The 72,089-nt window shown below is 35.1% G+C and overlaps 1 protein-coding gene and 2 long non-coding RNA genes across 3 annotated transcripts; all 3 read left to right on the top strand.

Moving 5' to 3' along the window:
• The first annotated feature begins 5,799 nt into the window (after positions 1-5,799).
• On the top strand, positions 5,800-31,490 carry LOC106052384 (uncharacterized). The gene is made up of 4 exons (XM_056036415.1): positions 5,800-6,007; positions 17,618-17,729; positions 19,228-19,388; positions 31,266-31,490. The coding sequence occupies exons 1-4, from the start codon at positions 5,959-5,961 to the stop codon at positions 31,283-31,285; spliced, it is 342 nt and encodes a 113-aa protein (XP_055892390.1). The 5' UTR covers positions 5,800-5,958; the 3' UTR covers positions 31,286-31,490.
• A 2,793-nt stretch (positions 31,491-34,283) lies between these two features.
• LOC129927415 (uncharacterized) lies at positions 34,284-34,840 on the top strand. Its single transcript, XR_008779025.1, has 3 exons — positions 34,284-34,306; positions 34,360-34,551; positions 34,603-34,840. It is a non-coding gene; the product is annotated as an uncharacterized LOC129927415 (long non-coding RNA).
• Positions 34,841-38,031: 3,191 nt separating this feature from the next.
• LOC106072717 (uncharacterized) lies at positions 38,032-55,819 on the top strand. The gene is made up of 4 exons (XR_008779038.1): positions 38,032-38,341; positions 48,000-48,115; positions 49,874-50,025; positions 55,181-55,819. It is a non-coding gene; the product is annotated as an uncharacterized LOC106072717 (long non-coding RNA).
• The last annotated feature ends 16,270 nt before the right edge of the window (positions 55,820-72,089 follow it).

Below are 72,089 nucleotides of genomic sequence, written 5' to 3' on the forward strand. Positions count from 1 at the left end.
CTTCTGTAACAAGATCAAGTTAAAACTTCTGTAACTAGATCAAGTCAAAACTTCTGTAACAAGATCAAGTCAAAACTTTTGTATTAAGATCAAGTCAAAACTCCTGTAACAAAGTCAAGTCAAAACTTTTTTAACAAGATCAAGTCAAAACTTCTGTAACAAGATCAAGTCAAAACTTTTGTAACAAGATCAAGTCAAAACTTCTGTATCAAGATCAAAACGTTGTTTTTAAAAAAAAATCGAATCGAAACTAAAACACAAATGATACGTTTGTAAAAGGCTTGCAAATGAGTGACGGCCTTACTGAAAACTGCAAACTTCTAATCAGTTTAGCTCGCTTGGAGAAAGAGAGGGAAAGAGAGAGCGGGAAATTATAACATTTTTTTAACGTTTGCTGAGCGACTAAGTCTTACGTCCCTTTAATTCAAGTCCAAATGTCACACATTGAGAAGGAATATGTTTGAGCCGGGCACTGTTAGTATTAAACTACGGAATACATTGGAAGCAAAACTCGGATTGACAACAAACGAACGTGTTCTTTTAAAATTAGAAATAATCTCCCTTTAAAAGTGAAAAGTATTCTAGGGCTGCATCCTAAGTACGCCATACTTTCACCTAATGTTTAGGTCAGTGTGTTCCAATAGAGCTGGCAATTCTTTCATCCCTCTTCTTTCTCTCTCTTTTCTTCATTGCCTCTTTCAACATTCTCTCTCACTCTCTATCTCTTTTTCTCTGTATCTTTGTCTTTCTCCCCAATGTCGAATGACCTTTTATTGAGTTCACGGCTACACCGGAAGCTACCCTTCCCGCCGCAGTCAATTGCAAATGTGACTTTTCCTACTCCAAAATATCTCCATTGGCACCAGGCATACCGGAAATACTGACAAATACAACCAATGACACAATGTGTCATCACTAAAAAAAAATCTTGTCCGAGGTAAAATATTTTTAGAAGGTTCCGTAAAGAAAAAAAAATTAAAATGTCTGCTGCTTAAAACTCCCAACTCCCCATTGAACTCCTCTCTGTGATCTCTTTGTTGTATTGCTTCAGCGTGAACATTCTTGCGTAACACTTAAAACTCTGTTGGCCGTCACAAGAGCCGTTCACTGCATGACCAGGGGTCACCACGGAGAGGTCGAGATGAGCAGAGATCCCAGCGCCTCGAGATTGGATGGTAACTGGGACGATCCCCATGTACACATTTATATGTCTATTCAATTTTCGGACGTTTCTTTAGAAACGAGGATTATCTCCCCAAACATCGTACAGGACGGCAGGGAATAAAGGTGAGCAGGGACCCACTTGACCACAGTCCGAAGTGCATATCACATGGCCAGGCAATCATGTTATAATAAGATACAAAACATCTTAGTGCAATCGTACCTCAACAGGACGAAATCAATGTGGTCTTAATAACAGAATAGGATAATTAAACTAGCAAGGCATAGCTTGCGTTAAGAGACTGTTTCGATACTTAAGGATTCTGTCTCAATGATCGGCTCGTAAAAATAAATGCTAGTCTCAGTAACATGAATTTCATTGTGTGATTATTTTCAGATGCTTTTGTTACAGTTTAACTTAGTGTGATTTTTAAGGGGCTATAAATGAGAAGTTCTATCCTCCAGAAACGACTCGGTCATCAAGGGAGTTAACTTTGATTTAACAGAACATCACGATAAAACATTTGTTCCACGGAGCACAGACTCTATCAATTAGTCTTATAGTAGCTCTTGTTCACATTATATACAGTTATCTCACTGGACCAATGCGTGTTGTGATTTGCCAACTGAATGTTTCTGTTGTGATATGTCAACTGAATGTTTCTGTTGTGATATGTCAACTGAATGTTTCTGTTGTGATTTGCCAACTGAATGTTTCTGTTGTGATATGTCAACTGAATGTTTCTGTTGTGATATGTCAACTGAATGTTTCTGTTGTGATATGTCAACTGAATGTTTCTGTTGTATTGGTGTTTCAAGTTTCAATGTTTCATTTCCTTGAGCTGACCAAATGTTTTTATGTTATCAAAGTGTGGAGTCTCTCCTCGATTATTTATTTAAGTATTTTGATGATAATGAATGAAATAATAATATTCTAATAATTGTGCAGCTAGTTTAAAACTAAATTTTTAAAAACTTAGTTAAAAGATTACATTTTTTACTAAATGCAAATAACACCATAGTACTTTTATCCTAATTACTTAATTTGTATTTCGCCCTCTCAATTCTCTGTCCCTATCGGTCCTTTTCTCTTCCTTTCACTTTGTTTTTTTTTTTTTCATTACAATATTTGTACAATATCTATATTTTCATGGAATATTGAACCTTCAGGAACAATATCTTTATTTTCATGGAATATTGAACCTTCAGGAATATGCATGGAACCTAGAAATTAAACCGTTGATGTATATTCCTAATCAAAGAATTACTAGCTCTAGTTTGACTGGTATAATTTTTCAAAGTAAAAAAAATTAAAAGTGAATTTGGCGTGAGTTCTAGACTGTGAACTAGAGACTACATCGTTTTGGAGATGATGATCGCATTCGGAAATTTCCGAATGTAAGACAGTATGGATTCAAGAGCTGAATAAGTTAATAAGTTCAGGAAAATTTGGCGCATCGTTTTCCAAGTCTAGATTTAAACGTAGATTTGGCGTAGTTAGCCTTAGTGTACTGAATAGTACTGATAGTAGGCGATAAATGAGTAAATTTAATATTGCGTCAAGTTTATTGAAAGATTGTCAAATCTTTACTTTATTATCTCATTTTTAGAAGTAGATCTAGATCTAAACTTAATCTAAAGAGTTGTAGATCAGGAGTCTAGGTCTAGTGTTAGATCTTGATGTCCATATAATGAACATACCACTAAATAATCACACAAGTCCTCATAGCCCGATAACCGGATAACAAACATGGCACGTTCGAGCGGCTAACGGTGTCACGGGCTCGATACCCGGTTTGAATAGAATATTAAATTATTATTTTTTATTTATTTCATTATATTTTTAGTTTAATAATGTCATTTTCACAAATGTATTCTTTAAAATGTTCTTCTTGTACATTCTCTCTCTCTCTCTCTCTCTCTCTCTCTCTCATTTTGTTTCCACTGTCACTCTGCCTCAGTTATATGAACTATTACAACAACAAAAGTCTTTGTTATTTGTTATTTACAATAATACGTCATTTTACAAGACAGAATAGATTGTCTTTTTTTGTGTAAGTAATTAGCAGTAATTGAAAGTTGATTGTTGACAATCTCGTTTTGATTTGTACATGTTAACGGCGCATTCAATGTTTACTATGATATTAGAACTATGTCTTGATAGAAATGTATTCATGTCATTATGTATCTAACCACATTTTGTAGATCCCTAATTTGTATTACACAGATGAATGTGTTTTCAGAATGGATTTTATGTCTGAAATGTGCATCAATAAACATTGTTCAAAATGAGGTTGTTGTTTTGTTGTTGTTGTTTAGTGTTCTTTTCTTTTCTTAAATAATAATAGAGTGAGTAAAAAAAATATTGATGAAAGGGGCATAAATGAATTTATACTATATAACAGTTGAGCGCTTATCTCCCTTATTTAACCATTTAATTTTCAATATAAGGTATGCAAGAAAAATGTAGAAAAAATATTCTAAATGAGGAAGTGATTATTTATAAATTTCGGATTGTGAGCATGATTAAGGGAGCAACCTTATGGCATTTTTTTTAAAGTAGCGAAAGATGATAATTCCCAACAGGGAGCTCAGTATTCAAGTTTGTATTCTGTCACATGATTCACTGTCATTTCTTTTTGTGACCAAACAAGTCATATACATTCTTTCAAAAATCTATTCCTACTTTCTGTTCGATTAGTATACTAAACATTTTATTTCTTTGTCATTGGAGAGAAAAAAAAAAAGCCAGTATGGGGATCGGATGCACGACACGCGTGTTATTAGCGCACCGCTCTATCCACTTCGCTGTTTAGCTATGCGCGAAATTTCAACATGAAATAAACGACTCAATTTATTGCCAACTTTGAGCTTCCACCTTTAAGAATTGACAAAAAAAAAAATGTTTCATAAAAATTATCCCATTAATAATCTATAATCAGAATCACGTGATTTGTTCTTTATATTATTTTATTACAAAGCTTATATAAACTCACTTTGTGTGTCTGTTTGTTTGTCAGGGAAACAGTTTCTACAAAGTGTTTTGTCCACATCCAATCTCGAATCCAATGGAAATTTAGCAAAATTATTTCTTGTACATGACAAAGCAAGAATAAATTAAATAAACTTAACCAATTCATTGATTAACTATAAGTAAATAATAATTTGTTTGGTATCTCGAACAATGAATAGCTATTGAATTAGACTGATGTGGTGATATGTTTAATTAGTCACCTTTATACTTTGTATAAAATAAGGTCATCCCTTTAAATTTTGAAACAATAGATAATTATAATCTTCTTTTTTTTTTATCATAAGCGCTTAGCTAGCACAATGGCTAGTGTGTTTTCTTGATTGAGCCTCGAGTTCGAATTGAAGTCGTACATTTTTTGTTATTCTTTTAAAAAGCATTTCAAAAGCTAAAATCTAATGGCATGAAATTGCCCTAAACAAAAACGATTGGTAAAAAAATATTTCCAATCGCACAAATGTATTGTTGTTATCTAGATCTATTACACATTTAATTACATGACTGATCGAGTTAAAGGGTACAATTACACTTAATATGAACTTTTTTTTAAAAAAAAGAATTCTAATATTTTGCTTGATTTAGTTAGTTTCGTCATATCGGTTTTGATTTGTCTAAAAAGTGTCATTCGTAGGTGGAAAATCTGACAGTAGGTGTGACGCAATAGAACATGGCACATAGTGTTACGCAGCATTATCAGATAACTACACTTATCAACAAACCTACACACATACTAAAAATACATTGATGCACGACTACTTTGTTGGTAATAGTGTTCATCTTGGCCTATATATCGGACACACAATGGTATCACAGGGTATCGCTAGTCCACCGGGTCACTTGTTGAATAGCGCTGAGATAATAAATACTTTCAGAGATAATTCAAAGAGAAATTAATTTTACAAGTGACAGAATGGAGACAGTAGTCCAGGAAGACTTCTTTTGACAAGCGTTTACACTCCATATTGAGATCCAGGAAGACTTCTTTTGACAAGCGTTTACACTCCATATTGAGGTCCAGGAAGACTTCTTTTGACAAGTGTTTACACTCCATATTGAGATCCAGGAAGACTTCTTTTGACAAGCGTTTACACTCCATATTGAGATCCAGGAAGACTTCTTTTGACAAGCGTTTACACTCCATATTGAGGTCCAGGAAGACTTATTTTGACAAGCGTTTACACTCCATATTGAGATCCAGGAAGACTTATTTTGACAAGCGTTTACACTCCATATTGAGGTCCAGGAAGACTTCTTTTGACAAGCGTTTACACTCCATATTGAGGTCCAGGAAGACTTCTTTTGACAAGCGTTTACACTCCATATTGAGGTCCAGGAAGACTTCTTTTGACAAGTGTTTACACTCCATATTGAGGTCCAGGAAGACTTCTTTTGACAAGTGTTTACACTCCATATTGAGGTCCAGGAAGACTTCTTTTGACAAGCGTTTACACTCCATATTGAGGTCCAGGAAGACTTCTTTTGACAAGCGTTTACACTCCATATTGAGGTCCAGGAAGACTTCTTTTGACAAGCGTTTACACTCCATATTGAGATCCAGGAAGACTTATTTTGACAAGCGTTTACACTCCATATTGAGGTCCAGGAAGACTTATTTTGACAAGCGTTTACACTCCATATTGAGGTCCAGGAAGACTTCTTTTGACAAGCGTTTACACTCCATATTGAGGTCCAGGAAGATCTCTCTATATATATGTATATACACGTGTTTTAACTCCATATAGAGATCAATAAGAAGATCAGAAGCTATGATGACCTTATCTGCAGTTGTTTTGTTTCTAGTGTTCAATGCTGTTGGTAAGTGTATAGTGTTCATGAACTTCCATATTATCATGCGAGGTACTTAAATGTCAATAACAACAATGCAGTGGTGGGCAACCTTTTTCTATCGAGTCTATTGATTTCATTATTTTATAAAATTAACCTTCAAATTTGTGTTTCAAAAGCATTTTTACATAGATTCGTTCCATATATCTACGAATTTAGAATTCTTGACGTACATTCTTTCATTAGACAAGACTGAAATATTACACATCTCCCTATTCCTAGGTCTAAAACTCTAATTCAACTCTAAGAGGATATAACCTCTCTTCGCAAAGATAGTTTTACACTTTAACACATAAACATACTAATTATAGTCGATTCATTTCATATTTTGATCAAATTAACATTCAAATTTGTTTTTCTAAAGCATTTTTCATACATTCGTTCGGTATAGCTGCGAAGCCGTGTAGACATACATTTTAATAGTTCCATTCATGAGTCCGTACATCTAACAAAAAAGGTCACGCATGCGCAGAGCGAATCCTCAACGCACTCGCAGAAAGAGCTCTATCCAAGCCAATATTTAACTCTAGATTAGTTTAGATCTAGGCTATCTCTAACTCAAGATCTAATTCAAAGATGATAGATCTACTTTATATTTTAACACATGAACATACAAGATAAAATCTATTCATTTCATATTTCAATTTATCATGGGCACCCGCAGGATTTTTTGCAGGGGGCAGCAAGTAGCAATCTATGGCTCAAAGTTGTAGCTTCAACTTTATTGTTACGAGAATATTATAGGAAAAAAACAACTCCCCCCCCCCCTCCATCCCATATTAAGTACACTGTAAATATTTGTTTCAAATTAACTAAAACTAGTCGACCGGCGGAGTAGCATACGCCGTTAAATTGCAGGGCCGGCCATAAGCCACTGCAACCTATGCGATCGCAGTGGGCCCCGCACTTCCATAGGACCCGTTCTAATTCTAGGTGTATAAATTATTAAATTAAACATTTTTATAACTTATAACAGATTTCCCGCGGCCTCATGTCGATTTACCAGGAACTCCTGGAAATCTCCTGAAATTGTAAAATATACTAAAAATCTCCGGAAATTATTGAAATCTTTAGAAAACTCATACAAATCTCCTGAAATATATAGACAAAAATTGTCATTTTGGTGTGTCATTCAATATGGAAAACGACAATCCTACGCGCGATGAAAAAAAAAGGCATTATTCCGTAATTTTGGCTCGTAAAGTAATTCTGTAAGTATTAAAGAATGAATAAAATGCAAAGACGAATGTATTTTCCAATATAAACTCTTAATTTTCACTTATAATCCGTAACCCTACCCAAACTGGACCCCGCGAATTCCGTTTCGCATAGGGCCCCACAATGGTTAAGTCCGGCCCTGCTATTTAGTGACGGGTGAATACAGAGTAGATTACTTGTTCTCCCCCCCCCCCTCCTCTTTTTTCGCCGCTAAATTCACGTGAGGTAAAAATTAAAAAAAAGAGTGATCTTTCTTGGTCACAACGGTTTGGCCCTGCTATTTTGTGACAGGTGAATACTATTTGTTCTTCCCACCCCCTCTTTTTTTTTGTAGGGTAACTCTAGTTGCAGAAATAAAAGAGCGATCTTTCCTTTACTTCTTCTTGCGTGTCCAAACTCTTGAGCCATGACGAGAATTATATAGAGAGATATTAGCAATAACTTTACTAATGCTTCTCGTTGTAACTTTGAAGCTGGCTATGAACGCTTAGCGTGCAGAGTGCTGATATTCTTCTTGAAGTTCCAGATCTTGCATCGTTTTAGGATGCAGACAATACGTTGAACTGAGCATTATTAAAGATCGGAAACCGAGATGTTAATGAAGAAACTAACCAATCAAGATACGGAATGTAAATCCGTGTTCTGTAATAACTCTCAAAATCCATACATATGATTTGTGCTCGGTGTGTCTGTCGACTGCTATTTCTCAGCAGCACCAACTCAGTATAAAGTTTGTCTGCCAGCTGTCTCACCTTTCGCAGGATGCCATTCCTAAAGTGTTCCTCAACATAGTCTTTTTGACTTAGTCAATGAGACTGCCGATGTGTTGTTGAGCTGCCGATAGGTGAAGTTGGACAAATTGCAACATCATGGACACTGGTTGAAGAACTGTATGATTAATTATTAACTACAATGAAAAGACAAAGAAACACACGAGAAGCAGGCACTAATTTACATATGTGCAGTTTGTCTGGTTTCACTTGCAGTCTTTATTTTAACATCCGCCAAACAAACATCTTCTCAAACTTGTGACTGAAAGCGGGAATGGGCTCGTATTTCTTAGTCCTTAGATTTGGCTACTCAGAATTCACCACCTTGCAACCCCCTGCGGGTGCCCATGAGATTGACCTAGAGAAACGCGTAGGACGTAATCATCTTCTTTTTTTTAAAGTAGCGTCTGTATTTGATAATATAAGATAACACGAGGAAGGAAATTGGGGAAAGGAAGAAATGCCAGAAAGAATTCGCTGGTAGCGTCATGGCGGATGCCATGATGCAGAATATTTTTATGTTTAGGTCTTAAGTTAAATAGTCTAATTTTATAAATGATCTGGTTAACACATTTTTTAAAATAACTACAATTTTTTTTCAACAATTATTTTTGTGTGTGAAATTGTGTATCGGGAAATGCCGGGTACTTGAAATAAGGTAGTCCTAAAAAAAACCCACAGATCTTGGGTAAAAGACTCGTCATATAATGTACTGTAAATTTGTAGTTTCAAAAGCTTGTTTCAGGTTTTTTCTTTCTATAGCCTCCATCGGGTTCGATTCCAAATCTCTGTAATTTTGTACAAAAATTTGTTCTCCATCAGGAACACTTACATTCACAGCCTAATAATGTCACTTGAATTTAAAAAGAGAACTGAAAAATGCAGAAGATATATAAAATAAAGTAGTGCCGACCCACCCAGTCTAGTTTTGATCCAAGAAACGAAACGCGTCCGCTAAATATGGACCATTGTAAAAGCTGCAATGCTCATCATTACACCTTCAAAAGTACAGCGAAAACCTTGTAATGTTCAATCGGTCTTATCCTTCAAATCAATTTTTGTTATCAGTAAATGATTTCATTGAATTACAAAGTTCAAAAGAGTTTTAGTGATAGCAGCCTGTAATAAAGACTGTTAGAAAAAAAAAAGGACATTAAATGTCCTTTAGGTTTTTAAGCATAATGTCCTACAGACGTGGCAGAGGGCTGGTGTTTGTTTCAGAATGGAAACTGTTAGTGAAGGGGACTGAACTAGTTTGTTTTTTGTTAAAGTACACCCAAGCTTAAACTTGAACAAAAGATTACAAAATACATAATAGTTACACTGAACTAAAATATTTTATTAAATTTTAATAACATTCTGAATTTTACTATTTAAACATTAGCAAACTAATTAATTTTCAAAGCGATCTGTAAGTCTATTTTTTTATAAACATTTGACTTAGAAAGACGTTATAACGTTAAATATCTATATTATAAAGTAGAATGTGTGGTGTATGTATGTATGTATGTTACTTATAGACATCAAAACCGCTTGACCAATCTTGATAAAACTAGGCAGGAATGTTCCTTGGGTACCAACTTAGACCGTAGTGTATGTATTGTAGCCCTAAAACAAACTTAAGACCCTAAAAAAAAATATAGTTGTCCGACTCTATTACAGCTATAGTATTTTATGGATCTAGGCCATGTCTACAATGTTGACATGAGAAAAGATAGAAAGGATTTAGACCTAGATCTAATTTTAAGAAATACACTTTGCGCAGATAGTTTTTTACTTTGACACATGCAAATACAAAAGAAGATCCATTGATTTCATTATATAATAAAAGTAACCTTCAATTTTGTGTTTCAAAAGCATTTTTTACATAAATTAGTTCCTTATATCTGTGACTACAGATTTCCTGACGAACATTCTTTCATTAGACAATACCGTAATGAATCGCGTACTAAAAATTAATTCGTTTAATTGTTTACTTTATAATCCCATCCCTAGATCTAAAACTCTAATTCAACTCTAAGATGATAAAACTTCTCTTCGCACTGATAGTTTTATACTTTAACACATGAACATACTAATTATAGTCCATTCATTTCATATTTTGATCAAATAAACATTCAAATTTGGTTTTCTAAAGCTACATTCATTTACGAAAGCTGCGAAGCCGAGTTGAGATAGGCCTAGATCTATATTCATTCATGAATCGCGTACTAAATATAATTTCGTTTAATTGTTCACTTTATAATCCCATTCATTTAACAAAGCTATCGCTCTTTTCGTTTTTAATAGATAAGAATGTATCGACTTCGGGTAAACCCATTTTCGCAAACCTAATTTTATTTTCGTAGCGAAAGAGAAATAACGTGAAAGGATCATTAGCTACGTTTAACATACATCTAAATCCAATCCACTAGATTATTTAAAAGCATTTTTTACATAAATTAGTTCCGAATATCTGTGACTACAGATTTCCTGGCGAACATTCTTTCATTAGACATTACCAAATGGTTACACATTAACACATCTCTCTACTGAGTCTATTCCTAGGCCTAGGTCTAATAAAACTCTTATTGAATTCTAAGATGATAAAACTTCTTTTCGCAAATATAGTTTTATGCTTTAACACATAAACATACTAATTATTGTCCATTCATTTCATATTTTAATCAAATTAACATTCAAATTTGTTTTTCTAAAGCATTTTTAATACATTCGTTCGCTGTTCGCTAAAGCTGCGTAGCCGTGTTGAGATAGGCCTATATAAATTCATTCATGAAAAAAGGTCACGCATGCGCAGCACAGAACTCTAGATTAGTGTAGATTTAGATCTACGTCTACCTCAAGATCTACTTTATACTTTATACACATGAACATACAAAATTTAGTCTATTCATCTCAAATTTTAATCAAATATATGTAGGCCTACATGCAAATGTTTTAATTTGAAAAAAATGGATTTAAGCCTATTAGCTATTCTGATTTGATCGCTTCATTCACACTATTTTTACATTGACACATTTGCTTTACTTATTACATTATTATTTCGTTTAATTGTTTACAAAACACTCTCAGTGACTATATCGACAGTAATGCGCAAATAAAGATCCGCGGGTCGCGGGTAACATATGTCTAGTATATATATATATAAACTAAAGTTTCCCTTTCCGACTTATCAATCTATTAGGCAGATGATGTTAAGGTTATCTGTTTATTTTGCCAACGGTTAACCAACAGGTTGTCATTTGGCCAGCACACTGGCGGGACAGGGGTAGGGGGCGGGTAGGGTTGATCTACCTGGGGAGCGGGCGAATTTAGTAGAAAAATCACACAATTTTTATACGAATTCTTTACTTACGTCAATAATATATACTAATTAGTTATATGTTTACCTATTATTAAATTATGTCGCCCTCTCCTCTAGTACGTTGGACGATTTGCTGGGGTGGGTGTCGAGTGCATCAATCCCGACCTCCCAAACCTAAGCCCTCGAGTGGGGGGGGGGGGGGCGGTCCAATTTTTTGGTAAAAATAAAAGTTTGTTCACAGAGTTAGTTACAAATCTATATGATAAAAGCTCCTTATCGATATTAACTAATCACTATATTATGTCGTTCACCTTGTGTTATGCTGGCCGATTCGGTGGGCTGGGTGGAGGCGATCACATCTTCTGGGGGTGTGAGTGGGGTGGCGTTCCAATTTTTATGTATAAATCATAGTTTGTAAACAACATTAGTTGAATATCAATATAATATAATTTTTATATTATGACGCTCCCATCTGGTATTCTAACCGATTCGGTTGGGAAAAGGGGGGGGGGGGTTCGATTGCATCTATTGCCCTCCCCACTCTAACCTTTTTAAGCAGAAATCATAGAGTGTGAACAAAATTAGTTAAATATCTATATAATAGAAGCTTCTTATTGATATTTGAATCCTTTTGTATATTATATGGCAGCACTCTTTTGTTCTAAAACTAAATTATTAGTATATTTGAAAGAGGGTGGTACAGCCACCACGCGCACTCGTCCAAATAGAATTAGTCTCCCCCCAGTCCTGGCTCACTTGGCTAACCGACATGCGTAGCTCCTACTCAGTAAATCACATAGACACACACTTTATGACACCCTCCCAACTAGAACAAAAGGACTAACAAACTGGTAACTCGATTCGTGAACATTTTACCGGTTTCAATTATTTCATACGCCGTTATTTTGAAGGGCCGGCCATAGGCCACTGCAACCTATGCGACCGCAGTGGGCCCCGCAATTTCATAGGATCCGCGCTAATTCTAGGTGTAAATTATTAAATTAAACCATTTTACAACTTATAACAGAATTCCCGCAGCCTCCTGATTGACCAGGAGCTCCTGGAAATCTCAAATTGCAAAATATACGAAAAAGTCATGGAAATCTCCGGAAATTATTAAATCTTTAGAAATCTCAAAAAAAAAAAAATTCCTGAAATATATAGACAAAAAAAAATGTCATTTTGGGTTTTCATTCAATATAGAAAACGACAATCCGATGAAAAAAAAAAACGGCATTATCCAATACCCGTAATTGTTGAATCTGGTGAAAGAAGCTCCTCGCGCCCCAAACTAATGAAGAATTACTTGAGGTCAACAATTCTTGAAAATAGATTGAAACATTGGGTAGTTCTTGCTATTGAGCGTGATCTATGTAGGAAATAGAATTTTTATGATATACTGTATGACTCACTGGCGGATCCAGAACTTTGGAGTGGGGGGGGGGGCGATTTTTTTCCAAACCCTAAACCCTAACGCCCAGTAAACCCTAACCCTATGCATAAACGTGCGTACAGCATATATATATATATATATATAAATATATATATATATATATATATATATATATATATTTATATATATATATATATATATATATATATATATATATTATAAAGTAGAATGTGAGGTGTATGTATGTATGTATGTATGTATGTATGTATGTATGTATGTATGTATGTATGTATGGATGTATGTTACTTATAGACATCAAAACCGCTTGACCAATCTTGATAAAACTTGACAGGAATGTTTCTTGGGTACCAACTTAGACCTTAGTGTATGTATTGTAGCCCTAAAACAAACTTAAGACCCTAAAAAAAATAAAGTTGTCCGACTCTATTACAGCTATAGTATTTTATGGATCTAGGCCATGTCTACAATGTTGACATGAGAAAAGATAGAAAGGATTTAGACCTAGATCTAATTTTAAGAAATACACTTTGCGCAGATAGTTTTTTACTTTGACACATGCAAATACAAAAGAAGATCCATTGATTTCATTATATAATAAAAGTAACCTTCAATTTTGTGTTTCAAAAGCATTTTTTACATAAATTAGTTCCTTATATCTGTGACTACAGATTTCCTGACGAACATTCTTTCATTAGACAATACCGTAATGAATCGCGTACTAAAAATTAATTCGTTTAATTGTTTACTTTATAATCCCATCCCTAGATCTAAAACTCTAATTCAACTCTAAGATGATAAAACTTCTCTTCGCACTGATAGTTTTATACTTTAACACATGAACATACTAATTATAGTCCATTCATTTCATATTTTGATCAAATAAACATTCAAATTTGGTTTTCTAAAGCTACATTCATTTACGAAAGCTGCGAAGCCGAGTTGAGATAGGCATAGATCTATATTCATTCATGAATCCCGTACTAAAAATTATTTTGTTTAATTGTTCACTTTATAATTCCATTCATTTAACAAAGCTATCGCTCTTTTCGTTTTTAATAGATATGAATGTATCGACTTCGGGTAAACCCATTTTCGCAAACCTAATTTTATTTTCGTAGCGAAAGAGAAATAACGTGAAAGGATCATTAGCTAAGTTTAACATACATCTAAATCCAATCCACTACATTAGTGAACACAAACTTAGACCCGCAGGCCGCGGGTAATGCCAGGCTAGTATATATATATATGTATGTATTATGAGAATAAAATAAGACTGTTTCTTAATCTTCGGCAAAAAAAAAAAGCTGAAAAAAAAACAGTCTTTCTCTTGCAAGCTTGGGGGTCTGCGAGCGCACTGTAAGCTTCTTCAGTGGGGTTCGGGGCGAACGCCTTCTCTTGACATCTACAGCTCATTACTTATTAGTGGTGTTCGGGGCGAAGCCCCGACGCCAAAAGCGTTTTCTTGCATTTCTCACTGCAGAAACGCATTCTCCTGACATCTACAGCTTATTATTCATCAGTGAGGTTTGGGGCGAAGCCTCGACGCTAAAAACGTTTTCTTGCATTTTTCACGGCTGAAACGCCTTCTCTTGACATCTACAGCTCATTACTTATTAGTGGTGTTCGGGGCGAAGCCCCGACGCCAAAAGCGTTTACTTGCATTTCTCACTGCAGAAACGCATTCTCCTGACATCTACAGCTTATTATTCATCAGTGAGGTTCGGGGCGAAGCCTCGACGCTAAAAGTGTTTTCTGGCATTCTTCACTGCAATAACGCATTCTCGTGCCCTACAGCTCATTATTCATTCTATTATAAAGTGCCTTTTGAATAATGAGAAAAATATTCTAATATGAATTTATAGTCCCTTAATACATTGCAAATAAAACCGATTTGTTCTTTGAAAAGATTAGATACCCCACATATTTAGATTAAGGTTTTGAGGATCGCCGCCGAAAAAAAAATATTCGATTAATAATATTCAATAAAATTCTAGCATATATTGTGAGTTATAGTCCTAAATTTATTTAACTAGAAAAATATGAGATAGAGTAAAGGTTGGAAAAAGTCGACTAGGAAAAGATCATCTGGCTTTTGAACTCATCTCAACCGTGACTGTTATATTGAAAAATTTCGTTTGAATTATAACTTTTCCAAAGCAAAGTCTTTCTTAAAATAGTTATGATAAATTCATGTCAAATTACACAAACTCTGTCTGGAAAGGGCAAGGGCGGTAAAATGAAAACTATTAATTCTCGCTCCTTTTTATAATTTCTGCTATTGATTGCATTTTGCATTGAAGAATAGGGGTTGGGCGACTCGATATAAGAATTTACTTTATAGCATATATAAATTATATTAGCGACAGATTTTTTAAATTTTGTAATTTCTTACTATAATACAAAAAGAAAAAGTATTGATTTGTCCGATGGGGGGAAGGGGATTGCATGTATCGCACTTCCACCTGTTTATATTATATAGATATTCGACTAATTTTGTTCACATACTATAATTTCTCCATAAAAGTAGGACCGCCCCCCCCCCACTCAAAGGGTTTAGATTGGAAGGGCGGTGGAGGTATTTTCTCTTCCCCTTCCAATCGGCCAACAGGTGAACGAAATTATATAAAGACCGGTTAAAATACCAATAACAAGTTTTAATCATATAGATATTTAATTGATTCTGTTGGCAAACTGTGATTTCTACAAATAAATAGGACCGCCTCCCCCACTCAAAGGTTATGGTGGGGGGGGGGCGGATTGATGCCATCGCCCCCTCCCGACCCTACCAAATCGGCCAAAATACTAGAAGGGAGGGGGGGGGGCGAAATAATCTAAAAATAGGTTGAAATATATATAATTAGTATATATTATTAACATAAGTTATAAATTCGCATACAAATTGTGTGAATTCTATACTATAATTCGTCCGCCCCCCCCCCCGGGGGGGGGTCGGCCGAGTGGGGGGGGGCGATCGCCCCTACCGCCCCCCCCGGATCCGCCAGTGGTATGACTTCGCTACACGCAAGTAATTCTGTAGGTAGTAAAGAATGAATAAAATGCAAAGACGAATTTATTTTCTAATACAAACTCTTAAATTTCACTTATTTTCCGTATCCCTACCCAAACTTGGCCCCGCGAAATCCGTTTCGCATAGGGCCCTACAATGGTTGATTCTGGCCCTGCTATTTAGTTACTTGTGAATACAGAGTAGATTACTTGTTGTCTCTCCCCCCCTCCTTTTTTTTTCGCCACTAAAACTACGTGGGGTACAATAAAAAAACAGAGTGATCTTTCCATGACTTTTCGGTCCGGCCCTGCTATTTTGTGACGGGTGAATACTACTTGTTCTCCCCCCCATCTTTTTTTTTTCGAAGGGTAACTCTAGTCCGACTTGCAGAAATAAAAGAGTGATCTTTCCTTTACTTCTTGTCCAAACTCTTGAGTCGTGTAGAGAATTATATATATAGATAGGTTTTTATTAAACTCTACGAAGCAAATAAAATTTGATGTTGACTCAATTGTAAAAAAAAAAAAAAAAAGCTGGTTAGGACCCCCGTTTTCTTTGTTTTTCTTTCTAGTATGGGGAAAAAAATCAAATAAATTTATTTGGTAAATAAAACAATTAAAAAAGGTAGGTAAGAGTTTGGCAGTATGGTACATTAGATTAATTATTGACAGTCCTGTTCTTTCAACTGGAAGGAGGCAAATATTGATGTATGAAATGAAACTACATGACCTCTGTATTGTACTTATGCATTTCCTTTGTGTATTTCGATCAAAATTTCACTCGGACTATTTTAGAATCTATTTTTACAAAGCTTATTTCAACTCACTCTGTTTGTTTGGTCAAAAGTTTGTTCACGTTATTTCTCCAACACTCAATCTCGGATCAAACTGAAATTGTACACAATTATTTCTTTTACCTGACAACACAAGAATCAATAAAAGACAAGTAACTAAATAGTTTATGTACTATTGGTAATAAATTATTTTGTTTGGTATCTTTTAATAATAATAATAATAATAATAATCTTTATTGCCCGTATGGAAATTTGTCTTACAATGTGTGCATTACACCAAACAAAAAACATTATAACTATAAGAAACCAAAGTGTACATTCACACCAGACTCACTCATAATTTACATGTGACAAATTTTATATCAGGTTGTTCTTATTTAATGATTCGATTGCCAGGGGAACAAAAGAGTGTTTGTGTCTGTTTGTCTTTGCTATCGGTGTCTTGTATGATGGTAAAATCACAAAATCCTGACACAAAGGGTGATTCTTTATTTCGAGGATCTTGTTAGCTTTTTTATAGATGTTAAAAATGGGGTTTGTTTTTTGCCATTGATTTTAGCAGCAGCATATAGGATTCTATAACAAGGGAAAGAAATTGTTATTGACTGAAGTGTTAGTATAAGCTGAATTATTCCCCTTTAAAGGTCGTCTGAGTCTTAGTGAACACAACATGAAAAATAGGACGAGCCTATAAAAACAATAGATAACTATACAATCTTTTATGTTCATAAGCAGAGTGGTTAACGTGTTGGCTTGAGAAGCCTGAGAAAGCTTGAGCCATGAGTTCGAATTCAATTCGATCAAATGTTTTTTTTTTATTTTTTATAAATGCTTTTTATTGTTAGTCTAGATTTATTACAAATTTCATTACATGACTGATCCAAATTAATTGATACAACTATGCTTAACATAAGCTTTCTTTTAAAAAAAAGTATTTTTTTTTAATTTTCTTGTTTTCCTGTCTTTTGATCTTGTATTTCATCATTCACTCGTGTATTCCATCCTACATTTCAATCGTGTCTATTTTCGTATCTATTCGTTTCCTGTCTTTTGATCTTGTATTTCAACATTCAGAAGTGCTTGCCAGAAGATGTTTGTGGCACCCAACGTACAATACTGACTCCATTGCGAACTGTGACTGGGGTTGTTGCTATTCGCAAATATACCCTTGCTGTGACACACCGTTGTAAGTATAGGCCCTTTGTTTATTTATGTCAACTGATTTTTACAGTGGCCCCAAAAAGAAAAAAAGTTATTAAGACTGTCAGAGTGTGAACGGGCCTCTGGTCAGCGGACTGCCAGTTCGAGTGGTGACAGGTTTTTCTTGGGGTCTGGTTGATTGGCGTTGGCCTGACAAATGTGTGCGGACTGTATCAGGTGACTTTGTTGAGCTTAGAACTGAACTTTAACAAGCCCGTTTCACTAAGAGATTTACGACGAACTTCAAGCACCATTGAAAATTCTGACATTTTGGTATCATTAAGGAAGTGTTGTAGAGGCACGACATACTATAAACTATTTTCACGTGCCACGTGTACATATGAAGGTAATATATAGCAAATATAGCATATACAATTTATATTGGTGACAATTTTTTTTTGACACACGTTATGTATGTTCTGCACTAAAATACGCCCGACCCACATTAAGGAAAGTCCTGTCGGGAGGCACGAGAGCAGCGACATCCCCTTCCACGGTTTCAAATGGTACCGACAACCTTCTTTTAGTTGATAGTTACTAATGATTGAATTTGAGAGATGGGTTAAAATATCAAGAAGTAATGGAACTACTTTTGTTTAGAAAATGTCATCTTTGCACACAAAAAAAATTAAAAAATACCACCCACCACCCATTCCCAAATCGACCAAGATACAATTGGGTGGGGTGGGGGCGGCTTAAAAATTGGTTAAAATATAAATAAATTCGTATATAAGATGAGGAAAACAATTATACACAATTTGTGTCATTTTTCTATAAAAATTTGCCCGCTAACCCCTTCGGGGTATGGGGGTGGGTCGGTCAAGTGCTGGGGGGGGGGGGTTGAAATGAAGTAGATTTAAACCACTGTGGTTGAAACTTAAGAAAACTGGACGTTCAATAAAAACTATCCTGTGTTGATAACATTGCTATTTTCTACAAAGCTTATATCAACTCACTCTGTCAGTCTGGTAAAAAGTTTTTAAGGGTTATTACTCCGAGACCCAATCTCAGATGAAGCTAATATTTTGCACAATTTTGTCTTTTATCTGACAATACAAGAATCCATTTAAAAAACAATTAGTTATTTCAACATTCATAATTAACTTTTTTGTTTGGTATCCTAACAAGGGAAAGAAATTTTACTTCACTGAAGTTGTGGCATAAGCTGAATTAGTCCCCTTTAAAGTAAGTTTGAAACTTACAATAGATAACTATACAATCTTCTATATTCATATGCAACTCACTGACAGAGTGGTGTGGACGTCGGCTAGAGTAGCTTGAGCCACGAGTTCGAATTCAGTCATTCTCCCTTTTTTTTATAACTGCTTTTAAAAAACGATTACGGTAAAATTTGGGATCGTAGCGTAGTATTAGTCTAGATCTATTAAAAATTTATTTACGTAACTGATCCAAGCTAATTGATACCACTACGCTTAGTATAAGCTTTTTTAAATTTTTTTTTCTTCTTTTTATTTTCTTTTTAGCTATGCCAGTACCCACTTCATAGTTATCATGAGTATTTTGGGATTCGCCTTTTTCGTTGGCGTTCTTTATGCCATCTTGTCAATTTTAAGGAGAAAATGTCATTGTGTGACCACCGTCCAGGATAGCAGCAGCCCGGAGTTACAGGGGATCCGGACGACACGTAAGAAGTAGACATAGGAACATTAGGAAAACATTAGGACAACATTAGGACAACATTAGGACAACATTAGGACAATAATTCTGTTATAGAGGCAAAGTTGATCCATAGTGTCATTCTATTAATATATATCTGTCCTAGCTATTTAATATATGTTTAAAATAATAATAATAATTGACGTGATAAGAAGAGAAGTAGGTCATGAGCTTCAGATACAAGAATTCATCTCAGATATAGATGACACACCCACTCAGCCAACCAACGAAAACGTTTCTAGAGCATCCAACCAACAGGAGAATGATTACGGGTCTGCAATAGGCGAAAAGCTACACTAAAAATTGTCTACTGTCATAGACCTTTTTTTTAAAAAACACCAGCCTTAACTCTAGACCTCGTATCCCTAAGCTAAATATCAAGAAAGAGACAAACACTTATATCAATGAAATGAATAAAATTGTAGAAAACCATTTTAAAACGCCTAGTAATTTCTTTGAGACACACCTCGCTACATACTGTATCTGTTACGGAGCTCTCTGGACAGGAGACTATCGAGCTAGGCCTAATTAATCAGGGACCAAAAAAAAACAACACGCCACCATGGAAAAGGCGCCTTGATGACAGTATTAATCAGCCCAGGAATCGAATTGATACAATTGGACAATATCTTGTCAACATCTCTTCCTCGAAAATTCTTATTCAAATAAAGACCATACTAAAACAACTGGAATCAAACTGACGGACTATGATAGCCACGCACGACTCTTATGTTTGAAAGATACGCTGAGACAGAAAGCTAAACTAAATGGAGTAAAGTGAAAGCGCTACAACGAAACCACCAAAAGGAAAGAGCATAACGCTTTATTTCAACACAAAAGAAAACAGTTCTTCCATAAACTAAATGATAATGATGATGACAACATTCAAAACATTGATAGCAATAAACAAGACGCGTTCATCGACTTTTGAGCAGCGCTTTGGTCTGACCCTCTACATTACAACGTGCAGGCTGACTGGATCGATGAAAACTACAAACAACTTAGTACCAGAAATGCCTGATGAGGATTTCACGAGGAGGATTTCACAGCTGAGGAAGAGGCAGCTATATCAAAAACTACAACTGGACTGCTCCTAGGCCGTACAATATACACAACTTTTGGCTGAAAAAACTTAAGGCATACATTTACCACTAACATCAAGTTTTGACGAGTTAATATCAGAACCGTCTTCAAAGCTGATAGAACTCACTGAAGGGAGAACATCTCTCCTCTCCAAAAAAGGTGATCCGAATCTACCATCAAACTATCGCCCTATCACTTGTCTGTCAGTTGTGTATAAACTATTAACTTCACTATTAAAAAGTAAAATGTATAATTTTTGCTATGCCCTTAAGCTATTAGCAGAGGAACAACAAGGTTGCATTGAAGAGTCGTTGGGCTGTAAAGTAAAGCTAACTATAGATGGTATAATATTGCAGCAAGCTAATAGAAGAAAAAGAAACTTACACATGTTCTACCTCGACAACAAAAAAGTATTCTAACCGAGAGGCGCGAGAGGGTCTAAGTCAGTAAGAATAGCACATTAGGTTTTTGAAATAAAACTTTTTAATAGCAAGATAATGCACTGTATATACCTCAGAACATGGGCGTAGCCAGGGGGGGGTTCTTGGGGTTCAACCCCCCCCCCCCGAAATGAAATCCCCCCCCTGCGGGGGGGGGGGCGGAATTAAGTGACTGATTTTTGCTTTCATTTTGTTTATTTTAGGTGAGATTTTAATACTAAATCATCACTTACCACAGCACAGCCGAGGCAGTTTTGAGTTAAAAACCCTCTAGCAGGGGGTTTTGAGTTTAAATCCCTCTACCAGGGGGTTTTGAGATTTTAAAAACACCTATCAGGGGGTTTTGAGATACAAATCCCTCTACCAGGGGGCTTTAAGTTTAAAACCCTCTACAGGGGGTTTTGAATTTTAAACCCCCTACCAGAGGTTTTTGCAGTTAAATCCCCCTCTTCTATAAAACAAAACAAAAAAAATGCAAACAACAATCCCCAAATTCCAACAGCACAGTTGAGGAAGATTTTGATTTTAAAACCCCATCCAAAATTTGCGATAACCCCATATTCAATATACAAAAAGCAAATTACACACTCAAAATTCTATGAGCGTAGCCAAAGGGGTTTTGAGTTTAACCCCCTCCCCCTTCCAGTTGGGGTTTGAAGCTAAAAAGTACCTCTTCAATATAAAAAAAAAAGCAAATTACACACTATAAAATCTATGAGCGTAGCCAAAGGGGTTTTGAGTTTAAATCCCCCTCCTCCAGATGGCTTTTTCTTTAACGTTTAAAACCCCTCCAGATGGTTTTGAGTTTAAAATTCCCCTACAGAGCGTTTAGAGTTGAAAACCTCTCTCTTCAATATTATTTTAAAGCAAACTACAGTCACCAAACTCTATGATCGTAGCTAAATGGGGTTTTGAATTAAAAACAAAACAAAAAAAAATAACAGATATTTTTTAGTTTAAAACCCCTCAACAGATAATTTGACAAAAAAACTTTCCTTTTCGATATAAAATCTAAAGCGAAATACTGGCATGTAATTCCAAGAGCGTAGTCAAGAAAGGTTACAAATTTCTAACAATGGCTTGGGCTCCATTAATTAAGTGTGAATAGTCTTCTGCTGAAATTGAAAATCATTAAATGTGTCTCAACAAAGATGGCTAAGACAGATTTTAGGAGTCAGTCATAGAGATCGGGTCTAAATCAAAGAAATCATATGCCGAACTGGGAGTCGAATCCTTAGTAAGGTTGTGACAGAGCGTCGCATGAGGTTTTGTGGGATATGTTTTCCGACAAAATGAATTACGCAAAATAAGAGTTGCGGAAACAGCTTGCCGGAAAATGCGCCGAACGGCGCGAGAGGGTCTAAGTCAGTAAGAATAGCACATTAGGTTTTTGAAATAAAACTTTTTAATAGCAAGATAATGCACTGTATATACTGCGAACTCCCCCAGACCCCCTTGCTAGCAAGGGCGGGGAGTCTACAATAAACAATAAACGTCTTCCGAAAGGGTCAGAATGTATTAAAGATTAATTATGTACACACACACACACACACATATATATTTTTTTTTCGCGGGGGGGGGGGGGGGGTCGGGGGAATCCCCCCCCCCCAAAACCCTCCCCGAAAAAAAATCCTGGCTACGCCCATGCCTCAGAATATGCATTTTGTTAGCTTTTAATACCAGAAATAGTGCTCGGCGGCTTTCAATACCCTAACCCTAACCCAGTTCCGCATGAGTGTCTATTAAAAACCCTGAAAATTCATAGAATCAACCCAAGAAAAAAAATATTGAAAGTCCTTATGGATAATTATAAGATAAACCTACACCTTAATCGTGATAAACTAGGTTCTGTTCACATAAGAAGGGTGGTCTGGTCATGGGCGTAGCCAGGATCTTTTTTCGGGGAGGGTTTTAAGGGGGGGGGACCCCCCCAACCTCCCACCCCCCCCCCCCCGCGAAAAAAATTTATATATATATATATATATATATATATATGTGTGTGTGTGTGTGTGTGTGTGTACATAATTCATCTTTATAACATTCTGACCCTTTCGGAAGACGTTTATTGTTTATTGTAGACTCCCCGCCCTTGCTAGCAAGGGGGTCTGGGGGAGTTCGTAGCGCTCCCCCAGCGCGGGGCGAAGCCCCGCCGCCGAGCACTATTTCTGGTATTGAAAGCCGCCGAGCACTATTTCTGGTATTAAAAGCCAACAAAATGCATATTCTGAGGTATATACAGTGCATTATCTTGCTATTAAAAAGTTTTATTTCAAAAACCTAATGTGCTATTCTTACTGACTTAGACCCTCTCGCGCCGTTCGGCGCATTTTCCGGCAAGCTGTTTCCGCAACTCTTATTTTGCGTAATTCATTTTGTCGGAAAACATGTCCCACAAAACCTCATGCGACGCTCTGTCACAACCTTACTAAGGATTCGACTCCCAGTTCGGCATATGATTTCTTTGATTTAGACCCGATCTCTATGACTGACTCCTAAAATCTGTCTTAGCTATCTTTGTTGAGACATTTAATGATTTTCAATTTCGGCAGAAGACTATTCACACTTAATTAATGGAGCCCAAGCCACTGGTAGAAATCTGTAACCTTTCTTGACTACGCTCTTGGAATTACATGCCTGTATTTCGCTTTAGGTTTTATATGGAAAAATAACGTTTTTTCGTCAAATCATCTGTTGAGGGGTTTTAAACTAAAAAATCTCTGGGTTTTTTTTGTTTGGTTTTTAATTCAAAACCCAATTTAGCTACGATCATAGAATTTGGTGACTGTAGTTTGCTTTAAAATAATATTGAAGAGAGATTTTCAACTCTAAACGCTCTGTAGGGGAATTTTAAACTCAAAACCATCTGGAGGGGTTTTAAAATTTAAAGAAAAAGCCATCTGGGGGATTTAAACTCAAAACCCCTTTGGCTACGCTCATAGATTTTATAGTGTGTAATTTGCTTTTTTTTATATTGAAGAGGTACTTTTTAGCTTCAAACCCCAACTGGAAGGGGGAGGGGGGTTAAACTCAAAACCCCTTTGGCTACGCTTATAGAATTTTGAGTGTGTAATTTGGTTTTTTTTTTATTGAAGATGGGCTTATCGTAAATTTTGGATGGGGTTTTAAAATCAAAATCTTCCTCAACTGTGCTGTTGGAATTTGGGGATTGTTGTTTGCATTTTTTTTGTTTTGTTTTATAGAAGAGGGGGATTTAACTGCAAAAACCTCTGATAGGGGGTTTAAAATTCAAAACCCCCTGTAGGGGGTTTTAAACTCAAAGCCCCCTGGTAGAAGGATTTGTATCTCAAAACCCCCTGATAGGGGTTTTTAAAATCTCAAAACCCCCTGGTAGGGGGATTTAAACTCAAAACCCCCTGGTAGAGGGTTTTTAACTCAAAACTGCCTCGGCTGTGCTGTGGTAAGTGATGATTTAGTATTAAAATCTCACCTAAAATAAACAAAATGAAAGCAAAAATCAGTCACTTAAGTCCGTCCGCCCCCCCCCCCCTGCATGGGGTATTTCATTTCGGGGGGGGGGGGTTGAACCCCAAGAACCCCCCCTGGCTACGCCCATGGGTCTGGTTCTGCCTAGCAATTAACCCACTATTTAAATTACTCCATGGCACTACACACGGTTTTGGGCCATTTTGGGGTTGACACTAAATGTACAAAAAGTGTGTTTCGCCTATTAAACATGATTTAAAGCTATTTGCAAAAACCAGTGGCGTAACTAAGGGGGAGGGGGGAGGGGGGGCCCAAATGGGTGTCCGAAATTTATTTGTAAATACATAAATTAATATATTTGATTGACAAATAGTGTCAACGGGTGTCTTTTTTTTTCAACATTTATGGATTAAATGTATCACAAAGACTAAACCTATATCTAGGTCTATCAGTACGTTGACTTTGTTGACATTTTAAAAATATTTTTTTCCACAGAGATCAAAGTTTTTTTTAAAGTTAGTTTTACATTTTAAACTTTGTTGCTGTGACAAGTCAAAAACTCGCTGTCAGAGTCACTCAAATTTATCAAAGCATTAATTATTATTTTTCATTATTTATTTATTTTATTTTAATTATTTCCCCATCCTACCCCTAAATTCTCCACCCGCCCCTCCTTTTTCTCTCCAGGCTAGACCTTAGTCCACCACCTTGGAGAAAACTAGGTCAGTCCTTTCATTTATCTGCCCTTGATCGGGGAAAGATAATCACACTATCTCTTTTGTCTTATCCGCCGGATGTCTGACTGACGGTCGCGGTTGACACCACCTTGAGGGGAATGCGAGTCAGTCTTTCTTTCTTCCCCCCTCTCTCCCACGACTCTCTTTGATCTAGAAGATCGCAAGGACCAACACGCCAATTGATCTTTCCAATGTGCGAATTCCACCTCGAGTCAAATTCACCCACGTGTAAGATAATGCTGAGCCTAGGACATTTCCTGTTTCCGCCCGCATTTTCCAGGCCTATATAAAGCAGATCCAAATAAAGCCAGACTCTCTTTCATTTCTCATGCTATCTGAGCTATCGAGTCTGGACTACTTCATTTATTCTCTCTCCTAGAGGAATACCTGGTGGTAAGCCGAACTTAATCACAAGTTCCATCTTAATTACTCTGTGTATATTTCCATTGGATTTTATCATGTGTATTTTGCTTAGTTCATTTATATTTAGTTAGGGCATTGTGTATGTCTCACTGGCGTAAGTAGAAAACATAAACATGTCCTATGTATTTATTTATGTATTGCATTAATCTATTAATGCTACGTTGCTCAATTGATCGTTGATGCAACCATGTATATATTCGTACATCTTATTTTATTTCCTTTATCTCGGCTGATCGCCTTGATGATTTTACTATCGCACTAATACTGCGCTTAGAAAGGAGATATGAGTTATCTCCCCTGTATTGAATTATCTCCCCTGTAGTCATTTCACTCTAACGAGAGTTGCGCCGCTTGAAGTTTCTCCATTCAAGCGCGCTCCATTGTTCTCGATCGACGGTCATATGTAAACAAACCGTCTTGGTCGCTGACCACCGCCCAATTCAACCCCCCCCCTTCTTTCTCTATCCACCTGTGTTGTTTATTTGAGATTATTATTTCCCCTTCTATGTACATTTCATGTTATTACTTTCCCTTTTATGTACATTTCTATATTGCTACTATCAGCCATCTATTTTCCCATATCCCATTTGTCATCATCTCCCATTGTGCTCTAAAGCAATTTTGCCAATCTGACGAATGCACCTCAGTCGAGGGCATCGATAAGATGCACGAGAGACATGTCCTAACTTGTCTTTATTTATCCGCAGCCTCCCTCAGGTGTCTGCCTATTTATGTGCTTTGTGCTATTCAGCACTGTATTTGCTATTGAGTGTCATCTACTGCCTACGTGGATCTACTCAACTCTGCTACTTGGCGCTATCGGCATTGCCCGCCTATCCAAAAGCCCACCTGTCAAGCTATTAGGTGCGACGTCCCTATAGACCCAGATCTGTGTGAGACGTCATAGCTACGCCAACCCTGTGCAACTCACTGGACATATCCTGTCAACTACGCTGCCCACGGCAGATCAGCTCTGCCCGCAGTAACCTTGTGCCCACGGTAGCCGGCCACCCGCCCTACTGTGCCCACTACAGATATTAGAACTTGGGATTGAGACTCCACAAGAATTATATCACCGGCGTCCCTCTATCCGCTAGAGCGCCACCTCCAGCTGCAGAACCTCAAGCCAGGACACAGCCAGCTGCGACATCAACAGGAAAACCAGCTAAGTCAGAGGACAAAGTGACATACTCTCTTACTAAGTGCAAGAGTGATGATTAAATCTAGTATTATTTAGAGATAGATGCAAACCCTCCCCCTTTTTATTCTTATATGTATATTTATGTAAATAAATATTCTTCATTTTTAACTTTTGTATCTATCTTTCATTGCTTGTCTCGTTGCGTGTCTGCTCCCGATTCATATGCTGATAGGTTGGTGTGTGATAGCTTTAAAAATAATCATCCCCTAGACATAAAACGCGCCAAACACATGTCACATTTCCCCACCTGTCACAGTTGCTGCGAATAAAACTGGTGATATACAGCGAATTCCAAGTATCTTGTTACCTTTACTAATAATAGATCTAAATGGCGAGTATTTTATGGCTACACTAATTAACCTTAAAGCAAAATTTAGAGAATCGAGTATAACAGATTCAAAAGTTATTCTTAATAATGCTAGAATAGTCCATTATTCGGGTTTGGCGTCTATAATTTCAGAATTAAACTTCACACTAGAGTTATTACCCCTCTATTCATCTTTCCTCAATCCAATAGAAACTCTATTTTTATTTCCATCTAATCCTTTTGCTTTCGCACAAAACAAACAACAAACAATGACGTTATATCATATAATATTAGCACATCCTTCCTTTTGAAGTTATTATCACACCCTTCCTTTTAAAGTTCTTAAGAGTGATATCTACTAGCAGGGCCGGCCCTAGCTAGCATTTGCGGGACCCTATGCGAAACGGATCGCGCGGGGCCTAGTCTGGGTAGGGATGAGCATAATGTCAATATTATTTTTTTTGAATTAGAAAATAGGCCTACTATTCGTCTTTGCAATAAATTGTTATCAAATGAAAGCTCGCAATGCCACTTTTTATTTATAGGCACCCCAAAATGTCAATTTCGTCTATTCTTCAGGAGATTTGAATAAATTCAAAAAAAAATCAGGACTTTATCGTATATTTTGCCTTTTCATGAGATTTCCTGGATGCCCTGGAAAATCAGGAGGTCGCGAAAACCCTGTTATTTTATATACGTTATACTGGTTTAATTTAATAATGTACACTTAGAATTAGCGCGGGTCCTATGAAAGAGCGGAGCCCACTGCGACCGCATAGGCTGCAGTGGCCTAAGGCCGGCCCTGTTTACTAGGAAATTTAACAATTCGTCCACTTCTGGTTGTCTTGACTGGCACAACAAGTTCTCTAGAAGTTGGTCTATAACTGTCTGTTTCGTTTGTTCCAACAGTTTGCAGTTCATTGTCTCCATCGGTATCATAGTACCTAGAGATGTCTTCATCGAAACTCTTATTCAAAAAGCGTTGATTTCTTCTGTATGTTTTTCGTTTGTCTTTATGATGTAAAATATGTGTGCTGAATGTTTTTTTATTACAACTGCTTTCTGCAATGTTTGACCTAGACAAACTCTCCGACAGAATAATCTTTAGGTAGTCTTGCTTTTGCATTGTATTTCACTTTGCTTTTCATCTGTCGTTCGTTGAGTAATGTCTATGCATTTTCAGCTACCGATGGTTTCAATAGTTTGGGATCAGTTGGAATGATTCCCTGAGTCTTCTACTCGTCAGCAGTTGTGATGTTGAATACGGCAGTCCACTTATCGGAGTATTTCTATACTCGAGCATAACGAGATATGGATCTTTCCCACTTTTGTATGCTCTGAATCCCTTTGCTTGCGCAGAAAACATAAACAACCAACAATGACGTAATATCATATAATATTAGCACAGAATCTTCTTCATGCAGTGGAAAATTAAGAATTTTGCCTATCTTGAATTCTGGTCAAAGCTCTTGCGCCCAATTAATATAGTTCAGAAGAAACTACAAAAGTCTGGACTGTATATACGGGAAGCTGATAAAGAAATTAGTACCCTTTCATGATTTCTGCAAAATGATGAAAAACTGACAAAAACCCAATCCATCGAAAAAGCAAAAGAAGGTAGTGAATACTATGGATTCCCTGTAATCAAAACAACCAGAAGAAAGAAAAGACTTGATAGGAAGTTGAGTTCTAATGTAGGACTGTCAATAGAACTGCAATTCAAACGTGTTGCAACAGAAGTGCTGGACAGATTTCAAAGGCTGGAAAGAAAATGGATACCTTTGGGTTTCTTCTTGAACCAAGACACCTGTTAGATGAAGACCTGCTTATGACAAACTGTGCTACTTTTCCTGTTTGTATGATGAAATAAATGGCAAATCGCTTTTTCAATGATGTCATTGATGCACGAGCACTTTTCATCAACAAACCAGTAATACAATCTCCAATAGACATATTGAGGAAACAGGCTTCATGTGGTAATTACGTGTGCTCAAACTTTGCAAACTGCTCCGAATACTGTGAACTCAGGCCACTTCCATTACGTCATGTGAGAGTTCATTCTCAAAGCTCAAGTTCATCAAAAGCTATCTCAGGAGCACAATGACACAAGAAAGGCTTATCATGGCTTTAATGTCAGTGAAGTCACAAATACTAGAAAGTATCGATGTAGTTGATGTTATAGATGTCTTTGCTGCACAGAAAGCACGACGTGAAGCGATATCAATTTAGATTTGTCACTTGTGCATTATTTAACTAATAAACAAAGGTATTATTCATTAAAAGAGTCTTGATTACTTTTTGTTAAGTTTAATGATATACTGAACCAATTTGATTTGGGGCTTATATATTTTTGCGTACATTATCCCATGTCATATGTCGAATGTCAAAATGCAAGGGCCCCCAAAGAGGTCAATCCCCCCGGGCCCCCAAATCCCTAGTTACGCCCCTGGAAAAAAACGATCAAAATTTACACATCTTAATAAAAACGGCAAAACGCTTCAGTGACAATATCTGTATTTGACCTGCCTGGATAAGTGTTGTATCAAATGCATTAAAAGGGACAAGGCAGCCAACACTAACATTGCATTTGAAGGCATCGAGGAATTGAACTCAGCTTCTCTTTATAAAAATCTTGGAATAAGCCAGAATACCAAGATAAACCATTAAAAATACAAGAGGACTTTCTTGGTAAATATAAGCAATGAGTAAATTAAATTCTCAACACCAAACTGTCTAGCAGTAACCTCATCACTGCAATAAATAGCTGGGCCGTCCCAGTGCTGCGTCGCACCCGCGCTAGAGCAGAGTGACAACGACCTACATGATATTGACAGGCTCACGAGAAAACCACTAACCCAATTTCGATGTTTACACAAGAGGTTCTCGAGCTTTCAGATCACATATTATACCGGGATAGGTCCATCTTGACTGACAGCGATTTTAATCGCCCTGATCTGCTGTTTATTGATAAAAAAGAAAAAAAAAAGCTACCTTTATGGACATCTCCGTACCACTGTCTCATAATATAAGAAAAACTGAAACGGAAAAAACAAAGAAAATATGGCAACCTTCGCTTGGAGATTAAGCGTTTTTGGAGGTTATCTAAAATAACAACATAGCCCATTGTTATATCAACCGATGGGATAATGACAACTGACCCCACTAATACCTTCAAGGCCATTAACATTCCTAAGAACATTCTTGTTGCCTGTCAGAGGGCGGCAGGCGGTAGAACATTCCTCAGTGAACACTGTTAAAGGGAAACTACAGTGAATTTTGTTTCTCTCTAACAAAGCTCGACCCTGTCAATGCCAGAGAATGAATATTAGTTCTTTTTCACAAAATAATCATATAAATAACTTGTAAAGAGCCATTTTTTATGTAAAGACAGAGAGAAATGGACAAAGACGGTCAATAGATCTTGTGTGGTGCCTCAACGGTTCAAGAGACCAAAGAAACTTGTGAAGTTGACGAAAGAAGAGTTGCTAACAAGCGACTTGTAAGCTCAAGGCACTAGATTTGACTAGAGGAACATGACAGACATAAACACCAGAGTTACTATGACAACCTAAAGTTTTGAACATATAACCTTTCACGCTCTACTTGGGTGTAGTTAAACTTGTAGTTTGTTTAGCTCAATCGGAAGCGACTTCCTAACCTTTTCCCGTGCACTGAATGAGCCCCCAAACCGTCAATGTTAAAGAAGAAACGTGACACAAGCGTTGACTTCATGGAGCTCAGTGCTGCTCAAAATGTGGCCACCTTGTAGACCATTCTTGCATTCAACAAAACCAAAGAAATGTACGCAAGAGAGCAGTAGCAGAATATTTACAGAATACATAGTTTAAAAGTGTATTTTGAGCTCTCCATGTCAAAAAATTCTACAGGTTGGTAAAAATATACATAAGCCATCACTTACGGACCCTAGAGCAGGTGATTGATGATGTAAATCTTATCTGTTTCTACGTGGCACAGTCAACAAAGGTTTCATGTGGCCAGCACAACGACCAGCCACCTTAAGATTTGGGTCGACTAAGAGGCGCGGTAAAAATCATGAAATTCAAAATTCCAGGCTTCGATCAGACCGGTCTAATAAATTACCCCCCTGTTTTCGGAAACTAAGCTCTTTACCACGCATCTACAGTTAGATAAATAAAGTATAAATTATTTTTGTTAATCAGTAAATATCTCATTTTTTTTCTCTATTTAGACGACGTCACAGGACTTTGATTCACACGGATATATCAAGACCCAGTCAAATTTAGCAGTTCTATAATGAAGAAAGAAAAAAAAAACTATTGGCAACACATTTGAATATTGATCATGAAGTGAATCGGTGTTAATAACTTGTGTATCCATGACATTCTAAGTTGATAAGAGTGATGTTCTTTGATATAAGAAAACTTTTATAAGCATTAAAATACAAACGTGATATTGTATGTGTCGAGTAGCAGGGGTTTGACATTACATTTAAAGTGAAAAGATTTAGCAAACTATTGACGCTATAATTAATAGTACATGTATGCCTTTTTGTAGAGATCTATTTTTAGTTTCACTGAATTCCTATTGGAATTGTAGTTGTAGTTATTGGTCGATATTGCTACACGCTTATCTTCTCTTGAAATAATGTATTAGGCCGGAGCTGTGTTTCGCCATTCATGACATTTGCATTTAAAGACCTATGTGTACAATACCTACCTCTATTCAGTCCTGGGCGGACAGCTGAACTCAAAAAAAGGTTCTACGGATTTTCCTATAAATTTAACAGTTTATGTATATCGTTGAGAAAAGAATTACTAGCGCATTGGCCACACGGGGAAAACTCTAGTTTGACCGTTATAATTTTTCAAAGTAAAAAATGAATAAATGTAAATTTGGCTGGAGACTATATCTAGGTGTAGAGCCAATATGGCTTAGTTAGCCGTATTACCGTAAACGCGATAACTGAGTAAATTAAAAATTGCTTCAATTTCTTTCAGGTTTATAAGCGTTGTTTAAAGTTAACGTAAAGCTAATATATAGATTATATGTAGCCTAGATTATAAATCTAGAAGTAGATCTAGGTTAGATTGTAAGAGTAGATCTAGGTTAGATTGTAAGAGTAGATCTAGGTTAGATTGTAAGAGTAGATCTAGGTCAGATTGTAAAAGTAGATCTAGGTTAGATTGTAAAAGTAGATCTAGGTTAGATTGTAAGAGTAGATCTAGGTTAGATTGTAAGAGTAGATCTAGGTTAGATTGTAAGAGTAGATCTAGGTCAGATTGTAAAAGTAGATCTAGGTTAGATTGTAAGAGTAGATCTAGGTTAGATTGTAAAAGTAGATCTAGGTTAGATTGTAAGAGTAGATCTAGGTTAGATTGTAAGAGTAGATCTAGGTTAGATTGTAAGAGTAGATCTAGGTCAGATTGTAAGAGTAGATCTAGGTCAGATTGTAAAAGTAGATCTAGGTCAGATTGTAAAAGTAGATCTAGGTTAGATTGTAAGAGTAGATCTAGGTTAGATTGTAAGAGTAGATCTAGGTTAGATTGTAAAAGTAGATCTAGGTTAGATTGTAAGAGTAGATCTAGGTCAGATTGTAAAAGTAGATCTAGGTTAGATTGTAAGAGTAGATCTAGGTTAGATTGTAAGAGTAGATCTAGGTTAGATTGTAAGAGTAGATCTAGTTTAGATTGTAAGAGTAGGCTATATCTAGGTTAGATTGTAAAAGTAGATCTAGGTTAGATTGTAAGAGTAGATCTAGGTCAGATTTTAAAAGTAGATCTAGGTTAGATTGTAAAAGTAGATCTAGGTTAGATTGTAGAAGTAGATCTAGGTTAGATTGTAAAAGTAGATCTATGTTAGATTGTAAAAGTAGATCTAGGTTAGATTGTAAGAGTAGATCTAGTTTAGATTGTAAGAGTAGGCTATATCTAGGTTAGATTGTAAAAGTAGATCTAGGTCAGATTGTAAAAGTAGATCTAGGTTAGATTGTAGAAGTGGATCTAGGTTAGATTGTAAAAGTAGATCTAGGTTAGATTGTAGAAGTAGATCTAGGTTAGATTGTAAAAGTAGATCTAGGTTAGATTGTAAAAGTAGATCTAGGTTAGATTGTAAGAGTAGATCTAGGTTAGATTGTAAAAGTAGATCTAGGTTAGATTGTAAGAGTAGATCTAGGTTAGATTGTAAGAGTAGATCTAGGTTAGATTGTAAGAGTAGGCTATATCTAGGTTAGATTGTAAAAGTAGATCTAGGTTAGATTGTAAGAGTAGATCTAGGTCAGATTTTAAAAGTAGATCTAGGTTAGATTGTAAAAGTAGATCTAGGTTAGATTGTAGAAGTAGATCTAGGTTAGATTGTAAAAGTAGATCTATGTTAGATTGTAAAAGTAGATCTAGGTTAGATTGTAAGAGTAGATCTAGTTTAGATTGTAAGAGTAGGCTATATCTAGGTTAGATTGTAAAAGTAGATCTAGGTCAGATTGTAAAAGTAGATCTAGGTTAGATTGTAGAAGTGGATCTAGGTTAGATTGTAAAAGTAGATCTAGGTTAGATTGTAGAAGTAGATCTAGGTTAGATTGTAAAAGTAGATCTAGGTTAGATTGTAAAAGTAGATCTAGGTTAGATTGTAAGAGTAGATCTAGGTTAGATTGTAACAGTAGATCTAGGTTAGATTGTAAAAGTAGATCTAGGTTAGATTGTAAGAGTAGATCTAGGTTAGATTGTAAAAGTAGATCTAGCAGGTTAGATTGTAAGAGTAGATCTAGGTTAGATTGTAGAAGTAGATCTAGGTTAGATTGTAAAAGTAGATCTAGGTTAGATTGTAAAAGTAGATCTAGGTTAGATTGTAAGAGTAGATCTAGGTCAGATTTTAAAAGTAGATCTAGGTTAGATTGTAAAAGTAGATCTAGGTTAGATTGTAGAAGTAGATCTAGGTTAGATTGTAAAAGTAGATCTAGGTTAGATTGTAAAAGTAGATCTAGGTTAGATTGTAAGAGTAGATCTAGGTTATATTGTAAGAGTAGATCTAGGTTAGATTGTAAGAGTAGATCTAGGTTAGATTGTAAGAGTAGATCTAGTTTAGATTGTAAGAGTAGGCTATATCTAGGTTAGATTGTAAAAGTAGATCTAGGTTAGATTGTAAGAGTAGATCTAGGTCAGATTTTAAAAGTAGATCTAGGTTAGATTGTAAAAGTAGATCTAGGTTAGATTGTAGAAGTAGATCTAGGTTAGATTGTAAAAGTAGATCTATGTTAGATTGTAAAAGTAGATCTAGGTTAGATTGTAAGAGTAGATCTAGTTTAGATTGTAAGAGTAGGCTATATCTAGGTTAGATTGTAAGAGTAGATCTAGGTTAGATTGTAAAAGTAGATCTAGGTTAGATTGTAAGAGTAGATCTAGGTTAGATTGTAAGAGTAGATCTAGGTTAGATTGTAAGAGTAGATCTAGTTTAGATTGTAAGAGTAGATCTAGGTTAGATTGTAAGAGTAGATCTAGGTTAGATTGTAAAAGTAGATCTAGGTTAGATTGTAAGAGTAGATCTAGGTTAGATTGTAAAAGTAGATCTAGCAGGTTAGATTGTAAGAGTAGATCTAGGTTAGATTGTAGAAGTAGATCTAGGTTAGATTGTAAAAGTTCTGAATCAGAACTTTAGTATACCTTCCTCGCTGACCGAATAAAAAAATGCGTATTTTCTAGCAGCTGAATGTGTCACGGGTTCGAAACCCGAATTGAACCTTAACATTTTAAAATTATTATTTCTTTCTCATTGTATTATATTATGAAGTTTAATAAAAAATAGTTTTTTTTACATGTTTTTCTTGTTACATTCAAAATAAACTATCAAGCTTTAAATCTCAGTGTAACTGACAGAGAGGTTAATTCTGTACAAATTAAGGAGATGCGGTTTATAAAACGAAAAAACAAGAAACGCGCTATGTGGAAACAAGACATTTACAGTAGGCCTACTTTCTATAACGAGTTTTTTTACACAAGATCTTGTACTTTTTTTTTTACAAGCTTTTTTAATGTACTCGGCCTTTATAGATAGACAATTTTCATACACACAAAGCACAAAGTATTTATAAAAAAAAAAATAAAGTTTTAGCATTAATATTGATTTAAAAAAAGAAACATTTACCATATCATTCCTAAAGTTAAACTCTATAACTAGAGGCGTAGTTGGGGAGAGTCAAGGGGCACGATGTTCCGAGCGATAACCTCAAGGGGTGGAGGAAGAGGGAGGCATATGCAGAGGATAGCCAACAAAAATTAAAAGACTTCCATTGGAGTTAAATCTGAGGTATTCACCATGTTGAATATAATGTGCTGTGTTTAGAAGAATTGGTCACTAGGCATCTACAAGAATAATCACGTTTTCAATTTTTAAAAATTTCTAATAACAAATCTGATTGTTGATTATAACTCAATGAACAATAGAAAAGTAAAACTGTTATACAAGGGTTCACGAAAATAATAAGACAATAAAAAGAGATTTTTTTTTTTTTTTGCATCATCTAGATCAGGGGTAGACAGCCTATGGCGCATGCGCCAAAAATAATAATAACCGATTTCTAGAAGAAGAAAAAAAAGGTAGAAGAAAAAAGGTTCACAGAATTCAATTTACTAGCTATTACGACGCCCAAATTGACCGAAATGTTTATATATAAAACTAATCAAACCAAAAAAAAAACTCAGTGCACTTTAGTCTAATGTAAAGGTTAGCATTGACATTTCTTTGTGAGTTAGTATGCTCATTCTTATCGTTAGGGTTGGACATTTTTTATGTTACATATTTAAGCTTTTCATTATAAGAAAAAAAAAGATAATTTCAACATTTTTAAACAATTTAATAGGTCAATTTAAGAAAAAAAAACATGGTCAAACATATTTGAGAAATCAAACTCATGTCTAGAAAATTATCAATTAAGCATAGTTAACTAAATTAATTGGACTGGTCGAGTAACTGGAACTGTAATCTTGCTCAAAAGAAATTTAGATTGTCCTCTACTGAGACATCATTGCTTCATACACGAAGAGCCTTTCATTGCGAGGTACGTTAAAACTTTCTAGAGGAAAAAGTCTCAGAATTTTTTGGGAACTGAAAAATATCGTACGTGATTTTCTACATTTGCTGCCCGAGGAAAAGAAGTCTTCTGTGTGATGAAAAATGGATGTTTAATGAAGCACTTTTAGTTGATGATACTGGAGTCTTACTAGACATCTCAATGACCTAAATCTAAAAATGCATGGCAAAGAGCAACGACACATTGATATATAGCTGTGTAAATGATATCACTGATTCAAAATGAAGTTAAAATTGCTTATCTTTCATCTAAAAAAAAAATTAGTTTCTCCCCACATTTGAAAGAACAAAGCATTGAAGATAATGTTAGTACTACAAAATACATTGAAGATAATGTTAGTACTACAAAATACATTGAAGATAATGTTAGTACTACAAAATACATTGAAGATAATGTTAGTACTACAAAATACATTGAAGATAATGTTAGTACTACAAAATACATTGTAGATAATGTTAGTACTACAAAATACATTGAAGATAATGTTAGTACTACAAAATACATTGAAGATAATGTTAGTACTACAAAATACATTGAAGATAATGCTAGTACTACAAAATACATTGAAGAGTTGATTGATTAATTTTGCTAATGACGAAGCTAATGCTTGTATATATAAATCAAATTTTCAGTTACTAAATTTTCGGAAGATTCCTTACACATGGAACATATTAATCTGAAAACAAATTTAGTACTGAAATTGAAATTTGATTACTTTTCCTCAATACCAAATGCATATGACTGATACTTTTGGCGATCATTGTTATGTTAACATTTTCCAGAACTAAGAAAATGTGCCCATAGTTGTGCCTGTTATATACTGAGCAATGCATTTTCATTCATTCACTTAAGTGGCGCATCTGAATCAGAATTGAAGAAAGCATTTGCGCACCCCTGATCAACAATAATTCAAGAGCTATCTTAGAAAACGTTTCATAAAGCTAGAGATTATTTAAATTGTTGTGTGAGTAGGCCTACATTGTGTGTGTGTGAGAGAGAGAGCGTAGGCCTACATTGTGTGTGTGTGTGAGAGAGAGAGAGAGTAGGCCTACATTGTGTGTGTGTGTGTGAGAGAGAGAGAGAGAGAGAGTAGGCCTTCATTGTGTGTGTGTGTGAGTACATTCAACATTGGGATGTATCGTACTAAAGTCTATGTTGAAACTTAGCAACATTGCTAAAACAAATCTAAGCCTGTTCTTTTAACGCCCCATGATCGACATGTGTCCCACTTTCACTTCACAAATTTTAGCTTAACCTACGTCATTGAGAGCAGACAAACCGCACGACATACATAATAAAACATTTCTTGGGTTGAAGAGAACCAGGATGAAAGTCCAGGGGCGTATTTACTTCACATGGACTTTCCGTCCTAGGAATACTATGTCCTAAGTTATGTGTTGTTTTACACTACCCTTTCTGCCTTAACACTAAACCCGGTCTCTTTCAATTGACGGAAACATGTGAAATGGAGGTTTGAATACATACGTTATACATTATATTATACATTATATTATACATTATATGTGTGTTCAATTATAGGTCAACAAGCACGTTGAATTTCCTATACCTTTTATAACCCGTATAGCTCCTTCACTGCAAAAGAATTAGAAACCCCATCGACAACAAGGGCACAAAACTTTTGTCATAAGAAATAGAGTAAGACTCTAGAAATGAGTGGATGAAATAATTTAGACCTTACTGTAAAAAAAAAGTGACAATCCTGACTTGTGACAATGGTACGAAAGGCTATGACGTAACCAATGTATCATGGTTAGTCAAAGAGCTAATAAAAGGTTAGAAAATGTCTCTGCAAAACTGTGGGCTATTTAGATCTTGGTCTAATTTACTGATATGTTGTTTTCGCTATAGGCCCTATATTAGATACACACCTGGCCTATAAAACACTCCCACCACATTATTTGCATTACTCTACACGCTTTGATTAACTGATAGTTTTCACACATTATTATTGTCTTTTCATTTACTATTTCCCAAACAAACCTGTACCAACTGTTATCTGTAACCGGAATGTCCCAGTACTAAATTGTACACCTGTCCAATCTATAAGTCTGATGACCGGTAACGACTGATCAAAGTTAGATCAAAGTTAGTGAAAAAACTGCTTCCAAAACTGATGATATTGTTTTGAATTTCAACATCTAAAGGACTTTAACGAAACATGAAATCATTCACAGTTCTTATTGTTCTTATGTTTGGTGTCGGAGGTAAGAATTAGTTCGTTTAAATGTCTGTCGTCAAAGTGGACTGAAGTAAAATTGGTTATTTACTCAAAAAAGCGACACATAGATTGACACAGATTAGATTGACACAGGGACACTCGTAGGACATAATCATCTTCTCTTTTGAAGTAACGTCTGTAATTTATAAGATAAGAAAAAATAATGATGCCAAAAATGAGTGGATCGACTCTCTGTCAAAAGTCATCATTCAAGGTACAGTGGACGGAGCATGGAGAAAGAGTCGCTGTCGCAGTTAGTTTTGTTGTTGTGTAGATTTGAAAAAATGTGCACAATCAAATAGCGCCACTTTCTTCTAGAGGCGATGACGTCATTTGTGACATTTTAATTTGTGCAGTATTTGTTTCCCTTGTCTCTACGTCATGATTTTTTGTGTTGTCCAACGTTTGGTGCTTTGTTCGCCATCTTGCCCTGTTTAGACAAGCTGTAACTTTTATGTGGTCTTGAAGTGTTCCTTTACTTTACGTTTTACTGGACCTGAGCCTGAGCGACTGCCTTGGATCTAGTCTTGGGGTTCAGTGTTGGCGTTCCATGTTGATATTTTGTGGGTTCTGGTCAGGTGCGGACTGGCTATATGGGCATTCGAGCAAATGCCCAGTGGGCCGGTACCCAAAAAGGGCCGGTAGGGCAATCTCAATGGCCTCATATAGAACGTATTAAATTGTTAAAGGTTTTATAATAAAAGAGGCCCCCTAGCATTGTTTTTTTTAAATCTTTTACAGATTCTACAGTGTAATGCTAATGTAATCTAACACATTTTCCGAAATAAGGTAATAGCCTACATCCGCAGACAGTGCTACTAGCAGGCTTCATCCTTTTAGGGCCTATATACTTAGTGATTAAAAAGAAACATAAGAACTATATTTCTTATTAGGATATAGTGTTGACTTAATGCATGCGTTCAGTTATCGATACAATATCAAACTTAATATAATGATCTTGAGGACATGTAGACCTAGAATTGGATGTCCATCATATGATATACATTTTGTGGGCTGTATTGTATAGAAATGCCCTGGCCGCTTTTAGCTCCCAGTCCGCCCCTGGTTCTGGTATTGCTCGGAACATTGTTGTCATCATCGTTGTCATTATTTTTTGGTCGGAAGATTCTTCTGTGCTACTATCAAGAAGAGATTTCATAGACAGTTTGAACAGTACTTGTTACAGAGATAAATCTTTGTCAGAAGTCGTGAAACTGAAATGTTGTTGACGCCAATGTTAGCCAGCAACAGTATATAAGGTGTTTAGTTTTTAATACTATTTAAGTATGTACTTGGACTGAACTTATGATTTATTAGCTTTATGTGTAATTTGTAATTATCTATCATCACATTATTAGTTTTTCGTATCATAGTATAAATATCATTGTATAAAATTCATAATTTAATTTTAAATCATCATACACATCTTTTATTAATTTATGTACAACTGAGTGTGTGTGGTGTGTCTGTTAGACTGAACTTTGGGACTGGTATAATTATCAAGCAAAAAGAAAACATAATTAATTTTATCAAACACACACATATTGCAATTAAAATTACACTTTACTTACTAGACCAGTGATGCCCAAACTACGGCCGCGGGCCAGATCCGGCCTGCGACGTGCTTCCATCCGGCTCGCCGAAACATCGATACAAAATATAGAAAATCCCCCCCTCCCCCCCAAAAAATGTTCAATATGTATCTTTTCCTACGTTAGGGCCCACGCTTTTTAGCGGCCCCCGAAAGGGGAAAAGACGCTATTAGTTTTGTGCGAAATGTCTGTCCGTCTGTCCGTCCGTCCCGTTTAGATCTCGTAAACTAGAAGAGATATTGAAAATCCGACTTCACAATATTTTAGACCATTCAAAGTTCTGATGCAACGGCTACTTTTTTTTTCCTGAAAGCGAAAATTCTAATTTTTAAAATTAATTATGCAAGCAGTTTTTTTTATAAGAAAAAGCTAATTAGTATGCATTATATATTAGACCTAATTTAAGACGAATAGTAATCTTATAAACATCATTTTCGTGAACTTTTTTTCTATATAGCGGAAATTTTTTTTTTTTTTTTTTTTTTTTTTTTTTTTTTTGAGGATTCGAATATGAGATTGAGCCTTTTCAAAACAATTAACTTATTTAGTTCGAACCGAGGGTCCCGGGTTCAAATCCTGGTGAAGACTGGGATTTTCAACTTCTGAGTCTACCCAGCTCTAATGGGTACCTGACATTAGTTGGGGAAAAGCAAAGGCGGTTGGTCGTTGTGCTACACAAGGTCTGTTAACCTTCTTTCTCCATTCTTATCTCTCATTTGTCTTTGATATAATTTCATTCGGATTTTCTTTCTGAAAATATTGAAGCCTACCTGGGTGGACCACTGGTCGTGCGATTTGCGCGCTGGACTGTCGTTTGTATTTATCGACGATCGAAGGTTCAAACCCTGCCTGCTCCCATCCCCCGTCGTCCTGCGGGAGGTTTGGACTAGGAAGTAAACTATCTTCAACTCTGAAGGATTATCCGAATTATGTAAAACATTTTACTTCGGGGGCCGATTTTGAGTTTGTGTTTCCACACAAACTGTCTTTTGTAACCTTGTTTTCTAATGGATTACTACCAAAGTATGCATTTAACATTTGTGCGTTCATGAAATAGAACTATAGAATCTACTAGGAAAGGTGAACGGATCTTTACTTTTTTGTAGAACATGTTAACATTGCTAGCCAACATGTTTGTTTTTATAAAGAAAGTGTGGATGTTTAAAAAAAACAAGAACAAGAAAATATAAACAGAACTGACGCCATTGTTTTAAGTGTAAAGAGAAAAATCAAATATACCAATAATTCAATGTAAGTACTAGATCCTCCGGTTTGAAATAAAATAGTTTCAGGCCTTTTTATGATTTCAGTGTTTGTTTTCTAATCCAATATTTGTCACATGTCCATGTAAACTAAATAGTTAAGAATAGTGGTACATTTATTGTTAAACATATGTGTGGTAAATAAACTTTCAAGTTCTTCAAAATTTTATAAAGAAAATATACAATAAAAAAATATTATTTTTTTTTTAAAGTACAAGTGTACACATTTTATTATTGTGTTTTAAATAGATAAATCATAAATAATTTGTTTTTAAAATTTTTATAATATGTAATGTTAAAATAGGGTTTATATATGTTATAATAATTTTTCTACCTACTTTAAAAAACAAAAACATTTTTTTGACGAAAAATGTAAAATTTTGCTATTAAAAAGTCTTATATCATTGCAATACAAAAATAATCTATCGAAAAGTCATCGTCAAAGGTTGATAACTGTTGGAAAAAGATGTCATCTATTTTTTATTCATAGAACAATCACTAGTTTTTCAATTTTAAATGTCAACTACATAAAACGTCATCTTTTCTTTTACTAAAATTGCTAAATATGAAACAAATGTTTACATTTTAGCGGCCCCCGTAAAGGGAAAAAGCCGCAATTAGGTTTGTTTGTGTCTGTCCGTCTGTCACACTCAGATCTCGAAAACTAGAAGAGATATGAAAAATATTATTTCATCATTAAATGCGGCTTGAAAAGTTTAGGTGCAACGGCTACTTTTTGGTTTTCTAAAAGCAAACCGTTTAATTTATAAAATTAATTATGCAAGCGATTTTTTCATAAAAATACACCAATTCTAAAACAATTACGTAAATGTAAGGGAGGCAATGTTACAATATGCTAACAAAGACGAACAATTTTTGCGTATTTTCAGTATCACTAAGTCAAATATATTTTTAAAATGTACAGCAAATGTTTACAACAAATATAAATAATAGTTAAAGATGTTTTTTCTGGTCAACTAGCTGCTAAAATTAAAAGAAAACATTTCAGTTTGTTTATAAAGGCTAATAATGCACTTTGTATGTAAATATCACGCACATTTTTTTAAATGGACTTTTTATGCAGCGATTTTCGTGCAGTAGCGTAACGTCGCAATATGATCAGGTGCTAAACCAATTCCATAAACTTTTTAAAAAAATCAGATTTTATTTATTTTTTGTTTAGTGCCCCCATCCGAATAAAAGAAGATTATTTTTGTGCGTTTTGTCTGTTGGTCGGTCTGTCCGTCACGATTAAATTAAAAAAACTAGAACTCTAAAAGCTATTGAAAATCTGATTTACCCTTTAATGTTCCTCCCGTAACATCCCAATAGTTTTAAGTATCTAAAAATTGATTGTTCCGGATTTTTTTGTGCAAAACTAATCAACCCAAACAAATGTTTGTTTGCTCTTCTAATTTATATTACATTCCATTTCCATGCTTAAACGTTGCAAAAACACATTATCAATAATATGTTGTTCCGTTTTTTATGTAAAGAGCATATTAGTGCTAAATCAAAATCTCTATACTGACTTATATTTCATTAAGTGCAAAAATGTTCCGGATATTGTTTTATAAAACATGAATTATGCTAATGATTGTTTGAAATCGCATAATTTACTAATATTACACTTATATTATTTGACAATGCGTCACTATAATTTGGTTATCAATATCAAATTGTTCCGTATTTTCATCTTTAAACAAATTTTAAAAATATCGACAATAGGTTGTTCAGGGCTTAAAAAAAGTAATTTACTAGAATTGATTACTGAAAATTACTTTTTAGACATTTAATTTTCTTGCTGAAACATAACATAGAAGTTTTGTAATCGATAAAGAAAGTTCCGGATTTTGTTTCTTACAAATCGTCGCTAGAAATTTCCAAATTTATTTAAAAATCTACTAACGCCAAATAATTGTTTGACCTCCCTCTTCTAATTAATAAACAAATAATCTTATCATTTACGAAATAATGTTTTTACGGATTTTTATGAAAAATATTTTAACTCACTACTCTCTTACAGTACATTTAACTTTATACCTAAAACATTAAAAAATCTAATTATCGTTAATATTATGTTCCGATTTTTAAGGAAAACAGAATCCAAACACCAAAGTAAGGTATGAAAATCTCTCTACATGGCTGTAGTACATGTAATTTTTATACGAGACCATCCAAAAAATTTAATTAACGGTATTACATTTATCTGAAATTCTCTTTTTCTTTTACTATTTATACAAACATCCGGAACAATCTATTATATAAACTTTTCAATTGTGTTCATACCTAAAAATTATTGCGATGTTTTGAAACGTAAAATAAAGGTTAATCAATTTTTAATAACTTTTAGTTGTTTTTTTTAATATCAAGATGACGGACAGACCGACTGACAGACAAAACGCAAAAACAATGCGGCTTTGATCCTCTTTAAATAAATTCTATTAGAACTCAGTGCACCAATGTCTATAAACCCTCGTTAAATATCTCGTGTAAATAAAGACATTTTTTTATGGTACCGGTACTAGCCTATTGTGAGGTAATGGAATTTTTTTTCTTTGACGTCATATGAATGGACTCTTTTAATGCAATGTTAAAAGAACGCACTCGGTGCATCAATGTCTATTAACCCTCGAAAAATTGCACGTATTAATGAAAACATATTTTAGTCTAACTAAGCCGTGTGACGTAGTGTTGTTTTTTCCTTTGACGTCATATGGAATGAATTCTTTAAATGAAATGCTAATAGAACGCACTCGGTGCACCAAAGTCTATGAACACTCGATAAATGGCTCGTAATGATGAAGGCGATTTTTATTCTAGCTAGGCCGTGTGACGTAGTGTTTTTTTTTTCCTTTGACGTCATATGGAATGAATTCTTTTAATGAAATGCTTAAAGAACGCACTCGGTGCACCTAAGTCTATGAACACTCGATAAATGGCTCGTAATGATGAAGGCGATTTTTAGTCTAGCTAGACTGTGTGACGTAGTGTTTTTTTTTCCCTCTGACGTTATATGGAATTAATTCTTCAAATGAAATGAAAAAAGAACTCGGTATAGTAATGTTTATTAAGCCTCGTTATGTGACTCGCGTTTAAAAAAGGAAGGATATCTTGATTTAGATCTAATCTAGATTTTTTAAACTAGATCTAGATTTTTATTACAGTACATCTAGATCTGGATTTATATTCTAATTAAAATAATTTTAGAGTCTAGATCTAGAATTTCTAGATCTAGTTTAGACTAAAATAGACTAGATTAAGATGTAGAATTTTAATTTCTAAACTTAAAGTGTAAAAAAAAAATGTGTAGATTTTCATTTCCAAACGTTTTGATCAATATTGCAATGTTTTAATATACTAAAACTAATCTACTATTTTTTATTAAATTTAAATTTACGGCAAAAGAATCTTTGAAACATTATTGCTTTTGACCATCAAAATTAAATCACCTCTTGAATATTATTTGCGAATATGCAGATCCGACAGGGATCCGACTTCGACGGGGGCCGCCTCTGAGTTTGTGTAACACAAACTCTCTTTGTAATCTTGTTTTTTTATAAATTTCAGCATTTTGAAGAAATATTGAAGTAATCTATATGTATATAATTCTCTTCTTCGCTCAAGAGTTTGGACGAGAAGAAGGAGTAAAGGAAAGATCTTTCTTTTATTTCTGCGGATAGAGTTATCCTACGAACTGTACGAGCCTTGCGTGTAGCGAAGTCATACAGTGTATCATGAAAATTTTATTTCCTACATAGATCACGCTAAATAGCAACAATTTATAAATGTTTCAATCTATCTACGAGAATTGTTGAACTAAAGTAGTTCTTCATTAGTTTGAGGCGCGAGAAGCTTCTTTCACCAGATTACACAATTACGGCTTATGCATAATGCCATTTTTATTTATCGCCCGTAGGATTGGCTTTTTCCATATTGAATGACACCCCAAAATGACAATTTTTGTCTATATATTTCATGAGATTTGTATGAGTTTTCAAAAGATTTTTAATAATTTCCGGAGATTTACATGACTTTTTCATATATTTTGGAATTTCAGGAGATTTCCAGGAGCTCCTGGTAAATCAGGCGACCGCGAGAAATCTGTTATAAGTTATAAAATGGTTTCAAATTAATAATTTACATATAGAATTAGCGCGGTCGAATAGGTTTCTGTGGCCTATGGCCGGCCCTGCAAAATAGCGGCGTATTAGATAGTATAGAAAAAAATAATTGCAGATTTATCTTTTAAAAAGAAAATGTAATTCAAAGTATGTTTCTATAATCTGAATGTGCAATATTTACATTTTCCTGTGGTATGTACGTTGAATGTTTGCTTTCTAGAGCTAAAGGTACATGCTTCAAAGTCTTATGGGCACATTTTTTAAAACACAAACTTTTTTTATTTTCTTTTTTTTTTATGTGTGCAAAACAAATCTAAATTTGTACTACGATAAGCTAGAAAATAATAATATTTTTATATATATATTCTTTGCTTCAAATGAAGAGAAAGGCAGACTTATTGCTTCAAGATGTTTATGTAGCTTTCTTTGTAATTTTATTATTTCTGTATCTTGAATGGGGATTTTGACAGCATGTCTTGTCTAACATTATTATCAAACCAGTTCTTTAAAAAAAAGATCAATATATAAACGGCATTATACAACAAATATGAAGGCATTCTTGATTTGAACAGCGAATAAAAATTGTTAAACAACACCTAGAGATTGGGGGATCGATAAAAATATTTACCAAAAAGAAACAAGAAAATGAGTCGGTGGTATAGCTAGCTACAATGTTGTTCATTTTTAAAGTAGAGACATGAAGCCATTTTTAGGCGCGTATAAAAACGATGAACGTGAAAGCGTTTCTAGAATCCAATAGGGAGAGCATAGTTTCTAAGACACTCAAATAATTGTACCCTACAAGGTGGTCATCAAGGAATGATGCTCTAACTGCAATGAGATACAGATATTTGAATGTACCAAAGATGTTTACACAAAATACTTTCTGTCTCTCAAAGGTAAAAGAATTCCTGGAAGCTGCAGCACTTGGGGGAAAATTAGAAACTTTAGATCTTATTGTTCTGTGAGCGCAGTCAACGTAATGTTGCAACGTGAGTATCAAGATCTACGTAAAGCCGTGAAGCGAGATCTAGACTGAAGTAGGCTACAATATTGGAGAAGAGCTAGACTGAAGTAGGCTACAACATTGGAGAAGATCTAGACTGAAGTAGGCTACAACATTGGAGAAGATCTAGACTGAAGTAAGCTACAACATTAGAGAAGATCTAGACTGAAGTAGGCTACAACATTGGAGAAGATCTAGACTGAAGTAGGCTACAACATTGGAGAAGATCTAGACTGAAGTAGGCTACAACATTGGAGAAGATCTAGACTGAAGTAGGCTACAACATTGGAGAAGATCTAGACTGAAGTAGGCTACAACATTGGAGAAGATCTAGACTGAAGTAGCTACAACATTGAAGAAGATCTAGACTGAAGTAGGCTACAACATTGGAGAAGATCTAGACTGAAGTAGGCTACAACATTGGAGAAGATCTAGACTGAAGTAGGCTACAACATTGGAGAAGATCTAGACTAAAGTAGGCTACAACATTGGAGAAGATCTAGACTGAAGTAGGATACAACATTGGAGAAGATCTAGACTGAAGTAAGCTACAACATTGGAGAAGATCTAGACTGAAGTAGGCTACAACATTGGAGAAGATCTAGACTGAAGTAGGATACAACATTGGAGAAGATCTAGACTGAAGTAGGCTACAACATTGGAGAAGATCTAGACTGAAGTAGGCTAAAAATGATTTAAGAATTTCTATGACACATAGCATGTTGGCTTCACTTTGTGTGTGTGTTTGTGTTGTTGTTGTTTTTTCTCTGAGCGAAAAACTGTCGGGTTTTCATTAAGTAAATCTGTATAATAGGAACAATTACACATAAAACATTTGTTTGTTCATTTGAAACGCTTCAAGTTGTTTAATTCTGTTCAGAAGTTGCAAAAAAAAATGCAATTTAAGACACCATTATTTGATGGAGTCCTAACTGATAAATGTATCGCCATTATTACTTATAAAAAGGAGTAATACTTGCAATGGAATGTCGTTTTCTAAATACATTCAGATTACTCGAGTTTTTTGTCAGACACTAAGTCTTATTGAGGGAGAGGGGGGTCCACCTAGATATTCTTGAACCCGATCCCACGGCTCCCTTGCTACGCCACTGCACTACAACATTATTTATTTATAGATTTGCAACAAGCCTATGATAGAGTTTGGAGCAAAGGTCTATTTTTGAAGATAAAAAAATGGGCATCCATGGAAGAATGTATAGCTGGATCAGGGCATTCTTAAAAAAATAGAACCATCCAAACCCGATTCGAAGGTGCCATCTCTAGTAAACAAAGTTTGGAAGAAGGCATAACAGATGGTTTAACCTTTAGCTGCACTCTCTTTCTAATCTTCAGGAATGACCTCCCGGACCTCATTTCGGTCAATAAGGCACTTTACGCAGATGACCTCTTAATATGTACTCATAGAAATATTCAGGACTGACTAGATCCAAATTAAATAGAGCCCTCACAACTACCTCCAGTATTCAAAATTATGAAAAATAGAAATAAACAATTTTTAGCCACAGCAAAAAAAAAAAAAAGCCAAAAAAAAAAAACGTCCTTAAAAAAACTCACAGCTAAGAGATAATAAAGAAAATCGCGCGCCACACATCCTGATAATAAGATTTTAACTGTTCTAAATGTATGTCTCTTCCTCCAGCTGTACTTGGTGAGATGTGTACCTGGCTGGTATCCAACGTTAAGCTACTCTACAAGCCAGTACTGTGTTTGGGGCTGTTGCTATACGTACAGCTATCCCTGTTGTGAAGCATCCATGTAAGCACATTGTCAACATAGTTTCAGTTGACAAATTCATCTCCTTGTAACTTATCTACTTGTCAAAGAAATTTTTGCAATCTCCTGCACGCAGCCTCATGGGCTAGGTTTTAGACTGTCGCCATGGAGAAAGTATATGATTTAAGTAAACAATCATGTGCTACATGTAGCTACCTTTTTTTTTTAAATCTGAAATTAATTAAATTATTTTAATTATTGAATGTAATTATTGAATGTATTAACAATCTATCTAGAAAGAATTAACTACTTAACAATCTATCTAGAAAGAATTAACTACTTAACAATCTATCTAGAGAGAATTAACTACTTAACAATCTATCTAGAAAGAATTAACTACTTAACAATCTATCTAGAGAGAATTAACTACTTAACAATCTATCTAGAGAGAATTAACTACTTAACAATCTATCTAGAAAGAATTAACTACTTAACAATCTATCTAGAGAGAATTAACTACTTAACAATCTATCTAGAGAGAATTAACTACTTAGCAATCTATCTAGAAAGAATTAACTACTTAACAATCTATCTAGAAAGAATTAAGTACTTAACAATCTGTCTCGAGAGAGTTAACTACTTAACAATCTATCTAGAAAGAATTAACTACTTAACAATTTATCTAGAAATAATTAACTACTTAACAATCTATCTAGAAAGAATTAACTATTTAATCTATATAGAGAAAATTAACTATTTAATCTATTTAGAGGGAATTAACTACTCAACAATCTATCTAATTTCATTCAGTAAAACGTTGTTTGTAAAAATGTTTTACAAGTTTCGGATGTTCCTTCAGAGTTGAAGATAATCTACTTCCTGTTCCAAACCTCCCGCAGGACGAAGGGGAATGGGAGCTGGCAGATGCCATTGATAAGTCCGAACGACAGTCCAGCGCGCGAACCGCAGGACCAGACAGCCATTCCTCTTTTAAACTTATCAAACGTATACCAGGGTATAGCCATCCCTCGTTAAAACTTATCAATCTTATACCAGAGTATAGTCATCCCTCATTAAAACTTATCAAACGTATACAAGGGTATAAGTATCCCTCTTTTAAACTTATAAAACTTTTACCAGGGTATAGGATATCTGAGGTGTGAGGGCTACTGAATTCTTTTTTTTTTTTATTGTTGTAAAATGTGAAGAGTACACAATACACATACTATGCATCTATTTGTATACACTTATAAAAGAACATTTAGAGGGGAAAGTCCAGGTCCATCCTCAGTATGACAGAATCTTTTGTAGAACAGTGCAGCCCCCCTCCACTCCCACAGGGGGTCGACCGGCAAATAAAATGTAAACAACTTTGTAAAATGTCTATTCAATAAAACAGAAGGAAATTTATGTTTAAATATACAAATACTAAAGTCTTTCATTACCTTGGTGCTTGCACACTTAATCAGCAGTCACTTAATTCAGTCACATAACCACAGTCCTTTAATCCATGATTTCAATCCTCTTAGTCACGTCACTTGATCCCCAGTCACTCCATTCTAAGACACTTCGTCCCCTGATCTAAATAAAAAAAAAATGAAATCTACAAGAACCTCATTTGATGTAAAAAAAACAATTTTTAAAATTTCATACAAACAACAATAAGTGTCACAGTTCAATAAATATTTAAGACTATTACGGTTGTGCACTTTGTGTGTAAAATTGTTAAATGCTATACATTGTCAATAATTGTCATTTATAGTTTAACAACTGGTGTTTAAACCTCTGTTGATTTTACAGCTACAGCGGCACTCCATTCATAGTTGGCATGAGTGTATCTGGAGGTATCGTAGTCCTGGCGGTCATCGTGGCAGTCTGTGTGAGACAACGTAGACGTGTGGTGACAAGCGTCCAGTACTCTAGCCCAGGGACGCAGAATGTTTTTTCAACATGTAAGTAGCCCAATGTCATTGAGCCAGTAGGCTCTCTAACGCTCCAGTGACCCAATGTCATTGAGCCAGTAGGCTCTCTAACGCTCCAGTGACCCAATGTCATTGAGCCAGTAGGCTCTCTAACGCTCCAAATTGAATCCATCCAGATACTTTTATCTGAATTGAAAAGCACATCAAGGTGTCTGATGTGCATAGCATGGATTAAAAGAGTGTTTTTTGTTTTTTTTTACATCTACTAAGGAATCCTCCTGAACCATGCTTAATTAGAATTCTGGTTTTTACAATAGTGTGTTGATGTTGTTGTTGTTTTTACAATAGTGTGTTGATGTTGTTGTTGTTTTTACAATAGTGTGTTGATGTTGTTGTTGTTTTTACAATAGTGTGTTGATGTTGTTGTTGTTTTTACAATAGTGTGTTGATGTTGTTGTTTTTTTTTCGCGTTAAGTTTTGAAACTTTTGAAATAATAAATTACTTCGTCAATATCATGATCCCTAGTAATCTAACACATTTCAAATAACTATGAGTATATGATGTATAACGATGGTCATTATACCGCCACGTTTGGAGGTAGGTCATCAGTACGACGTAAATAGAATGCATGATCTGACTACTCGACAATTACACCAGTAGGTGGGGAGAACTATACTCGCATGATAATCTGAACGTAACGATTTAGTAATTTATTCACCTATTCCTAGTATATCTACGTGCACTTCAACTAGCCAACCAAACATAAAATAACAATGATCTAAACATAAATATAATAACATATTTTATTCTGTAAAGTACTTTCATTCTGTTAATTTATTAATTTTTTATGAAATATTTGTTTTAATTTGTTGTTAATAAAAAAACGTGCGTATATAGTGAAACGCAGACAATGTTTCAGTTACCTCCCTTTTATAGTTTTCATACTTCCCTTGTCAGGTCAAAACAAACCCGGGTTACGCCGGGTACACTACACTGCCTCAGCCATGGGCGTAGCCAGGATTTTTTTTCGGGGGGGGTTTTGGGGGGGGGGATTTTTTTCTTCCCCCCCCCCGCGACCCCCCCCCCATCCCGCGAATTTTTTTTTAATATGTATTTATGTGTGTGTGTACATAATCTTTATTGCATTCTGACTCTTCATTCTTTCGGAAGACGTTTATTGTGCCCTAGAATAGGTTCTTCCATGAATTAGTGGAAAAATTGTAGATTCCCCGCGAATACTAGCAAGGGGGTCTGGGGGAGCGCTAGGAGCTCCCCCAGCGCGGGGCGAAGCCCCGCCGCCAAGCACTATTTCTGATATTGAAAGCCAACAAAATGCATATTCTGAGGTATCTACAGTGCATTTTCCTGCTATTAAAAAGTTTTATTTCAAAAACCTAATGTGCTATTCTTACTGACATAGACCCTCCCGCGCCGTTTGGCGCATTTGCCGTCAAGCTGTTTCCATAAAATTGTAGATTCCCTGCCATCACTAGCAATGGGGTCTGGGGAGCGCTAGCGCGGGGCGAAGCCCAGCCGCCAAGCACTATTTCTGGTATTGAAAGCCAACAAAATGCATATTCTGAGGTATCTACAGTGCATTTTCCTGCTATTAAAAAGTTTTATTTCAAAAACCTAATGTGCTATTCTTACTGACATAGACCCTCCCGCGCCGTTTGGCGCATTTGCCGTCAAGCTGTTTCCATAAAATTGTAGATTCCCTGCCATCACTAGCAATGGGGTCTGGGGAGCGCTAGCGCGGGGCGAAGCCCAGCCGCCAAGCACTATTTCTGGTATTGAAAGCCAACAAAATGCATATTCTGAGGTATCTACAGTGCATTTTCCTGCTATTAAAAAGTTTTATTTCAAAAACCTAATGTGCTATACTTACTGACTTAGACCCTACCGCGCCGTTCGGAGCATTTGACGTCAAGCTGTTTCCATAAAAATCTGTCACTGGTAATGTCTGAAGCCTCTTCCCACCTGCCATGAGGACCTCAATGAATGAGTGGCGTCAAGTTGTACTAGGATATCATTACAACTCTTCTTATGCGTAATTCATTTTGTCGGAGAACATGTCCCGCAAACCTCATGCGTCGCTCTATCACAAACTTACTAAAGGATCGACTCTCAGTTCGGCATAGGATTTCCTTGATTTTAACCCGATCTCTATAACGGACTTCTAAAATCTGTTTTAGCCATCTTTGTTGAGCCACTGTACATTTAGTATTATTCAATTTCGGCAGATGACTTTTCACTGCAGTTTATTAAGGGAGCACTGCCACTAGTAAAAATGTGTAACCACTCTTGAATACGCTCTTGGAATTAAGTGACTGTAGTTTGCTTTAGATTTTATATCGGAAAGAGAATTTTTATCGTCAAAATCATCTGTTGGGGGTTTTCCACCTCAAAATGCTCTGTAGGGTGATCTTAAACTCCAAACCATCTGGAGGGGTTTTAAACTTTAAATAAACGACATCTGTAAAAGAGGTGTTTAAACTCAAAACCCCCGATTAGATTGGCTACGCTCAAATAATTTTAGTGTGTAATTCGTTTTTTTTTTATATTGAAGAGGTATTTTTAGCATTAAACCCCCATTCAGAGGGGTTTAAAACTCAAAACCCCTTTTGGCAACGCTCATAGCATTTTGAGTGCGTAATTTGCTTTTTTTCTTACACTGAAGATGTATTTTTTAGCCTCAAACTCCCCTGGCGGGGGGTTTAAACTCAAAACCCCTTTGGCTGCGTTCATAGATTTTAGTGTGAGTAATTTGCTTTTATTTATATTGAAGAGGTACTTTTTAGCTTCAAACTCCACTTGAGGGGAGTTTAATCTCAAAACCCCTTTGACTACACACAAAACATTTTGAGTGTATAATTTGCTTTGTTTTTATTATTAAAGAGGTATTTTTTACCTTCAAACCCCGCTGAAGTGGGGTTTAAACTAAAAACTAAGTCAAAACCCATTTAGCTACGCTCATAACATTTTGAGTGCGTAATTAACTTTTTTTTATATTGAAGAGGGGGTTTATCGTAAATTTTGGAGGGGGTTTTAAAATCAAAATCTCCCTTAACTGTGCTCTTGGAATTAGGGGATTTTCGTTTGCATTTGTGTTTTGTTTTGTTTATAGAAGAGGGGGGGGGGGTTACCTGCAAAAACCCCAAGTAGGGGGTTTAAAACTCAAAACCCCTAGTAAGGGGTTTTAAACTCAAAACCCCTGGTAAGGGGTTTTAAACTCAAAACCCAATTGGTTGTGCTGGGGCACTTAATGGTTTAGTATTAAAATCTCACCTAAAATAAACAAAATCAAAGCAAAAAATCATTCACTAAATTCCGATCCCCCCCCAGGGGGGGGGGATTTCATTTCGGGGGGGGTTTGAACCCCAAAACCCCCCCCCCCCCTGGCTACGCCCATGGCCTCAGCTCGGCACTCCAGTGGAAACAATTAGATTAGACGGTTAGCTAGACAAGACTTATCTTATATATTACAAACGTTACTTCATAAAAGAATATAATTACGTCCTACGCATTTCATGTGTCAATCTAGTCAATCAATGACTTAAACTCTGCTAAGTGGTTGGTTTTCCTGGCTGCTTCAGGCAACTCATTCCATTCCCTAATGGCACAAGGGAAGAAGGAGCACTTGTACGAATTTGTTCTAGCGTATGGAATAAGAAAAGTGCCTCTATCTTTGTGTCTTCCTGAGTAATTGATTAGGTTTTGTTTTTTCTATTTGTAAGTTATGATTTAGTGATTAATGTATTAAAGCTATTTTACTTTTTTATTCTTCTCTCCTGAAGTATCTCTAATTTGAGTGGTTTTACTTATGGTGTTACTGTAATCAAATTAGAATATTCGTTTGTTATAAATCTCACTCCTCTATTTTGTATTTGGTCTAGTTTCTTTATGTTTTCTTGAGTTGAGAGACTCCTGAGAGAGTGTCTAAGGGAGTGAGAGAGCATTCCTATTGCACAGTGCGGAGTTGTGAGAGTGCTTCCACGACCGAATCAGAATCCCGTCACTGTCCCTCAAGGGACAGTTTCACCATTGGCGTGTTAGCTTGGTAAACAAAAGGAAAATGGCGGAGGTTCCCGTATTGTTGTCCGTGCTTCCGGAGTGTTCGACCAATTGAAAATGTTAAATATGGACATTAGCTTGAACCGCTTCCAGACAGAGCGCTTTGTTCAATCAGGCTCAAAAGTCCAGAGTTTCAAGAGCTTCGGCGAAACTCTTTTGAAAGTAATTTGATAAAAAGAAAATATTTGAAAAGTATGTTAAAAAAAAAATAAAGGGTAGTTTTGTCAATAAGTTTGAATCAGTCACGTAAATGTGTAATAGATCTAGACTAACAATAATAAATCTGTATGATTAGAAATATTTTAACCAATTGTATTGTTTAGCGCCTTTGTCATGCTTTTAGCTTTCTCACTACGCTATCATCCTATCACTTGTCTAGATCAGTTGTGAAAGTGGGGGAGAAAGAAGAGAGTATTCTGCGTGAATATTACCGTGATCACTTTTTAAATGCATTTATTTAAAAACATTTAAACGACCTAAATTTCAACTTGAGGGATACTCAGGCCTCCTCAAGCCAACACACTAACCACTGCACCAGCAGAGTGCTTATGAATTAGGTTTTATAGTTATCTATTGTAAGCTTCAAACTTAAAAGCGGCGTCCTAGTTCTCAATAACTCTTTCAAAAGTACAAAGGGGACTAATTCAATTTATACCAACACATCAGTCAAGTACAATTTCTTTCCGTAGTGCGATACCAAACAGAACAATTAATTATCAAAAGTTAATTAACTATTTTTTTTTATTAAGTCTGTTTTTGCCAGGTAAAAAAAAATAATTGTGCTTAATTTTAGTTTGGTTCGAAAATAGGTGTGGGAAAAATAATGTGTACAGACTTTATACCAGACAAACAGACAGACAGAGTGAAATGATATAAGTATTGTAAAAAAAAATTATATACAACAAATATTAGATACCAAAAATGTCAGGTACAACAAATGTAAAGAATAACATTCATTTTAAAAAAATGGTCATTATTATTGCTAAGTCCAAGATTTTAGATCTTTAAGTTTACAATCCTTTACTTTGTACGTGACTATTTATCGACAGTAGAGTACTAGCACAACAAACCTTATTGATGTATTTTATTTATACTTTTTTTTTAATCCAGCAACCAGCACAAGTGTTACGTCAGGATACAGCAACCCGGGCTTTGTCCGGACATACTAGAGATGCAATAGTTGGAGAGATCTTGGGATAAAAGTGGATTAGCGCGGACAAGGTTTTGTTGTACTTCAGAAAAGTGGACGTTGACATTGTAGGAGTTTGATGGCTATCTCTCAGTAGGAGCCAAGTTTTAAATTTTACAAATAATGTTTGTTGTTGTTACGTTTACATTTTGAAATAGAAGAGTGAAGAGGTAGCGAATAAATGAAGAGGGAAGAGGTAGCGAATAAATGAAGAGGTAGCGAATAAATGAAGAGGGAAGAGGTAGCGAATAAATGAAGAGGGAAGAGGTAGCGAATAAATGAAGAGGACAATGTCAAATCACTTTGGATCACTCTTTAATAGTTTCGGAATTTTTAAGTTTTACTATTTCAAATATAATTACTTTCTTTGAAATGAAGTAATTATAGTTCTTGTAACCTGAAAACATTGTATTGCAATATTGGAAAGGTTTGATTTTTTAAAGTTTTCAAACATTGTATTGTAATATTGTAAAGGTTTGATTTTAAAAAGTATTAAAACATTGTATTGTAATATTGGAAAGGTTTGATTTTAAAAAGTATTAAAACATTGTATTGCAATATTGGAAAGGTTTGATTTTAAATAACATTAAAACATTGTATTGTAATGTTGGAAAGGTTTGATTTTAAATAACATTAAAACATTGTATTGTAATATTGGACAAGCTTGATTTTAAATAACATTGAAACATTGTATTGTAAAATTGGAAAGGTTTGATTTTAAAAAGTATTAAAACATTGTATTGCAATATTGGAAAGGTTTGATTTTAAATAACATTAAAACATTGTATTGTAATATTGGAAAGGTTTGATTTTAAAAAGTATTAAAACATTGTATTGCAATATTGGAAAGGTTTGATTTTAAATAACATTAAAACATTGTATTGTAATGTTGGAAAGGTTTGATTTTAAATAACATTAAAACATTGTATTGTAATGTTGGAAAGTTTTGATTTTAAATAACATTAAAACATTGTATTGTAATATTGGACAAGCTTGATTTTAAATAACATTAAAACATTGTAGTGTAATATTAGAGGGTGGGTACGTGGAAGTGTGGAAGAAGTTTTTTTGTGCTGCCTTTAGGCGCTCAGTGAACACAACTCTGCTTGAGTCGGGTGTCCACTTTATTCCTTTTTCTTTTATAACTATCAAAACGTCTTGTAATTCACAACATTCAAAATCCCCTAAATAAACTTTGTAATTAAAGCATTAAAAGTGAATCAAAACTCTTTTCTTTTTATATCTATACTAGACATATGTTACCCGCGACCCGCGGGTCTTTATTTGCGCATTACTGTCGATATAGTCACTGAGAGTGTTTTGTAAACAATTAAAGGAAATAATAATGTAATAAGTAAAGCGAATGTGTCAATGTAAAAATAGCTAATAGGATTATATCCATTTTTTTTTAAATTAAAACATTTGCTTTTGAATAATCTAGTGGATTGGATTTAGATGTATGTTAAACGTAGCTAATGATCCTTTCACGTTATTTCTCTTTCGCTACGAAAATAAAATTAGTTTTGCGAAAATGGTTTACCCGAAGTCGATACATTCTTATCTATTAAAAACGAAAAGAGCGATAGCTTTGTTAAATAAATGGGATTATAAAGTGAACAATTAAACGAAATAATTTTTAGTATGCGAGTCATGAATGAATATAGATCTAGGCCTATCTCAACTCGGCTTCGCAGCTTTCGTAAACAAATGTAGCTTTAGAAAACCAAATTTGAATGTTTATTTGATCAAAATATGAAATGAATGGACTTTAATTAATATGTTTATGTGTTAAAGTATAAGACTATCTGTGCGAAGAGAAGTTTTATCATCTTAGTGTTGAATTAGAGTTTTAGATCTAGGGATGGGATTATAAAGTAACAATAAAACGAAATAATTTTTAGTACGCGATTCATGAATGAATATAGATCTAGGCCTTTAACTCGGCTTCGCAGCTTTCGCAAAAGAATGTAGCTTTAGAAAACCAAATTTGAATGTTTATTTGATCAAAATATGAAATGAATGGACTTTAATTAATATGTTTATGTGTTAAAGTATAAAACTATCTGTGCGAAGAGAAGTTTTATCATCTTAGAGTTGAATTAGAGTTTTAGATCTAGGGATGGGATTATAAAGTAAACAATTAAACGAATTAATATTTAGTACGCGATTCATTACGGAATTGTCTAATGAAAGAATGTTCGTCAGGAAATCTGTAATCACAGATATAAGGAACTAATTAATGTAAAAAATGCTTTTGAAACACAAAATTGAAGGTTAATTTTATTATATAATGAAATCAATGGATCTTCTTTTGTCTTTTCATGTGTCAAAGTAAAAAACTATCTGCGCAAAGTGTATTTCTTAAAATTAGATCTAGGTCTAAATCCTTTCTATCTTTTCTCATGTCAACACTGTAGACATGGCCTAGATCCATAAAATACTATAGCTGTAATAGAGTCGGAGAACTTTATTTTTTTTTGAGGGTCTTAAGTTTGTTTTAGGGCTACAATACATACACTACGGTCTAAGTTGGTACCCAAGGAACATTCCTGCCTAGTTTTATCAAGATTGGTCAAGCGGTTTTGATGTCTATAAGTAACATACATACATACATACATACCCCTCACATTCTACTTTATAATATAGATATATATATATATATATATAATTCTCTTCATAGTTCAAGAGTTTGGACACCAAGTAATGGAAAGATCACTCTTTTATTTCTGCAAGTTGAACCTACTAGAGTTACCCTACGTAATTTTAGAGGCGAAAAAAAAAGAGGTGGGGGGAGAACAAGTAGTATTCACCCGTCACTAAATAGCAGGGCCGGACTTAATCATTGTGACCAAGAAGTAATGGAAAGAGAACAAGTAATCTACTCTGTATTTACCCGTCATTAAATAGCAGGGCCGGACTAACCATTGTGGGCCCATTGCGAAACGAATTTCGCGGGCCCAGTTTGGTTAGGGATACGGATAATAAGTGAAAAATAAGAGTTTTGTATTAGAAAATACATTCGTCTTTGCATTTTATTCATTCTTTACTACGCACAGAATTACTACACGAGCCTAGCGAAGTCATACATTATATCATAAGAATTATGTTTCCTACATAGATCACGCTCAATGGAAAGAATTACCAAATGTTTCAATCTATCTTTGAGAATTGTTGACTTCAAGTAATTCTTCATTAGTTTGAGGCGCGATAAGCCTCTTTCACTAGATTCCACAATTACAGGTGTTGCTTAATACCGTTGTTTGTTTTTTTTTAATCGCGCATAGGATTGTCGTTTCCATATTGAATGACATCCCAAAATAACAATTTTTGTCTTATTTCAGGAGATATGTATGAGCTTTCTAAAGATTTTAATAATTTCCGGATATTTCAAGGACTTTTTCGTATTTTTTGCAATTTCAGCAGATTTCCAGGAGCTCCTGGTAAATCAGGAGGCCGCGGGAAATCTGTTATAAGTTACAAAATGGCTTAATTTAATAATATATACACCTAGAATTAGCGCGGGTCTTATAAAAGTGCGGGGTCCACTGCGGTCGCATAGGTTGAAGTGACCTAAGGCCGGCCCTGCAAAATAGCGGCGAATGACGGTCGACTAGTAGATAATATTTCTATTCTACTCTACCGTCAGCCTTAGCACATACATTTGAAAATGATTATTCACTAATTTTATGTTTAAATTTACTATTTTCTTTATCTATTTCTATTAGCAGTTAAAAAAAACAACTTTCGTACTTATTATTATTGCTGCTAACACATTTCGTTTTTAACATTCGATTTACTTTGAATTCTAGTTAGTTTGTTAAGTTTTTGTTTTTAGTAAGTCACAGAGTATATCTATCTATGAAACGACAAAGGAAAAATACAAATTTAATATGGGCTGTTCATCTTTTTCATTAAGAATGTAAATACTTTTTTGTGAGTGTATGTGTGTGTTTTTCATTCTGTTCTGTCCGCTCTTAACCTATCTGGCACAGACGGATCCACCCCTATTCGGCTGACCACTCGGAATGACATGACCGGGGATAAAGTGACCGGGGATGAAGTGACTTGCGATGAAATGACCGGGAACAGTAAAAATCACAGCATTGACTCTCGGGATGAAATGACCGAGAATAAATTGACCGGGGATGAAGTTACCAAAGATGACCGTGGATGAAGTGACTGGAGATGAAGTGACCGTGGATGAAGTGACTGGAGATGAAGTGACCGGGGATGAAGTGACCGGGTATGAAGTAGCTGGGGATGAAATGAATGGTAGACGTCAAACTAACAGTACTGACTCCTGACAATGGTAAGGCGTGCTATAACATAATACTTGTATCATTGTTATAGAGATCACACAGATTTAGAAAGTGTCTCAGCAGGCTAATTAAATCTCGACCTATTTGTTGGTGTTGTGATAAAACACTCCCACCACAGTACTTGCATTACTCTACACGCTTTGATTAACTGATAGTTTTCACACATTATTTTGTTGTCTTTTCAGTTACTATCTCCCAAACAAACCTGTACCAACTGTTATCTGTAACCGGAATGTCCCAGTACTAAATTGTACATCTGTCCAATGTATAAGTCCGATGACTGATCAGAGTTAGCGATATCAGAAGTTCTGTATTTAAAGCTCTTGGTATTTAGTACGCTGTAAGGACATCAACGAAACATGAAATCTATCACAGTTTTGGTCTTTCTTATGTTCAGTGTTGGAGGTAAGAGTCATTTATATGTGCCTGTCGTCAAAGTGGACTCAGATCAAATAGGTTACTTACTTATAAAGCGATGCTACGCTAAATGAATGAATCAATTTAAACTACAGCACGAATGTCTCTCGTTCAATGATTTGATACATTAGATACATTAGATAAGTTTTCATTCAATTGATGAGTAACTTTTCACACTAAAAGTTAATCACAGTAGTCCGCCCTTTGTATACACTTTCGTTGTTAAGATCTTGTTGGCGTTCTTGAAGTTTGTCAAATTCAGGAAAAGAGAAAAGAATTGAAAGCGATATGCTAAAATGTTGGGACGATATAATGAAACCTAAAAAAATGTCAGAAAATGAACAAGAAAAACATGAAAAGTTAAAAAAATAAAAATATCACAAAGCTTATATTGAGTGTAATTGTATCATTTAGTTTGGATCAGTCATGTCATTAAATTTGTAATAGATCTAGACCAACAATAATAAATCTGTGCGATTAATAAAATTTTTACCAATTGTTTTTGTGGCATTATTTCATACTTTTAACTTTCTCAATACGCTATGATCCTATCACTTATATGGACCAGATGGAAAAAGAAAGAAAGGGATATCTGGGTGGATTATACCATAATCGGTTTTAAAACTTTTTACATAAAAAAGGGGGAATGACCTGAATTCGAACTCGTGGCTGACGCCTCCTCGGGCCGACGTACTAACCACTCTGCTTGTGAGGTACTTATGACTAGAGAAGATTGTATAATTATATATTGTTTGTTTCAATTTAGAATGGTGACCTATAAAGGGGAGTAATTTAGCTTTTACCACCACTCCTGTCAGATACAATTTCTTTCATTTGTTCGAGATATAATAATAATAATAATAATAATAATTTTTTATTGATTCTTGCGTAGTCAAGTAAAAGAAAATTGTGCAAAATTTCAGCTTGATCCGAGATTGGGTGTGGGAGAAATAACGTGTTCAAACTTTACACCAGTCAGACAGAGTTGTTATAGGCTGAAAAAAAAAAGACTTTCGAATACTACGTAACTGTAATTGTCAAAGACGCCAAATTAAAAAATCACTACTGTAAAAAAAAAATGGACGACTGTTACAGAGAAACTCTTTAGAAATGTGATTTTAACATGTGCTGGAAAGTGCATACAAATTTGTGAATGTTTTTTTTTTAAATATTCGAACAAAAATGTTGAAAAGTTTGTTGTGCACAACATGCTTAGCTCGTAAACGGCTTTGAATCTAAACACCAGTAGTTAAAACACAATTTATAAAAGCACAAAATCTTCAATGTAATAAATGTGTATTTATTGAAATAACTGGGTCGAGAATTATTTGAATGACAAACAAAAGTTTCGATATTGTCTTGACACATAAGAGAACTACTTGAAAACAAACTTTACCTTTTGTAGACTTCTTTATTTAAATCTTTGGACAATGATCACAGTAGGTAGGGTCCATCGTTAGCACAGCCCAAAGCGCGCATTATACGTACCTATAAGATTTCAACTGTTCTAAATGAATGTTTCATCCTCCAGCAGTACTTGGTGATCTGTGTGTATGGTATCCAGTGACAGGCTCCTCTGAACTAGAGTACTGTGCATGGGGTTGCTGCTCTACGTCCTACGATCCATGCTGTGACACGCCCTTGTAAGTAGTTCTACACTCTCTACAGCAATCTCTTTATTCTTATTTACTTGTCAAAGAAAAACATTTTACAATCTACTTCATGGAGACTCATGGGCTAAGTTTTAGACTGTCACCAAAAACACAGTAAAAAAAAACTATATAATCGACAGTTTCCTTCACTTTGCATATTATACAGTTTTTTTTTGATCATATAGATAAGTCTGTGATAGTTATGCGTGGTCTTACCATTTGTCCATCCGTTCCTTTAAGATTGCACTAACTAGAGTAAAGATATTGGAAATCCAACATCCTGATAGTTTAAATATTACAAACTTCAAGTATAACGGCTACTTTTTTTTTTCTTTTCCGAAAGCAAACCATTTGATTTGTAGGATTAATATGCTAGCAGGTTGTTTATAACGGCCCCCAGAAAGGGGAATAGACGCTATTAGTTTTGTGTGGTCTGTCTGTCTTGTTAAACATGGAACGCTACACTTAATAAACAACGCCAACACTATAACGCCAGATTCATGAGTGAATTTATTTACACACTCTGGTAACACACATGACACATAACATTCCAACATTCAGTCCCTTAGTCAAGGGGAATCATTCAAGCTACTCATATAAACAATGTCAACATTCATTACAATTTCTCTTTTCTTTTTCTCGCTCATTCTTACTTTCAACTTTAAAGGCAAAAAATCCAGAATCAGAAAAGAATGGAAAATCAACCGAGAAATAGGATAGTACATATTATATTAACAAGTATTTTATACATGACAATAATACAATGTAAAAGAGTTTGTGTAAAGCGAAATAACTCGAAAATCAAACAAATTACAAAAATCTGTTTTATTCATGTTTTTTTTTTTTTTATTTTTATTTTTTTTTTTATTTTTTTATTTTTTTTTTATTTTTTTTTTTTTATTTTTTCATACTTTTTTTTTTTTTTTTTTTTTTCAAAAACAACATATGAAGAATAACAAAATGAAATAGTAGACATATTCACATGACTAGGAATAATAATATATTACAACAAAAAATATGGCAGGGCTTTTTATACAAAGGTATATTTACATTACTAGAAATAAGAATATGGTGATTAAGGAAAAAAAAATGAAATAACAGTGCTGCTTACACAAACTCATCCGGGAGTCTTCCTTCTTGCAGTATGGTCAGAAGTAGAAGTCCTGATGCGCCCCGTTTGGTCGTCACATTAGCTGGTTGTGCTCTTCTTGGACACCAGCGAATTTCAATTCTATTAGTCCTGTGGGTCTCATTGATGGAAGCAATGTCAATACGCTGCCTTTTGTCTTCCACTAGCTTGGTGATCTGAAGCGCTTCAATGAAAAGTGTGATAGGCAACGACTGTTTTCTCAATACCACAGAGTTCTTCTATTACAGTTCTGTAAAAGATGGCAGACTCTAGGCCTTCTTGCAAGCCTAATGCCTCAGCAGCTATGGTAGATCTCACTATCCTTTTGATCTTCAAGGCTAGCCAAAAAATGGGACAATAATGCCCGTCTTTGTCTTTAATCCATACAATATGGGCACTTGTACTTCCTGTACCACCAAATGGGACAATAATGCCCGTCTTTGTCTTTAATCCATACAATATGGGCACTTGTACTTCCTGTACCACCACTAAGATTACCCAAGGCGGCATCGCAGAACAGAAGCAGCTCCCAGTCTTCTTCAGGTTTTCCATTCAGACCTCTATACAATTGTATGGGTCTTAAGTCTTTGAGCTTTCCGATGGCTTTTATTGCTCGAATTAGGTCTGTAACCTCGGCTTTGTTTAACTTTGGGCTGAGTTCAACTAACTTAAAAGTCATATCAGGTCTGGGGCCTTGAACGACCCAATTTAACTGGCCAATGAGTTTTCGATACAAAGACTGTTCTGTATCATTCAACTGCAACTCCTTTAGCAAACATCTTGCTGGGTCTAACTTTGGGCGATCAAGTTTTTCGATGTACGCTGTGTGGTCCAGCATGATCCCATCTGTGTCGGATGTCGAATCCGATGTAATAAAAAATTCTCTCTTCTGTCTTTCCTGCCACAAATCGGTGACACACATAGTCTTCTCAAAAACGCCATTGCCAGCACGAAAAAAATCGTCGACGTGGCAACAAATTATGTCATATACAACTCCATCAGTCATTAATGTGAACAGTGCTGGATCAAAGCTTGACTGCAACCAAGTTCAATATGCTCTTTTTTGACACTTAAATAAAACTGTCTTGCACCATCCTTGAGTCCATACTTAAGTTTCCAAATAACATTACTTGGAGTATTACTTTCTTTTTGAAGTATAATATGTATCTCTCTATCTAGGGGCTTTCCATGTAAAAATTCAGATTTGATGTCTTTTGTTTTAATCAGCCACTGTTTACTAGACACAATTGACAAAAAAATTCTCATGGAACCCTTAGCAACAGTTGGACTATCTTTTGGTATTAAGTCTTGCTCTTCAAATCCTCTTACAACTAGACATACTTTTGGTGAACCATTTTTCTTTGTTATAACCCAACGTGTAGAACTAGCATTTTGTCCACAGTCTTCAACCTCTTCATATGTTTCAAACTGTTTTAATTTCAATAACTCCAATTGTTTGGCTTCATCTATCTCTTTGCTTGATTCAACCATTGATAAACATACATTGTCGCTGTTGCCTCCCCTTGAATATTTCCACTCAATTCGTTCAAGGTCAACACTTTTTCTTTCTTTGTCCACATGATTGTCTATGTTATACCAATACTTATACTTTCCCGTGGCTTTGCCTGCTCTTTCGAGAATGGTCCGTTGTTCTGATTTGGCCATTCTGTATTCTATTTGTTCATTTGGTTTCAAACAAGTTACAGAATGAATGTCTGTCTTTGTGTCACTTTCATCTCTAATAAGTTCACGATCTCCATCAAATATTTCGCTTACACCACTCTTGACGACGTCATGAATCATTTTTGTGTTCTCCTCATTATCTTCTGTACTCTCTTTCTCCTCCACGCTCGCTTTATAAAGTCTGTTTGGTGCCACTCTGACAAATACACCACCATGTCTCACAAAAACAACTTTTCCATCTTGAAATACCACCTTTCCCGGTCCTAACCATCTCTCTTTGCCTTCACGCTTGTAAAAAACTTTGTCACCATTTTGAAACACCTGCTCTGACGCTCGAACTTTAGAACGCAGGGCTCGTCGTATTCTTTCACTTGACTCTGATTGAATGTAAGCTTTACGTGCCTCGTGGAGAGCGGTCAGGTGCTTATAAAAGGCTTCACTTGTTGTGCTACTCTCTAAAGCTGGTAGTTTTGCGTGAAGAATGCTTGTTAAATTAGGGTTTCTACCAAACACAAGCTGATGGCTACTATAACCATTTCTCATTTGCAATGAGTTTTTAGCAATATTTGCCCAGAATAGAGTTTCCAGGTCTACGTCTGAAATTTCAGTCTCAAGTTTCATTAGCAAGTGCAGTATCCATTGACCTTTGTATTGTTTGAGATCCATTGCAACTTTTTTATTAAAGTCTCTGGCCATAGGGAAAGCCACTACAGATTGAGATGGTGTCTTAGCAATTACTTTGCATAGTTCACAGCTTCTTTCTATATCTGTTAATTCCTCTTCAAAACCCTCACCCCGAATGTTAGCATTTTGAAGTGAAGTCATAAATCTATCCCTTGTATGGTAAGCTAACTGCCTATGTAGTTTTCTAATAGTTACCTTGCGTTTTTCTGGGGATTCGTCGAATGCTTTTACTGTGTTGACCTTTTCAATATGAATTGTTTCTGTCTTGTCAATGGGAATACAATAATGGCCAGATGATGTTAAGTTTAAGGCAACCTCTCTCCCAAATATAACAGCTGTATCATTTTCTAAATTCATTTTTACTCCTGCTGACTTCATAGCAGATCTGGAGAGTAATAATGGTATGTCTGTTTCTACAGCATCAGTCACAAGCTTAACCTTCTTTCCAGCCACTGTGACAGGTAACTCATATTCACCTTTTGATTTTATTTTTGTCCCACCACCAAACTTAAACATTCTGTGACCTTCTCTTAACTTCACTTTGTTGCGGTCCTCTTCATCTAAGGAGCTCAAAAAAGCCTCCAACCATGTCATTCCACACACTGTACTACTGCATGCGCTGTCCAATACGGCACAGTTAAAAGCTTCGACTCCCAATTGGGAAGTTTCATCTTTGTGATTTCCTGTGAACAAACAGGCTTCTTCTTCCTGGTCAACGATATTGACCCTCTTAGACATGTTTTCCCAACTGTCAGGGCACTTGGACAAAAGATGTCTGTATGATCCACATGATTTACATGTTAAGACATTTCCGTCGGGACCAACTGGGTTTATATTTTTCAAACTTCGTTGAGCTTTTGGGAATCCAAAACCTCGGGTGCCGCCCCTTCCTTGTCCTCCACCTCTCACTTGAGGTCCGACTTTAGGCTTATAGTTACATTTTGTCTGATTTTCTCGTCTTCCAAAGCTACTGAAGTTCTCACGTCTTTGGTATCCCGCTGCCCATAAAGCTTCTTCATTATCAGCCAAAAACTTTGGCTCAAGTTTGATACATGCCTCTTGGTCCTTTAGCTTACTTTCTTCTCCCTTAAACTTTTTCAAAGACGACTTAGCTTCCTCATACAAGGTCTCTCGTTCGGCGAAATTCATTCCGGTCAAAACAAGCATCTTTTCGTTTCGAGTTATTCTTGCATTCCTTAGTAACTTGAAGGCCAGAATCTCAGGTGGCAGTTTCATCTTTTTCTTCTCTATTCTACTATATTTTGTATCAAATTCTGCTATGAAATCCTGTATGGACTGGTTTTCCCCCTGTTTCAAATCTTCAAACTCGTCAAATTTGTGAATGCTATCTGCGAGGTCATCTTTGGCCAAGTTCTTGTCAAGAAACTGCAAAGGTCTCTCAAAGCCTTCCCGACACTTGAGCTCTGATAGGTCTAATTGTTCGAACACCTTGTCTCTTATCCCAGATGCACTGCTTTGTGGTAGTGAAAGGGCTATGGCTATAGCTCTTTTCTCTTCTTTCAGGTCAGTTATTTCATTCCATGCGAGTAACTCTTGTTTATACAATTCGTATGGCTTTTCTTTAATAAATGATGGAATCTCTATCCTAGTAGCCATTATTACTCCAAATTGGATCAATAAAGTAAATAATTTTACTTACAGCTCTGCTACCACTTGTTAAACATGGAACGCTACACTTAATAAACAACGCCAACACTATAACGCCAGATTCATGAGTGAATTTATTTACACACTCTGGTAACACACATGACACATAACATTCCAACATTCAGTCCCTTAGTCAAGGGGAATCATTCAAGCTACTCATATAAACAATGTCAACATGTCTGTCCGCCGGGTTTAGATCTCGCAAACTAGAAAAGATATTGAAAATCCAACATCGTGGATATTTGAGACCATTCAAAGTTCTGATGCAACGGCGACTTTTTTATTTTCTGAAAGCGAAAAATTTCATTTTAATTTTAATTTTTAAAATCAACTATGCAAGCAGTTTTTTTTTTTCATACAATACACAATTTTTACAACTATTCACTATAAATAGTAACAAACACAGGAGGCTATTTAGTAACGGAGATGACTATTTACAATATTTTAACACATTTATGCAAACGGTTTTAGATTTTTGTCAATTGTATTGCAAAGTTGGGTAAGTCTGGTCATATTAACTACTACTTTTACAAAAAAAAAAAAAAATTTTATTGTTAAAGAGAAAAAATCTTTTTACGTATACATATAAGTGGAACATAATTTAAAACAACAATTAATAAGTAGTTTTTCATATTATCGTGTGAACTGCAGGGTCCATGAAAGGTACCATGAAACACTGAACTAAAGGAAGGGGAGATTTTTTAAAATTTTTACGGAAATTTTTTTTTTTCCCCTTTGGCTTTGAAAAAAACATTGACCCTTTACAGTACTATTAGATCAATTAAATAATCATTATACGACATTAGTTAGGCTGGGGCACCACATAAGATCTATCAACCTTCTTTCTCCATTATTCTCGGTGATTTGTCTTTGATAGAATTTCATTCTTATATACTTTCTGAAAATAAATATTATTATTACCTGCCTGCGTGGACCACTCCGGGGGCCGATTTTGAGTTTTCCACACAAACTGTCTTTGTAACCTTGTTTTTATTTTATTTAAATACACTACTTTTTTTTTTTTTGATAACCTTGGATTCACTGATGTATTCACAAAGTGGTAAAATAAAATTGCATTTAATGTCACAATCGATAAGTAAATATTAATGACTCATTATTATTTGTTTCTGGGTATTAACTAACATGTGTGGTAAAATACTCATTCAAATGTTGTTTTTTTTATTTTTAATATTTTTAATCCGAACGTTCGCTTTATTTGTTATGCTATAAAAGAAATGACTTTGTCTGAACACGCAGTCAGTACATGATGAATGCAGCTGAAGTAAACGTTAATGAAACCCAGATCTAGTATCCATTAATTTTAATTATTAGATAATGAGAATACACGTGTTAGAGGCGCGATAATGTGTTACAATACTATCAGTCATCTCTACATCTAGATCTATATACATTCTATCCTACATCTTCTTATATAATATAGACTATAGACGTTACTTTAAAAAAGGAGATGATTACGTCCTACGCGTCATGCATTTAGTCATGCATATTGACCAATGACTTAAATTCTGCCAAGTCACTGGTTTTCCTGGCTAGCTCAGGCAACCCATTCCATGCTCTAATAGCACTAGGGAAGAAGGAGCATTTGTACAAATTTGTCCTAGCATACGGAACTAGGAATGTGCCTTTATCTTTGTCTTTCAGAGCATTTTATTAAATTTGTATTTGAAGATTGTGGTTCAGTTTTTTATGTATAATTGCTACTTTACTTTTTAGTCTTCTATCCTGAAGTGTTTCTAAATTTAGTGATTTTACTGAAGGTGTTACTCTAGTCAAATGTGAATATTCGTTTGTTATGAATCTCACTGCTCTATTTTGTGTCTGTCCCAGTTTCTTAATGTTTTCTTGAGCTGAGGGGTCCCAAACAGAGGATGCATATTCTATTATTGGCCTAACCAAGGTGTTAAATAACATTTTAGTTTTATGTTCTTATTTGATTTATAGAAATTTCTTTTAATAAACCCTAAAGCTTTGTTTGATTTTTTGATAGTTTCATCAATATGTGGATTCCATGACAGTTTTTCATAGTCATAACGACTCTGGTTCATTTCGTCTCTTCTGTTCTACGAGATCTACATCTACTAGTACTTCTAGTCGACCTGTGTTCTTTATCTTGAGCTTCTGAAGAATTTATCCTCTGTTTGGGACTTAAGACAATGACTTTGATTTGAATACTTCTTGTCCAGGGATGAATCCGATTATCACACAAACTCTCTTTGTAATCTTGATAGTAATTGCAAATCATTAAAAATAAAATTCAACCAATATAATTGTTTAAAACAATCTATTTCAAGTTTAGAGTGAACGTTTTGTCTTATTACTTACTAGATTTTATTCTTCAGGACTTACTAGATTTTATTCTTCAGGACTAACTATGATTTTACTGACTTCCCCATAGGAAAAGCAGCTGTTATTTTTTCTGTCTGTCAGACCGTCTTTCACATTTAGAGCTCAAAAACTAACAAGAGGGAAATCTTGAAAAGCTGATTTCACCATTTTTGTAGTATACTGAAGCTTTTGAAAAGCTGATTTCACCATTTTTGTAGTATACTGATGCTTTTGAAAAGCTGATTTCACCATTTTTGTAGTATACTGATGCTTTTGAAAAGCTGATTTCACCATTTTTGTAGTATACTGAAGCTTTTGAAAAGCTGATTTCACCATTTTTGTAGTATACTGAAGCTTTTGAAAAGCTGATTTCACCATTTTTGTAGTATACTGATGCTTTTGAAAAGCTGATTTCACCATTTTTGTAGTATACTGATGCTTTTGAAAAGCTGATTTCACCATTTTTGTAGTATACTGAAGCTTTTGAAAAGCTGATTTCACCATTTTTGTAGTATACTGAAGCTTTTGAAAAGCTGATTTCACCATTTTTGTAGTATACTGAAGATTTCGAAAAGCTGATTTCACCATTTTTGTAGTATACTGAAGCTTTTGAAAAGCTGATTTCACCATTTTTGTAGTATACTGAAGCTTTTGAAAAGCTGATTTCACCATTTTTGTAGTATACTGATGCTTTTGAAAAGCTGATTTCACCATTTTTGTAGTATACTGAAGCTTTTGAAAAGCTGATTTCACTATTTTTGTAGTATACTGAAGCTTTTGAAAAGCTGATTTCACTATTTTTGTAGTATACTGATGCTTTTGAAAAGCTGATTTCACCATTTTTGTAGTATACTGAAGCTTTTGAAAAGCTGATTTCACCATTTTTGTAGTATACTGAAGATTTTGAAAAGCTGATTTCACCATTTTTGTAGTTTACTGAACCTTTTGAAAAGCTGATTTTTATTTTTGGTAAAAAAAAATATTGTAATGATAAATAACATTGTAATACTTTTGTAAACCTGTACGAAATGAGCTGTAGGGGAGAAAATGTCCGTGCTGCCTTTTCTAAAGTAAAAAAAAATCTACTTTTAGTATGAAAGTGAATCTATTACTTTTTAAGATAAATAACGCAAACCCTTTTTTCTTCATACATAAACCAATTAATACTTTTAAGGTTTATACAGTAAACACCTGGCGAGTTTATTATATAGGTAACAAGAGAAGTACGTTTTACTGTTATTGTTGTAAAAATAGCGATTAAGACTGATCAGCGTATGCAGAGAATTTTAGACATTTCTAAAAGAAGATTTATTAGGAAGAAGACGAGAGTACATCTCCTTCCTTAGGAGGGCAGTCTACCCCCCCCCCTTTTTCGGTATCTACACACAAACAAAATGTTAATAACTTTTAAAATGTTTATTAAATAAAAAAAATAAAGAAAAATTACGATGTACAAATCCTTATAGCCACATTAAATACGCACTCACACAATCTCAGGTCATTTAATCCCCCTCACTAAATCCCCCTTAACTAATTTCACCTTCACTTAGTCCATAGTCACTCTATTCGGTGTCACTTAAGTCACATTGACTTAAATCCCTGGTCATTTAATGCCAAGCTTTTTGGTCACCATCACTTGACCTTATCCCCTGATGTATAGGATTCATAAAACTAGTTAATGAAATCTATAAAAGTATAGCTGCTGTCCGATAAGTTTAACCATTTTGTCCAATGTTATACGCTGTCATTTATAACAACTGGTGTTCAAACCTCTGTTGATTTACAGCTACGGAGACACTCCATTCATAGTTGGCATGAGTGTATCTGGAGGTATCGTAGTCCTGGCGGTCATCGTGGCAGTCTGTGTGAGACAACGTAGACGTGTGGTGACAAGTGTCCAGTACTCTAGCCCAGGGACGCAGAATGTATTCTCAACATGTAAGTGACCCATCAAGTTGACCCAATGTCATAGAGCCATTTAGGCTAACGCTCTGGGCCCAAAGGAAACAAAAACTAACTTGTAAAGAAACATTGTACTAGATCTCTATATATCGTTATCTCGTCAATTGGCAAAAGGAGGGGGGGAGCGGTTGTAATTAACTAAAGACTGTCTTTATTGTCGTATGACATATAAATGTCAGTTGAGGTGTAACTGACTTTAAGCAATCTTATTTCCCCAACAATTGTCAGGTACATAAATGCCAATTAGAACAAATCTCAATTACATAAATGTCAAGTACAACAAATGTCAAGTACAACAAATGTCAAGTACAACAAATGTCAAGTTCAAAAAAAATCTGATACAAAAAATGTCAAGTACAATAAATGTCTGATAAAATAAATGTCAAATACAATTAATGTCAAGTACATCAAATAAATGTTTGATGCAACAAATGTCAAGTACAACAAATGTCGAGTACAACAAATGTCAAGTACAACAAATGTCGAGTACAACACATGTCAAATACAACAAATGTCAAGTACAAGAAATGTCTAGTACAACAAATATCAAGTACAACCTATGTCAGGTACAACTAATGCCAAGTACAACAAATGTCGAGTACAACAAATGTTAATTACAACAAATGTCGAGTACAACACATGTCAAATACAACAAATGTCAAGTACAACAAATGTCTAGTACAACAAATGTCAAGTACAACCTATGTCAGGTACAACTAATGCCAAGTACAACAAATGTCGAGTACAACAAATGTCAAGTACAACAAATGTCACGTACAATTACTGTCAAGTACAACAAATATCAAGTACAACAAATGTCAAGTAAAACATGTCAAGTACAACTAATGCCAAGTACAACTAATGCCAAGTACAACAACTTCAACGAATGTCAAGTAAAACAAATGTCAAGTAAAACAAATGTCAAGTAAAACAAATGTCAAGTAAAACAAATGTCAAGTGCAACAAATGC

This window comes from Biomphalaria glabrata, chromosome 7 (genome assembly GCF_947242115.1).
Source record: "Biomphalaria glabrata chromosome 7, xgBioGlab47.1, whole genome shotgun sequence".
Classification (NCBI taxonomy): Eukaryota; Metazoa; Mollusca; class Gastropoda; family Planorbidae; genus Biomphalaria; species Biomphalaria glabrata.

Bases quoted from the DNA above. Each gene is read 5' to 3' on its own strand.
- LOC106052384 (XM_056036415.1), top strand. From the start codon at position 5,959: ATGATGACCTTATCTGCAGTTGTTTTGTTTCTAGTGTTCAATGCTGTT. The intron at 6,008-17,617 runs GTAAGTGTATAG...TTCAACATTCAG, and splicing joins TCTAGTGTTCAATGCTGTTG to AAGTGCTTGCCAGAAGATGT. The intron at 19,389-31,265 runs GTAAGAAGTAGA...TTCTCTATTTAG, and splicing joins ACAGGGGATCCGGACGACAC to ACGACGTCACAGGACTTTGA.